This window comes from Argiope bruennichi, chromosome 9 (genome assembly GCF_947563725.1).
Source record: "Argiope bruennichi chromosome 9, qqArgBrue1.1, whole genome shotgun sequence".
Classification (NCBI taxonomy): domain Eukaryota; kingdom Metazoa; phylum Arthropoda; class Arachnida; order Araneae; family Araneidae; genus Argiope; species Argiope bruennichi.
This window is the reverse complement of record NC_079159.1, coordinates 96,132,328-96,204,416: the sequence shown is the minus strand read 5'-3', so window position 1 is coordinate 96,204,416 and position 72,089 is coordinate 96,132,328. Positions and strand designations below refer to the sequence as shown.

Below are 72,089 nucleotides of genomic sequence, written 5' to 3'. Positions count from 1 at the left end.
TTAAACAATACTTATCAGTGAAGATAATAATTTTAATGCACAAAGTGGTAACCGTAATTGTTTTGCAGCAATGTTGTTTATTTTTTCCGCCATCTTTATTGTTGACTTGGCATCCTTGGCGCAGTAAGGAGCACACTAAACTACACTTTTATCATTTCTTCTTTCTGGAGGTACGTTAAGAATACGTACTAAATGGGAGGACTGGGCTGATTTCTTGACTATAATAATTCAAGCAAAGATTTTTTCTTTCTGGAAGTATGTTAAGAATATAATCATTACAAACCTCATTGAATTCAATCCAGAGGGTAAACTTTCAGCTGCTCTTAAAAATGTGTGTGACGTGTGTGACATTTTTTACTAATGTAATCCTTGCATCGCCGCTGCGAATTTTTCATTATTACCATAGGTGGCATCTACTGTAGAAAGTTTAATCGTTAATATGTTTGTTTCTTTGAATTTCGCTTAACCTTTATCTTTTGCCAATTGTTTTTACCTTTCTTACTCTCGTCAATTTGTGCTAACACTCTTCAACATAAAATCTGTTTATTTGTCCTCTGCTTCCACTCTTTCATTTTCACTGTATATTTTAAAGACAATGTGCATATTACGTTTTGAATATGTATTATTCAAACACTTACAGCAAATACTTACCGCACAATTATGCTTTGGCATCAGGACATTCATTTTTAATTATACCCCTCTTAGCAGTCCCGGGGGGGGGCACCTCTTAATCGAGAATAAGAAGACTTCCGGCATGGTAGTCGATTCTCGCCAGCCCTGTGGGTACACGAAAAAGTGAGGGGTCTGGTTCATCCCATTGATGACAGGACTACTTCCTTAGGGAAGAGTTGTATCGTGGCCGGCTATGTCTCTTAAGACTCAACCACAGTTCCCGTTAGTGTTGCTATCGCGGCGGACTGGTCATTCAAGTGTTTTCGTGTGCCTTTCGGCGGGTCGGACTTGTTAATTTATGATGTCTTATCACAAAATGCCGGGGAAAATTGTTAAGATATCTTTCCAGCATTGGCCAGCATTCAGAAACATTATCTTGAGCTAATATGACTTGTATATTAATTATGTACAAGATAAATTTGTATAAATATTTTGTAAAATATTGCAGGGTAAATCTTGAGTATGCAAAAGGACTTATAGAATTTGTTTTACTTCATAGCATCAACATCCCCAATTGGATATTTCAGGAAGCTGTTCAACGAGGTTTCGTGAGCTACAGAAGAGCTTTCCTCATTTTTCTGCTGCTATACGACTTTGAACACCACCAGCATTCACCACAGGGATTGCAATGCATCTGGAGGTCAATTAAGGATCCTTTTCTGAGCCATGCAGAGCTAGTTTTCACACTTATACAGGTGATGCCATTGGAAATGATTTTTCGAATACATTGCCATTATGCAACTTTTGTTTCTGGGGGTAGCTGCGTGTACACCCCATACCCCAGAAAACTGAAGCATTTTTGTAGAGTGGAAGTCCGGAAACTTCTACGTAGTCTTCATTTGTTACCACATGAAATTTCTCGCCTTTTTATACCAGAAAGTCTTAAGCCTTACTTATGTGAATATTAAACTCGTTTTATTATCGTACCGTCATTTTCATTTCTTTATTTATTGCTGACATAATGAGGATACACTATAACAAATTTCATTAACCTTAATATCAAAAAATATTAATTTCTACATAATTTAATCATTAATATATTTATATCGTTCACTTTATACTATAGCATTGCAGAATGAACAATTTGTTTATATTGTAGATCTTTTTTAGATAAATTATTTTATGTAGGAATACTTTGAATGATTTGTGAGTTTCTAAGCTTTTACAGTGTTTATTGCTTGTTCATTAATTAGTGAATGGCGATTAATTGATGTTTGATTGTTTATATTAATTTGTTCTTTAATTCTTTATTCTTTTGTGATAAAATTCAAACTATCCGTATTTTCATCAAATCTTTCTCTTATGTACTCTTATCGGTGAGAAATTCAGTAAAAAAAAAATGTTCTTTAACATTAATTCCAAGAGAAAGTTTCATTTTCATTACTGTAATGTTTTAAAGCTTCTATTCATTCTTTAAGCAATATAATGTAACAATTATAGTGCACTGAATGCAACGGCTAATGCAATGAAGACAGGAAGGCGTATCAAGCCAAATATTTTATCATACAATAATGTTTTGAACTAGGGATTCAAATCTTTACTTTTAACAGCATTTTGAACATTCATTTAGCTTTCCATTTGTGTAGTAAAACTTAAAATACATTTTACAAAAGTTCGCATTTATCAATAAGTACTTAAAATACAGTTTTTCACTTGAAAAACCATATTTTAAGTTAAAAAACAAGTGTCGTTTCAATAACATCGCTTAGTAAAGACATTGGGGCAACCATTCAATTTAATTTTTTTTATCTTCGTTGTGCTGATTAGTTTGTAATTATATATCTAAAAAGCTAGAAACATAAATAAACGTCAGTGAAATTTCAAAGAAGCTAGAAAAATATCTGATTTCTTTACCATAAACATAACATCTCAAAATTTCGATAGTGTTTCCTCTCAAAAATATACTTGATTCATTTATGTTTATTATTATTTATTTATTAATAATTACACTCTTGATCTCATTCTATTGGAATTAAAAGAGTGTAAAAATATAATACACTAAGAGTACAAAAAATGAATGCCTTTTCGTTTATGGGAGTAAATTGGAATTCCAACATGCGATAAATGTGCTCCTATATGAAATTTAGATACTTCTGCTCAAATTTTGAACTCTAGTGTTTCAAGCTTATTTTTATAATAGGTGATAGTACAAAAAAAGTACTCTTCAAAGTATAATAGGAGACAGTGAATAATATACTGCGGAGAATTATTTTAAATTATTAGATAAGGGATTATTACCGATAGAATATTAAGAACAAATAATTAAAAACAATATATAAGACATGTTAAAAATTCCTTTCATGTTGAATATTTCTGGAAGAAATATGTTTATCTGCTTGCATCATAATACTATTATTTTTTCCCCTCGCTTTTGTCTATTTAGTCCATTTAGGCTAAATAGAATTGGAAAATTTTATAAACCTGAAAGTATGTATAGAAAGTAATTGGACGCCTGATTTTAAATTTTTAATTGAACCTTGTTTTATACTGTAGCGTGATATCAAGTTCATTTCTTATTGAAAATAAAGCAACGAATTTCAAAATGAAATTGGCGTTTCTGGTTTGATGACTATGAATTAAATCTGTAAAGTAATCTTCTGGTATGTCATGAAACAAAAAGACATGTTTCCAATCTCTTTCTCTGAAATTCCACAAAATTAATTGCATGAATAATTTTAATAATGAGGAATTAAAATATGAAAATTAAAAGATTAGATAATAAGCCTTAAAAACGTTCTAAAAATCATAATTTTTCATTTTTTTTGTCAATACATATTAATAAATCTTAAATAATTATTTATGCTGTTAAAAACATTTTAAAAATTTATGGAAAAGCAATTAGAATGCGATGAAGATATTTTTTAAAAACTACGGCATTTATAAATTAACTTATCAGTCAAAATAATTAACCCTTCTCTCATCAAGTGCGAGTGTCGAATTGTCGCATCTCAAAACAAAAAAATTAAATTATTTAAAGGAGCTATAATGTAAAAAATAATCTACGAGTATCTGAAGAATTTTATAAATTCTTATTTGAATCAGTAGGAAAGTAAAATCTTGAAACAGAAAGATTAAAACTCTGCTCACAATTTAATTACCTTTTTTCTTCATAAGTAATAGCATCTTTTAAATCATGCGAGTCTATGCAAGAATGAACTGCTAATTCACAATCGTAAGCAAATAGGAAGAGTAATCTTTAACCCCTTAAACACCCTGTCCGATCATCATACGTGTTTTAAACTGACGCTTTTCAAGCTTATAATATTCTATAATTTACCAAAAAAATTGTACATAAGCCACTAATACCTCAAATATTCTATGGATTCTTAATTTAATCTTTTGAGAAACATATTTCTGGAACTGAAAATTAGAGAAAAAAAAATTAAACCTGGACACTTCTCCTTAAATTCCTACGCTTCATCCTCAGAAGGGCGTGTAAATTCATTAATTTAAACATGGAACAGACTCGCATACACGTAAAAGCTTAATAAAATAGGATTATGACCCATACCCGTTTTACCAAATTCTTCCAGGAAGCCAGAATAAACCTGAAAGAGTGGTTGCATTGTTACACTTATATAAAATTGATAGATCAGATTTTGGTAACTATCCCATGATACATCACAAACATGATGAAGCATAAAAAAAAATTTAATAAAAACTGTTTTTAAAAAACATTCTCTTACTAGTGTGCTAAAAAGTAGAAATTTATGCACTTTTGTTATTTCCTATATATTAGTTTCTAATTTTAAATTTCTTAATATAAATATGAAATCCTTAAGTCAGTTACTTTTTCAAATTCTTAGAAAGTGGTACCTCCCGTATGTAACCAAAATCGTTAATTTCATTAACCAATTAACTGATAATTAAGTCCTGAAGTCGAAACAGTTTATCACCCAGACAGATAAATAAGGCAAATTTTCAACTCTAATTGCTAAGAAATTGATGTGTAATTAGCTACAAAATTCTATATTTGTAATCATGAAACAAATTAATTTAAATTAAAGTGAATGAAAACATTCAATTTGCTTAGAGATTTCACTGCAAATGTATGTTTTGTCTCTTTTGTAGCTTTTAGAAAACAGTTCTATCTGTATAAATGTAGTTTTGATTTTACAGAAAAGAGAGACACAATGATATACTTCATAGTCACTTCTGCAATATCACACAGAATTCTCAAATACAATGAAATCAAATCAAAATCAAATACAACAATTTCTCAAAATATGAATTTCTTCCGACAATAGATACATTTAATCTTCTTGTAAAGTGATGTCAAATTAGAACCCGATCGGAATATCAATTCAAAATCCGATTTCACTAAGGATCCAATTGGCACACACTTGTGTAACTTGCAATTGTCAATTGGTTTCATTTTTTATCGATTATTAGGCGTCTCAAGACGATTATGCCCAAATAATAAATTTTGTTTAATCTGAAAGTTTTAAAATCATTTGAAATAAAATCATCACAGTAAGATTTTATGGTTTAATATTTATTGCTTTTTTGATATGGTATTTGTTGTTGTTGTTATTTCTTATGGCACTTACCATTGACAAGCCCGCTGTTACGAAGACAGCGACTTTAAGCCGGTGGGGGAGCGACTCTTGTTTTTATAGTAGCGCCATCTAGGGCCAAGACAACGACTTAGCTACACACACGTCACAACCCTTTTTACGGGGCGGACTTCATTTCATTCACTCATTCATAGATCGTAATTTAGACCTGAATCAGAGAACGATCACCCCTGATCCAGTACCCCCCAGTGGTATTATTCTCGACATGGGGGACTTTGTGAAAAATACCATAAAATAAATAATTTTTGAAACCGAATTAGGTATTTACGACAATAGAGAGAATTCGGATCTTGGTTCACGAAAATACTTCTTTTTTTAAGTCATAAATTCCTTCAATTAAATAGATACAAAACTAATTACTATAACGAACAGACTCATTTATGATTAAAAATTGTCATGGGGAAACTGCAAAATACACGAAATCCCTTTTATTTTAAAAGAAATTTTGATGGAAAGACATTAAGACATAAGAAAGCATACATATATCTCAATTTGCTATGTTCATTAAAACGGGACGCGATGGCCAGGTGATAAGATCTGGGCTTCGGAACCGATTTGGTTTCGGGTTTGAGACCTGATTTCACCTAAGAACCTCCATGTAAGCGGCTCTGGGGCACATTAAATCCGTCGAGGCCAAACGTCATCCAGCTGGTGTGGCTTGGAGAGGGGGATGCCAGCTCAGGTGTGTTCCTCGTCATCTGCCCGTGGTTCCAAATTACGAGGTCCGTCCCAAAATAGACTTAGTGTTGCTTTAAAAAGGATGTTAATTAAACTAAACTAAACTATGTTCATCGGGGACATGGATACAAAATTAATTATTATAACGCACGGTTCATTTATCGTCAAAAAAATATAACAGGAAAATTTTGAAGTAGCCGGAATCTCTTTTATTTTGAGAACAATTTTGATGGAAGGACATTAAGACACCACAAAATATATGTCTATGTTATGTCCGTCAAAGACAGCGATTCGAAGTTATTTGTTATAACGTACAGAATCATTTATCACTAAAAATTGTCATAGGGAAGCAGCTAAATAGACGAAATCCCTTTTATTTTAAAAGGAATTTTTATGGAAAGACATTAAGGCATCAAAAACGTATGTCTAAGTTCGTTATGTTCATCAAAGATATGGATACGAAATTAATTATTATAACAGATATTTATCATCAAAAAAATATCAAAGGAGAAATGTAATGTAGCCGTAACCCCTTTTATTTTGGGAAGACTTTTGATGGAAAGACATTAAGACATCACGGAACATACGTTTAAGTTTGGTATGTCCATCATGTCTTGCATCAGCAACTTTACAATAAACTAACTCCTGTGCCATGTGGGTGGCAAGAAGTATTAGGAATTTTTCTTGACAGAATTATATCTAGATAAACAAACACTCATATTCAAGCATAAAAAGCAAAAATACGAAAGTTTGTTTTGAAATAGAATTTCAACCTTCAAGTATCATTTGGTGGCCATATTTCAGTAAAAATCATAAATACGGAAAGAAATAATTTAAAAAATCACATTTTAAAGCGATTTTAATGAAAAAAATCATAAAGCAATTGCCTTCTATTTATAAACGTGTAAGAACATTCAACGTGATGGGCGAAAAGTTTCAAGAAAAAATACGATTCCAAGAGTTTTAAAACAAGTTCAAGAATTAGCTGCCTATAATTTTAAATTTCAACTATCTTTAAAATAGTTGGATTTAGAAACCTACGAGAAACTGCTGCAAATTTTGCAACCATTTTCCTTCAAGTCGACTTTCATGAAGGTTTCAGAAAGAAGATTCAACTTGAAAGGCATATTTTGTATCAATTTCACCTGGATCTGCCGTAAGATGGGAAGTTTTTCTTTCATGAACAAATAGTTGGTGTTGTTATTTCTAATGGCACTTATCATAGACAAGCCCACTGACTTTAGAAGTCAGCGAAGTTATGACTTGTAACATTTTCCACCTCAAAGAAGTCCGTATCATGAGCACAGTCTGCAGTTGAGGTCTCGAAAAATACATAGTGACAGCAATTGAAAATGATGAAAAAAATTGAAAAACTAAGAAGTAGCATAAAAATTTGTGAACTTTTAAACTTTGCTTCGTATTGAGATATCTGTATTTTTATGCGATAGTATTTTAACGATGTTGTACAATACGAACTGCACAGATTCTGAAACTTTTTAGCACTATAAAGAAAAGACTTTTTAGCACTTTTGTTACCCCAAAGTGAAAACCCTTGAGTTTTTAAAACTGTACTATTGCAAGCACAAAAATCTCAATTCTCTTATGATCTACTGGAATGTCTTGAGCAACGAATAGATCCAGATGCCTCCTGTTTTCTTTGTCACAAGATTCAGAGCATGTATCTCCTTACTAAATATGGAACTATTACTTTCAATCCACTTGAATTCAACTTCGAAAAACAGTAAGTAAGTTTTAATATTTATTTATAGTTTATTAATACAGATCAATATACTTTCTAATTATAAAACTTCAGCTTTTTATATTTCGTTGTATAACTTTAAAATTTTTCCATGCAGTGTATCGGTATCTTTTCATATTTAATGTCATTATTAAAAGTTCAGTATAATCTTTATTTTCTGCACCAAATACAGCTGGTATAAGAATTGAAATTCACTTTGTCTTCTGAAAAAGTAGACACTTAGATGTGATCTGTAGCAATACGCAAACATTTAATCTTAAGAAATTACATTATTCTTACTTTATACATTACATTACATTATTATTAATTTATAGATACTTTAATAAGCGATAACTACAGTGTAAATAAGTCACCATATATCGCAAATTCGGGCAGTCCTCTCCAAAATGATTACTTTTACAACTCAAATTTCCATTAATGGGAAGTATGAATTACCATTATTTTTTCTTTGTCGTAGATTTATTGGTAATCTATGTAATGTTATGTGGAATCAAGTTTTTTAACTCAAATTTCCGTTAATGGACATAATCAGAAGTGTGAATTACCATTATTTTTTCTTTGCCGTAGATTTAGTGGTAATCTATGTAATGAATATTAAGTTTTTTTTCTTCCGAAATCTCTTCATAATCACCCTGGAAGATTATAAATAACAGTAAAGTGTTTAAAGATAAAATGCAAAATCAGATCCTTTTTTTTATACTTCAACTTCCCATTCAGCAGTATTAATAGAGCCAACCATCTTGTGGTGGGATTAAATGCATTGTTAGGATCGTTTTTTATTCTTTCTTTCTTCTTTTTTTATTCTTCGACGTTTTCTTTTCATAAACTGTTCTTTCAGTAACTCTTTAATTTGATTTTAAGAATAAATATGAACAAAATAATTAGAAACAACAACTAATTAAAAAAATTTTAAGAAGATTTTGGTCAGGCGTTAGAATTAAGAAACAACGAACGAGTTGTAGTTTTTTTTACTAATTCAACATGGTATACACACTCAAAGTCAAAAGTTTGTATTTATAATTATTACTATTATTGTATGCAATGGCAGATTTAGGCATTTTGCGGACTTGGACCCAGCACATTAGGAAGCCACCTTTTTTTAATAAATTGGTCAATTTAATTTTACATGTCAGCAAATTTTAAGTTAATAAATATGTTAAAGGTTTATATTAGGTTAATTTTTTTCATTCAATAACTTTGAAAATGTTTTTTTTATCTTTATTAATGATGACTCAAAGCTATGTTAATGACAGTTAGTTGATTCCCTACTTTCATATTATTATCAACTTTGTAAGAATTTCTCGTTGCGGGACTGACAAATGATTAATTTATTTACTGTTTTGGAATCATATATTCTGTTAGCAAAAATGATTTCTAATTTTTTTTAAGTTAGCATTTAAATTTGTATTTGCCATTTTAAATGCTTGTATTATGATTCATCACCGTTTAGTGAACATTATATAATTTTTGAGCGCTATTTCCTCTTTTTTTAATAATATTTAAATTAAAATGCCTGTCCGCTATACCAGACATTCCGACTCAATGCGTTTCGAGCAGCTGTAATGTCATTAAGCTGCAACCTGAATTTATTCAATTCCAACTAATAACAATAGAATACTTTTATAAGTTAATATTAATATTTACAAGTTAATAGAATACTTTTTTTTTCACCCAATCAAGTTCAAATACATTTTTTTAAACTTGTAGTGGATGACACTTGATGTCAATACAGTTTTTTTAAATATTAATTAATTAATTAAATGTGTCCAGTAATTTCTATTTGGTCGCCAAAGTCACCAAATCCGTCGCCATGTCGCCAAATGGTCACCAAGTTCGTCACCAATTTGAAAAAGAAACTAAAATAAAAAAAAATTTCGTTGACCTAAGTAAGAATTGACTTAGAAAAATTTGTTTTATATTTTGTTTTTTCTATAATATTCAAATCTTTTGTTAACTTAATATAATAATTTTTTAACTTAATATAATAGTCACAATGTCATAATGACATGTAAAATGCCATTATAACATTGTTGTTATAACTATTTTTTTTTTTTTTGAAATTCTAGAATATATTAGTGTCTTAGATTTTTCAAACGCATATGATCAAGTTTTGATTTATCAAATTCTTGAAGATATGATATTTCTGATTTGAGTAACGAAATAAGATTAACAACATATTTGAAATGCAAAGTGTGATTGCATCTAGAAAGATTCAGAAAATATTTCAAGAATTTTCATGAAAAATTATATGTACTTTACATACTTTTTTCCGTAATGATTATTTGATTTTTTTTTCGCTGGCATTTGAATAAATTTTTAACATTGTATTATTGTTTTTATATAACTTCCCATATTTATTGAACAGCTATTTATAATATTTACTTGTAACTTACAGAAAAATTCTGAAAGTTACAAATTATACATTTTACTTTTGCGAATTAGGGAAAAAATGAATCTAATCTTTTATTTTGTTGTTTTTTTATTTAAAAAATAATTTTAAATAATTAAAAATAAACAATATTAATAAAAGCAATAGACTATCAAAATTTATATTTTCCAGTCTTATATAATGCACAATAATATAAAATGCAAATAAGTTTCAGTTCAAGAGCTTTGTATTGTTAATTTTCTAAAATATTTTATTTTTAAGAAAATAAAAAATCAAAATCTCATAATATTATATATTAATATAGGAAATTAAATTTAAAATCAACATATTAAAAAATAAAATTTTGTTAAATGCAAAATCTTTGGCAAAATGTCAACATTTTATGCTCTCTTAATATTACGCCTTTTATACCTGTTGTGTTAGAATGTCTGGTATACCGAACATATTGCAATTTTTTTATCCACAGGTTTGTTTATAAGACATTCAATGCAGTAATACTTAGTATACCAAATTAAAAAAAAATTGTTTAAATATTTCATAATTTCGACTGAAGGGATTAAAACTGAAACTAAATATGCACCTTCTTTCTGTAGAAAAATAAAAGTTGGAGCTTATATTCTGAAAAATCTCGATGATAATGTTTTAGAATTGATTCGCTTGGTTTGCTTGCATCATCCAATTCGCATTTTACAGAAATTGAAAAATTGTTGTAAACTATACTTAACCCTTTACACTCGGATGGTGCCTCACACGCACCGTTCAGGAAGGTGCATCATTTTGGCGTGTTATTTATTTATTTATTTGAATTGTTAAAAATACCTACAGATTAGTAATAAGACGTGGATTCTTTTTTCATGGAAATTCAACTTAAAACAATTGTATGTATTTATTTTTTTGTGTAATAAACAAGTCCATTTATTAAGTGAATTATTGTTCATCGAATTACTTTTTCAATTACAAAGGGTTAAATGTTTTTTAAACTTTATTATTAAAGGAAAAAATGTACATAAATAAATCGGCATCATTGAAAATATTTGTTTTTATATCAAATGATACTACAACCATTTTTATAATATTTTTAAACTCATATTTTCCAAAATTATTGCTAAAAAATGTCAATTTCGCATAATTTTCAGTTAAGATTTTGAAAACCATCTCTCCAAGATGGACATTTTCACCATTCAAACTATATATCAAAGTGGTAAAAGTGAATTTTAGTGTGCACCCAGTTGCGCCAACAATGCCAAGTCGCCAATAAAGATGGCGGACAAAATAAACAAATACTTCCGCGGAACAGTTACGGTTTCCATTTCCCGCCATCTAATTAGGACTTTTTACTGATAAGTATTGTTTGTTTTTTTCATACTGCCCGGTGCCTTCTACAGATGCCTTTTTAACTTAAAAAAAAACATCCTACGGCTTCGCTAGCAGCGGGAGCGGGAACCTAGTAGCTTCGCAAGCACATTGAACATAAAGACTGTGTGGATAACAGAAACAGTACATAACCAAAATAAAAGAAAAAACGGATAAATAAGCAATTGGAACATTCTCAATACAAAATTTCAAACAAACATACTTTTCCCAACTTCATCAACTCGTAAAAAAATATATTCCACTCACCCTTCATCCATTCTGCCGGTTCGATATCAAACCATTCTCAATACAAAATTTCAAACAAGCACCCTTTCCTAACTTCATCAACTCGTAAAATATGTATATATGCATATTTAAATCACCCTTCATCCATTCTACAGGTTCGAAATACACCCGACATAACAAACTATGAAGGGAACCAACCGTTATAACACCAAAAGAATTACAAGAACTGCGAAGAATTCCATTGCAGCTGTCTTTTAAAGTGTGAATGCAGACGATTTTTTTAAAGCGCATACTGACAATTAAAAATTGCAAAAGAATAAATATTTTCTGTTCGTATTCACATTAAATAAAAGAAAGAAGAAAATAACTTTTAATTATAAGCTTAACTTTCTTTATTTAATAAATTTTAATTATAATAGAGAACAAAATTAAAATCTTTAATCGATATTTTTTTAATATTTTTAATTTAACATTTTTCATAATGTCATTGTAGTTTATGTACAACTCAACCATTGCAAAAAGTAGTAAACAAAACAGCAGTACAATTGCTATAAGAGGGATCCGATGGGTTGCAATATTGGCGACAAACAGCTGGTGCACACTAATCTTCACTTAGGCCATCAAAGTTAATAATATCAGGCAAACTGTCTGCTTCGTTATGCGTCACGTTCTGTGCATATAAATTTTTATATTCCTCAAATTGTAGGAAGAATATGATGGTATAATCATTAAAAATATGCTCAATATTTTAAATCAGAAAATGGAACAAATTAGGCCGAGCAATATTATTATTATATTATTAAATATACCGAGTCAATTTAGCTCTAGAATTCACTGTTCCTATTGGTAAAAAGGTGTGACGTCACAGTATGATATAAGAACTATAAATGATTGAAGATTAAACAGCAGTTATATTTATGTAATTTGAAAACCAAGGGGCTATTAAATTCGGCATAAGAATAGTTCGAAAAATGTCAAGTAAAACAAATTTTTCAAACTTTTATTTAGAATAAAATGGAATTTTTAGACTAATATTATTAAAATTGAGATTAATATAAGAAAATATTAAGAGAAAATTAATTTTCACGTCATTTTAAAATTAAATAAATTTTATTTTAAAATTGTAATTTAATGTTTTTAGAATGAATTACTACTAATAATGATATTTATAGCAAAATTGCTGGAATTAGAAAACAATCGAAAACAAATGTATGAGAGATGAGAAATGGAATGTGAAAACAACAAATTGAAAAAAAATATTCATCAGTCTCAGAAACATGGTATCATTATTCAGAATTCATTTGTACTGACGTTTCCACCAATCAATTAATTCGCCATTTATTACAAAGGATTTTTTTCTTATATAATCGATACCTAATCGGTTTGTATAAATTGCTTTAAGAATAAATGCCTTTTTAAAAGTGAAATAAATTCTTCAAAAATTTATGCGTATGATTTATGATCAATATTAAAGCGAGTTTAATGGGATAGTGAAAATAGCAACAAATATAACTTGCAAATCTGGAATCGTATTTGGAATCATTATTTGTTGCCATTGCGTTGCTATAAAAAAAAACATTGGAACGAAATTTAAGTTGTAAAAATTAAATGTCCAGTATGCTACCAGGATTTTACAAAGAATATTTTGAACTGGAAGAAATTTTTAGCCTTAAATTTATTTTTGACTTTTCTTAAAACAGTATTATTCTACGAATACTTTAAGAAGAAATTAAGTTTTCGTCTATTTGTGAGTACTTTTTTTTACATGCAATTTTTTAAAACTTAATAGTAAAATATACTTATAAGCGTTTGCAATCAGTTTATGCGTCCATGTTTTTTTCTAATTTTTCGCCTTAAAATGAGCCGTCAATGGTAGAAAAATTTCAGTTTAAATTTTGATCATTTTGTGAGGGTTATCCCATGCTTATAAAAGCAGCATATATATGTGTTTGTTGATAGGCTGTTCGAACGAGGGCTACCAAATTCCACATAAACATATTTTGGAAGTAGCAATTTTTCTAAAATTTTATTTAGAATATTGACTCAAATTTAAATGGAATTTTGAGATCAATAACATAAAAACGATATTGATATGATGATATTGATCATCATATCAGTATCATAATGGAAATTAATATGCGAAAATATTATTAAATATAAGTGATTTTTCACGCCATCTAAATATTAAATAAATTTCATTTTCATGAATGCAAATTAAGTTATATAATTTTTCCTTTGCATTAGTGATAATTAAAAATCATTTTATTAATTTTTTTTAATTTACAAAAATATTTCTAAAAATTTATAATATTAGTATTGTGCCAGGGAAATTCAAAGTCTCCATTATTTCTATAAACATTTTATTGCTTATACTTTTTCCATTGTTAAAATCTACGGAATGAAGATTAGATTTATATTTTTGATAGTGCTCAGATAAATATTTTCCTTACTTTTTTCGTTAAATGCTGAAGGGAAAATTACTCTAAACAAACGCCATAAGTTATTTAGTGCATATTAGTTACAGTGAATAATTTTTCTTCTAGAAAATTCGTCTGTATATACTTGTTCTATATGAATGCAAAAAGCGAATATACTTCTAAGTCATAGATTTTTTATATTTAATTCATACCTTTAACCTCGACCGTAATTGAAACGCTAAAGAATGCCGAAAAAGATCAATTTTAATGTCAGCCTTTGGTGTATTTAAACATTTGAACCCCCGCCTACTATCTCTAAAAGTTGCTTACATATATCTGGACATGAGAGAAACATGCAGTTTTTAGTGTCATAGTATCATTTATAACAGATTGAATTTTAACTTAATATATTAATATTATCTGATACAGGCCATATAAAGACATTCTTGCTCATATACTTCTTTCCTTTAAAAAAATGTGCTGAATAGAATCTTTAACATAAAAAGGCTATGCACTTGCGGTAGTAACTTCATAAGCCAGATAACAACCTCCGGAAAGGAGTGTATACTTCTGTTTAGTGGCTTTGTTACTCGGCTATATACCCAAACGTTGCGAGTTCGAACCTCAAACTTGCACATTGGTAATCCTGGTCCTGAACAACCGCATCCTTCTTTCAGCTGTCGTGGCTCCATCTACCGGCAGCAACCACTCACACACGCCGTCGCCCGCCATAACGCTTGGCGCGATAACAACGTTCGTCGCTCGCCATGAATGGCGCGATAAACTCCACCGACTCACTGGTAGGGAAGTATTGTGGTGGTAACTTCATAAGCCAGATAACAACTTCCGGAGAGGAGTTTACACTTCTGTCTAGTGGCTTTGTTACTCGGCTAGGAACCCTAACGTTGCGAGTTCCAACCTCAAACTTGCACACACTAATACCAAGAAATCAAAATTAATACAAGAAAAAAAATCTTCAATGATCGAAGAATTTGTAGATGGCGCTTATTAAAACTCTTCTTTGTAGAAAAAATTTGACACTTGATTATTAATTTTTAATTAATATTATGCTTGCCCCATATGTTTGTTCTATGAATTGTATATTTCAAACAGTTTAAGAGAATAGGCTTAATATACTTTTCTTGGTTGCAAGTAATAAGAAATGCCATCTAGACCAAATTTATTTATCAAGGCCGGAGTAATAAAAATTCGGGTGATGACACTTATTGTTATAAGGTTCTCTTTCACTTTTAAGTCATAAGGATAAAATGGAAGGAATATCCCCAAAAGATTTGTGCTACTTGCTATTTTGATAAATTTGGTCCTATTTTGAAACTAGAATTTCTAGTAATAAATGATATCTTCAACCCCAATTCTTTCAAAATATGGGTACGAATCATGATTATTTCTGTAAGAGAATTCACCTTTCCCTTACAATAAATATTGAATATTCTGTAGTTCAAACCTTACACGATCCAATCAATATAATACAAATACAAATCAATTTGGTTTTCTAATTAAGATTATTTCAACTATTCTATTAATAATTCTTGGTGATTCAAAAGATTAACTTTTCAAAACTTGAATGACATTGAAACTGTAAATAAAAGCAATAATGATTTTTTTGAGCTGAGAGATCAGTGGCTTGACGTATCACTAAAATTCAAAGATGATGTAATGTGATAGACTCACTAAGGGAAGGATTGTAACAATAAAACATTTAATTATAATAATTAGTAGTTTTAATATCTACTTAATAAGCCGCAAGTAAATGAATTTCACCAATGATGAAGATACATTATAGGACTGCAACTCGCATATAAATAAACTTGAATTTTGGAAATATTTTAGTTGTATGTTTTTATTTAAGTAGAATTCTATTCAATAAACTCATACTAAAAACCAATAAAATAATACTTATGGAATGCTAATTGGGCACATTAAAATTTTAACGTTACTTAAATATGAAACAAGAGAGTTAAAATAATTAAAGAAATTGCAATAACTTTCAGAAACAGTTTTTTAGGAAACATATAAAATATATGTAACAAACACAAAAAAAATATTTTAAGTAGCAAAAGCAAAATGTCTGAAGAGAATAACCTCATTTGCAACAAAGCGCGAGTGATATATGTAATTTAACAGTAAAATGGGTTTACTATATCAACTTTAATATATAAAGTCTTAATATATTAAAAAGATACATTGTTATAAACTGTGTTTAATTTTTACTTTTATTAATTAATAGTAGATAAATAGCCATTTGAAAATGAAATATCTATAGCCAATTAAAAAGCTAATTTTTAAAATTTCAAAAGGAGAATAAATATTTGTGCGATGATTTAATAGGAGGAAAACCCGAAACGTTTAACCCTTATTTTACTGCCTTTAGAGGGTTGTTGGGACTTTTTAATAACACAGTAAATCCTACAATGTACAAGGAACATGTATACCAAATTTCTTTCAAATTCGCCGAGGGAGTTGGAATTTTATAAGAATTGTATATTATTTTTACTTACAAACATACAAATGGATTTTTAATTTTATATACACATATTTAGCATATTTCAGTACGGCTAACTAATTGCTGGATACGCAATACGAAATTCATGTAAATTCACATAATTACGATATTATGTAATTTGACATAATACCCGAACCAATATTTAATTGCATGGGGAATAATATAATATAGTTGCGGCACTGTGTAGGAAATATACATTTAGATCAGACGAATATTTACAATTTTTATGCTACTTTGGCTTCAATACTCGCATAAGGGAGGAAGGTATATGTACATAATGAACAGAACAAGTGCATGGCTACTAAAGCTTAATATAGTAAATGTATTACTTCATAAAGAGATAGAAATTAAAGTTATGTAACCTAATTTTTATTCTCTAAATTGTTATTGAAATTCAGCAGAATTTACTAGACTTCTACCTCTTGTCTAAAATTTAATCATTAAGTTTCGAAAAATATTTTTGAAAGAATCATGAATTTAAAATGACTCATAAGAGATTTAATTCAAATGAAACACTACTTATATTCCCGATGAATAGTTAGTTGTAAAAGGTGGCTGGTCATGCAATAAAAATTTGGAATTGTTGAACTCGATATTTTTGCGACTTTGCATTAGAAGTAATCAGTGATTTGAATTAAAGCAGCAATATAAATATTGTTTAAGCATCTTGTTAAGTTATTCATCAAATTTTGATACTTAATGAAATATTTTATTGCTCCCATTTTGTATTATTTCCTGACGCACTACTAGAATACTTTTCTGATATAACGCAATGGAGAGGTCATTGCACAATCGATTTATGCTCACGTGATATACGTCAAATTCACCATATATTTGCATTAATTAAACAGCTAGTTGAAGAAAAAAAATGTAGCACATTGGCGAGCAACAACAATTAGGCGTTAAATGGCATATGCCCAATGGCGATTTTAGGCATTTAGCTGCCACAGGCAGAAAATACTACATGACCGTATTTTAATAAGTTATTAATTTAATTTCACATTTCAACACAATATTAACTTAATAAGCACGTAAAAAATTATTTACTTTATATATTTTTTTTAATTTAAAAAAAAAATTTAACCTGTTATGTGAAAATATGCATAATTCTTAGTATTCATTTATTATAACTCATTTATTTATTATGAAACTTGTTCATATTTGTATAAAATCTTATTTAAGCAGACGTTCGGAGTTTATTAATACTGTAATAATAAAAGGAACACAAAGAAACAGAAATCTTGACAATTAAGTGAATATTATGTAATATTTTATAATTCATGGAATTTGTATTTTTTGAAAACATTTATCTAGTAAATACAATGATAACATCTTTTAAAATTAATTTTCTGTGACCCTAGGCTATAACCTAGTCTAGTGGTAAATCCGCTACTGTCATTAAAGTTTGTCATTGCAATGCTATGTCACTTGAACAAGCACAATGGTCTAATTCATCGTGGGACAAATCTATTTAAGCAGTTGTTTTATATATTTCTAAAATGCATTGAATAAAGAACAATTTTCCTCTGTTTTAATTATAATGACAAAAATTTTCAAAACATTTGCCGAACCTATGAATAAAAGCACCCCCCCCCCCAAAAAATATCATACAATTTACCGACCATTCCCATAATGCTATTCTGTATATCCTGAGCTCTCTTTTGGAAAGTTGAGATGTTCCTTAATTGCATCCATTTCTGCTGAATTATTCATTATTTATGCAAATTTTTATGGCTCTATCATCGTTACTATGTATACTAATTATCTCCTAGTATCTTAGAATGACCACCTATATTGCATTTATAACACAAAGAAGGCATAAACACACGGATCTGACCATTCAATATTTATAGCAAATCCCTAAATATGATATTTTATTCTAAGAAACGAATTTAGGATTGGATACAAACCATCTATCAATGATAATATCTATAAATTAGCATACTCATAGATCTAGAAATGTACCACTTGCAGTAATTTTGGCGCCGGTTTATGGTATAACAATGTCGCATAATTGGCATAGTGGCGAATTCCTTGAGCGCTATAAGAGTGTGCAGTTGGCGACTTATTTGCATGGAAAAGTAGTTTGTTGATTGGCAGAAAATAATGGCATGATCGGCCTTTGCTATATTACAGTCTTAATGAAGTTAAGGTACATAATGGTCTATTTGGGGAACTTTTGAAACAATAGGCATTACTGCTTTAGAATCTAAAGTACCTGGTGAACAAATAACAGTAATAACACATACCTGAGTAGTATTCTTTAGCCAACTTAAGTGGTCTTCCCAAAACTTTCTCGCATACTCTCTAATAAAGGAGTTATCCCAGAGAAAGCCTTGCTTGGCATGCAACAGTCACAAAAAATTAACCTTGGCGTGAATTTCACATTTTTATTGATTTATCTGTAGCAAGTTTACTTGTTTTTTTTTTTTTTTTTTTTTTTTTTTTTTACAATTAGTCGCTAACATGCGGTTAATTGTATTCTAAAATCAAATATGTGCTTTAAATGCGTTTTTCCCACCCATTGGAACAAAAATTTGACACAAAACCACACTTGTAGTTGCAAAATGCCATGCCAAATTTGATATATTTAAGTCATTCCGTTTTAAGTTATCGCTTTTTCATATTTCTGAAAATACAGACTTACAAAAGGTCAACCCCTTATCCAATCTGACTCAAACAGTGATACGTGTCTATGCTATGGATGTTAAATCTCTATACCAAATTTTATCTATCTAGCTTTCTTCATTTTGTAATTATCGTGTTAATTTACATTCGTGCAGTCGTACAGACAGACTTTCTCTAAACGAATTCGCACAAAATTTGATAGAAATCGACAAATTCGGTATAAAGACCGTATACCGAATTTCATCGGTTAAGCTCAAAATATTTTTGATTTATCTTTGTCACGCACAGACTAATATGTTTTTCGAACTCAAGGAGATCTAAAATGTAAAGTTTCGTCAAAATGTCGAGTTCGAATTTTTTGATTTCTTCTATACTACGAATACGAGAAAGTAAAAACATGTGATCAATTTATTTCATATCGTAGTAGTATCATATTTGTTATATTAAAATGCTTTATGTATTGTGCTATATTTCGATGCAGCAGCTGGAACTTCTACTAATATATGGCATTTTGTTTTTGATTTGCAGCTTCAGTCACATACAGAAATTTGAAAGCAGATGTAGCGCAATCAAACGAATGTTTCGCTTTAAAATAATTTTAAGGGAACTGGGACGTTTTTACCTTCAAAAAATCGATTTTTCAATTTTAGCCTTAAAAAATAGAGTAAATTGTGCTGATTCCGGCAATGTATAACATGTGAAGTTTTGAAATACAGAAAGCTCATAAATTAAATTTTAAAAAATGTAAACAAAGGTGCCACGCCCCTTTTTAAAGGGACTGCATTTGATAACAACGAAAAAAATGCCATTATTTTGGGTTTAAAAAAAAAATTTTTTTTTTAATTTTAACATTTCCATAAAGGATACGAATTACTCAACAAAGTAACTTCGAAGTTTACAAGCTGCGTGAACTTCTATTTTGTTTACATCGTGCTTGTTCTTTTGTTTTGGCTTTCGTTTGTTTCTGATATTCTTACGTTGCTTCGCCTTTATTGTTTTCATCAAATTACATTCATATTTCTAGTTGTTTTTCAAATAACATAAGTAATAAGGATGCCTAGACGTAAGCAGTTTGGAAAGCGGAAATTACACCCTAATCAGTTTTCTGAAAATAAACAGAATGTGATGCCTACTGATTGCGAGTTGTTGAATGCAAGTGCGTCGAAAAGAAAATTGAATAGCAGTGAAACAGCGTTCTGTTTCTACGAGAAATGTTCGCTATGTGAAATATCTAGGGGATGGTGATTCTAAAGGATACCAAAAAATTAGTGATTCTAAAGTGTATGAGGAGGAAATAATGGTCGAGAAATTGGAGTGCATTGGTCATGTCCAGAAAAGAATGGGAGCAAGGTTAAAAACCTTAAAAAATAAGCTCAAATCAACTAAGTTAGCAGATGGAAAGAAAATTGCAGGACGTGGTCGACTTACAGATGCAGAAATTCTGCTAATTCAGAAATATTATGGACTAGCAATAAGAAGGAATGCTTCCAAGTCAGTGACTGAAATATCCAAATCAATTTGGGCAATATATTTCCACAAGATTTCAACCAATGCCAAGCCCCAACACGGTTTGTGTCCTTTGGGCTCTGACAGTTGGTGCGGATATAACAGAAGTTTAATAACTGGTGATAAGTATGTTCATAAGCATTCTCTTCCAGAATCTGTTTTGCTGGCTATTAAGAAGGTTTTCAGGGAGTTAACTGACAAAAATCTTCTGTCTAAATGTCTCCATGGGCAAACTCAAAATCCCAATGAGAGTTTCAACAATTGTGTATGGGAAAGAATTCCCAAAGACACATTTGTAAGGATTAATACTTTGAAGATAGGAGTTATGGATGCTGTGCTGTGTTTTAATGATGGTGTTTCTAGCTGAATTGAAGTCCTTAAACACTTGGGTATTGCACCTGGAAGAAATATATGTGAGGCCTTGAAAAAAATCGACATTTTACGCATTAAAGAAGCTGAAATTATGCACCAAAAAGTTAGTAAAGAAGCTAGAACACTTAAAAGACATAAAAAAAAGGGTATCTGAAGCTCAAGAAATGCTACAGCAAGATGAGTATGGGCCAGGAAAGTTTTAATAATGAAAATATTTTAATTTACAAGTAAATATAAGGTTTTTTGCTGATTTCTCAAAACATCTTTTTTCCAAATTGAGGTACGCTTAGAAAAAATTTCTTGCATTACACATACATCAAATTTTCTAATATGATATATATAACCATTAGGCATATGTTAAACCTTGTTTTATAAATTTTTGAGCAGTAATATTAATTTTAGGTGATATTTCTATAAAAAATTATCACGTATTTTTGAGATTTTCCTGATATGTGATAGTAAATATTTTTTTAAAAATAATTTTTTCAATATATTAAAATGAAAATGAGTTCACTGCAATCATAGAACTTTTGTTTACATATTATAACAATTTTGGAATGATTTTAGACAGAAATGTGTTATACGAGCGTACCAATGTGTATATATGTATGTAAACATTTCCGTATCACAACTCATTTTCGACATGTTATGAAAATAAAAATACTTTATGAAATAATTATTTTTGAGTTATTTTATAATTACATCATTATACTCTTTCAACTTGTACAATATATTAATTTAGTTTAAATTTTTATTTGGAAAAAATCTCCTTTGTTTAATACTGAAATATTGCCAGTTTTCGCTGTCGAGAACGTCCCAGTTCCCAGTTAAGTAATTTGAGATGCAACATTTTAATCTAACAGTTATGGTATGTTGACTTCCAGTTAAAACTTAAAAATATTATTAAATGTTATGAATTAAAATGAATGGAATGTTATTGAAATGAAAAACATATTTTCTTTCCATTCTAGAATGGATTCGAAAGATTTTAAGATGTCCTGCATTAAATACTAGCTCACTTGCGCGAAATGACTCACTTTCAGTGTTTGCAAAATATATAAAATTTTGAAGGTATGCCTCACATACGGGACTCATATTCGGTAAAGTGGAAATCGAATATACTGATAAAAAAATTTTCCAGAAAGAAACGCGGTAAAAATATCCGATTTTATAAATTCTAACCATTCAAAATTAATGTAATGTTATTTGTAAATCTGCTATTATGCTAAAGTTTCCGAATTAAAAAAAAAAAAAAAAAAAAAAAACTTTTCAAATACGGAAAAGCAAAAAGTTTTTAATCAAATGCATTTAGTTGATATATTTTTTTATGGGAGAAAGATATTAAAAAAGAAAGAAGAAATTTCAATCCACGAAGCACTTTCATTAAATACATAAACATCAAATCGGTGAATAGCTCCAAATTTTTTTTTAATTCATTGCAATAAATAAACGAAAGAAATCTCGCCCTTTATAAATAATATTCAACTCGCTTATTTCTTTTAATCTAAAAATAAATACATCTTTATATAAAGAGGAGTGAAATTTCATACCTCAAAACAAATATACACAATAAAAAAAAATTTCTCATGTATTGAAAAGAAAAAATCTACTGATAGCACTTTTCGTGTATCGCATAAAAATTTCTCTAAATGTGCTTTCTATCGTTAATGTAACTATATTTTATTTGCAAAAAAAAATGATTTTTATAGATTTGGAAAAGTATATTTATACAGTTAAAACAAAAATGAAAAAACTATCATATTCAGAGCGTAGCTGTACTGTTTTTATGTAAACTTTTACATCTTATGCGAAATTGATATTTGGCCACAAACACACGGAGCAATTTTCAACAATTTGGCTAATAATTGAGGATGAGCCAGGCGAATTCCCACTGGACATTTGGCGACGAATCGAGTTTCGTATGAACCGCGGTGAGATTCGGCTTTTGGTCTTCAACATTCAGTTTTTCCGTTCTTCCACCAGCATGTGATCTACTGATTCGTAAGATACCAAATCTCATTAATGAATGTATTGAACTAGGAAGCAATTACTGTGTTTTTAATAAATAAACAGTGAAGCGGTAAAAGAGTGTAGAAGGGAAAGAAGAGATTTCCTATTTATAAAATTGTTCTACCTCGAGGTAAAGAGGATTTATTTTCTAAAGTATATAAAGATATATGAAATAATGATGAAAATTTTACAAGCTCTAAAAAGTAACAGAATTTTTCAGCGAAATCTTGGGTAATATTTTTAAAAATATATCAATAATTAAGCGTATTTCGTCGTGAAATGATGACCATTAGTAATTTCATTTCAGTAAAAATTGTTATTTTGCTCTTTTTACTTTTTTGTATACATAGTATAGAGAAAGTATAGTAATCGTCAAAATATTCGACCTCGAGATATTGATGAATATCTTCCTTTTAAACCCCCTGGAGTTTGAAAAATACATTTGTGGAAAATGTCTGTCTGCCTGTCAACAAAAACTCAAAAACGTTTTGAGCTAGACAGGTGAAATTTGGTGCGCGGTCTTTACACCGAATTTTCATATTTCTATCAAATTTTGAGCAAAATCCGTCCAGAGGAAGTCCGGCTGTTCGAATATAAGTTAACACGATTATTAAAAAACAAAAGAGCTAAATAGATAAGATTCAGTATGCATGTTTAACATATACAATCTAGACATCTGTCAAATTTTGAGCCAAATCCAACAAGGGGCTGACCGTCTATTGATCTGTAGCGGATTGTTATGAGCGAGGATAGAACCTGGGACCTTGTGGTTGGCAGCCGAGTAACAAGACCACAAGACAAAAGTAATTACTCGTGTTTCGTAGCTGTTATTTGGCTTATAAAGTTCACCACAGTACTCTCCCTCCAGTGAGTCGGAGGTGAGACGAACGATATGGCTGTTGAGTGGTGATGTATTAGCTGTTGAGTCTAATGTGCCTGTACCCATTTGAGTAGCGCCAAGCGCTATGGCGAGCGTGTGTGGGTGAGTGGTTGCTGTTGCTGCGTCAAGTGAGTCTGATGACTTTGGTTTGCTGCGTCAAGTCAATCTGACGATTTTGGTTTGCTGTGGGTAGATGGCGCCATAACAGCTGTACGAAGGTTGAAGGTTCCTCGTCCGAGGTCACCAATGGGGCGCCATCTACCCACAGCAAATCAAAGTCGTCAGATTGACTTGACGCAGCAAACCAAAGTCGTGAGACTCACTTGTAAGTCTCAGATTGTAATTTCAGAAACATGTAAACGTGATAAATCAAAAATACAATGGCTTAAATATATGAAATTTTGTGTGTGATTTTGTGGCTACAATTGTAGTTCTGTGTCAATTTTTTTTCCAATCAGATGCGAAAAGCGCATCTAAAACACAAATTCAGTTTTTGATTACAATTAAATGCATGCCTGGGATTAATCACCAAAAAACTCGCCAAGAATGACAAGTTAGATTCAGTAAAAATGCTAAATCCACGCCAAAAGTTAAAATTTCGTAACTATTGGTCCACCAATGTCAAAAAAAAAGCTTTCTCTGGTATTACAAGTTTATTAGAGTATGCGAAAAAGTTTCGGAGAGACCATTCCCGCTTGTTTAATTCATAGCATTATAGGAAAATAGGCGACACACGAAAGAATCATAAAAACAAATATCTTTGTCGTGTCGCCAACCCGAACAATACAAAATGTCCTATATAAAAGTGGAACAAGCTTTGACTTCCCGAAATCCTGGTTTTTAGCATACTCATTTACAAAGTTGTATTAAATAAGATTTGACGGTTGTATAAAAACCCGTTGACTTCTTTATAGGTTGATACTAAGAAGTTTAAAAAATATTTTTTTACATTTCCTTATTGCGTATAAGTGTCAATTACTAAAATATTTCTCTTGCGATCATTAGCTTGTGCACAGTGTTATTTCTCTCAAGAAAATCTGCACACATGCTTATGTTTAAATTTGGAAATGAATGAAATCGCCGGTCAGTGCTACGACTTATGTAGTCTCTAGTTAAATCTAGACGAAGAGTTAAGTGAATTCTTGAAACGAAGCTCTAGATCGCGGTTTCTAGTAGAGATTGAGTCATAAATCTCAACTAGAAAGAATTTTACCTCCAAAATCGGGGTCATTCACCTGATATCCTGAATTCTTGTGAATCCCCATCCCTTCGTGAGACTTACGATGCAGAAAAGCGGCATCAGCAATTCGTAAAACTATATTGTGTCGTAATTTCGTTATAATATAATTTGATTTTCAATTAAAAAAAATCTACTCTTTACTAAACAAAAAAAATGTTTCAGCCTTTTAATTTTATTATCTTCAAAATTTTAATAGCTAATATATTTCATAATTTATGGTTATAAATAGTATAAAATTTAAAAATTAACATTTTTAATTTAATATCTTTCACTAGGAAATCAATTCTTTTACTGGATTAAATAATTACGAGCTTCCAAATTGTTAAAATATTCTATTACAGGGTGCGTAGTGAGAAATTGATGCAAAAATTAAGTACTTTTAAGCACTTTAGCACTAAAAATTAAGCACCTTTGTATGAGTATACATATGTAAACTGCGTATTTTCCTAGCATAGTATTTTTTTTTATAATAATGAATAATTTTTATTGAAAAAAAATTCTTAAAAATTAATTTTAAATGCTTATTTTTTTAAATTTTAATAATTATTTTTGTATTTGCACAATATTTATTGTAAAATTATGCCTTTTTGGATTTGACAAAAGTATACAAAAAGTCATAAAAATGAAAAAAAAAACTATTAATACCAAAAAAACATTAAGTGAATTTTTATAAGTTTAACAATAAAGATCTTTTTAATGATCTTTTTCAACATTTCTTAAAATTAAAATAAAATATCAGATAGATACTACATTTCTGAGAATGTAGATAGTGATGTAGACGCTCAGCCTGACTACAAATTTTGTATTTGATTTTTATATAAACAACAACAATTACGATCCAACATGGCTGTGATAGAAAGAGTAAATTTCTCTCTACGCTGACTCATTCTATTAAGTAATTTTATTTGCAATCTTATAAAATGCCAAGGATGCTTATTTAGAACAATGCCATGTTCTAAATAAGCATTCCTGGCATGCGGTTGAAATTATCCGAAAAGCGAATTTGGGTTTTAGACGCATTCTTCCCAATTGATTAAAACAAAAATTTGACTCAAAACTATGCTTATAATAAAATTATCTAAAATTACATACCAAATTCGATATATTTAAATCAGTACATTTTTTAACTATCGCGTTTACGTATTTCTGAAAGTACAGGTAGATACGTAATGAACCCCTTGTTTGATTTCGCTCAGATATTGACAGATGATTATGCAATAGATATTAAATCTGTGTACCAAATTTTAACTATCTAGCTCTCTTCATTTTGTAATTATCATTATAACTTATATTCGAACAGACAGACAAACAGATTTCTCCTAAACGAATGTTGCTGAAAGTGTAATCGAAATCTACAAGTTTGGTGGTGTGAAGACCGTATACCAAATTTCATCCGGGCCGCGGTGGCCTTGTGGTAAGGTCTCGGCTTCGGAACTGGAGGGTTTTCAGGTTGGAGACCCGATTCCACCGAAGAACCTTCGTGTAAGCCAGTCTGTTGCACGTTAAACTTCCTTGTCAAACGTACTCCCGCTGGTGTGGAGAGGAGGGTGCCAGCTCAGGTGTCGTCCTTGTCATCTGACCGCGGTTCAAAATTACGAGGTCCGTCCCAAAATAACCCTAGTGTTGCTTTTAAACGGGACGTTAATATAACTGAACTAAACTAAACTAAACTAAACCAAATTTCACCCATCTAGCTTAAAGAGCTTTTATGTTATCTTTGACACAGACAGACATTTTCTGAAAATTTGTTTGCGAATTCAAGGAGGTATAAAACGTGGAGATTTTATTAAAATCTTGAGTTCGAATTTTTTGACGATTGCAATATTTTCTCTAAATTTTCTACCAGAAAATAAAAATGCCAATTGAAGCATTTTTTTTAAGTCTATCTTGAAGCCAGTACGAGACAATATATTGCATTGCTTCAAATTTAACAAAACTTATAGGATGAAGAATTTTATTCAGTGAACATGCTTTAAATTTTTTAAAATTTAAATAAAAGCAAAGAAATTTTTTTTTTTTCCTTCCTCTTCTTCTTTTACTACAATTTTAACAGATGCAGAATAATATGATTCAACGGTTCGAAAAAGCAATCTCATTTTAAATTTCATTATAATAAAAAATTTTGTTATAAACTACGCACAAAACTAATTTCTCAGAAATTATTTTTAAAAAAAATACATTCAACCAAACATTTTTTTTATTATTCAAAAGCTATTCTTTTTTAACTTTTAACGGTGTTAAAATAATTTTTATACGATATTATGCTTTGAGGTTATGATGAAAACACCTTAAAATTCTATTTTTTAATTAAACTTCGAATTAATGAGAAAACCGTTCTTAGTGGGCCTCTAATGTCCAAAAACTAACTTCCCGAACTTCATGCTCCTAACTTCAATGGCTTTTTGCTAGGCATTACTCAGGACAAGACTTTATATATAAAGAGAGATTTCACTGAGGAAAAAATTCTATAAATTATAAACAGAAAAAATAATAATTATAAAGTGATAGAACCTAAATCCTGAAAAAAAAAATTGTAAAAACCTTTTTTCATTCCTTTAAAAATATTTAAGTATTAGATCCAGCGGTTCCTTTTTTTTCTTAATCAAAACAAATTTGGCAAGATTAGTCCAACAAATAAAAATGTTCGAATGAGTGGGGACATCCAAAAAATACCGCGAAAAATATCACGATCATTGAAAAGTTAAGGTTTCAAGTTAAAATTTCATCATACTAGATTTTACACGATTGAGTAACCTAATTACATACCGCTATTAATTACAATTCAATATAGTACAGTTGAATACCTGTAGCAGATCGTTCAAGCGATTGCTCAAAAACGACCTATTAATGAGAATGATGATCGAACATGTTAGTGTTTTTAAAGCAGCTTTCCCCATGTTCGATAAATGGTTTTGACGCATCAAATTATCCTGATATTTTCCATTGATCGCACCATATCGTATATTCTTCTTTAACAACACATAAAAGTTTAAATATATACTTACTAGGCATAACTTTAAAAAATTCCTCAACATTTAAAAATTGAAATTAGAATGTTTTTCGATTCGCAATAAGTAGGCATAGTACGCATTCCGAACTGCCCCTTCCAGATAACTGTTCCAGTATTTTAATAAATGGCAATGCACATCGTTGAAGAAAAAAGAAGCAATATATATATATATATAATATATATCATTAAGCGTTATCTTAATATGTGCTGGAGCCCCTGGATGGAATACTTTTGTCGAATTCTTCCCATTTGTTGGTTTTCTTTTTTGACATAATCGGTAAACAAGCCATGATTTCGAATTATCATATTCAATTTGTGGGAGAACAAAACAAAGCGAAAAGCCTTCTTCGTCTTCACGAGAAAATTAAGCACTTTTTAAGGACCTTTTCTGAAAATTAAATACTTTTAAGGTACTTAAAAATGGTTTTCAAATTTAAACACTTTTCATGACGCTATGCACCCTGTATTATCTTCAGAAGCCAATAACTTCAGCAAATTTTTGAATTCATAGTGAAAAATCAAGTACAAAATACTATCTATACCAATTTGAAACATGCAAATTTAAGCAGCAGCGTTTAAAAAATGCAGAGTTTGCTACAGTTTTTAAATGTGTATGATCTTTTATAAATATACATGAAATATTCTGCCTTAGAACTGATGCTTTTGATTAATTGTCAATTAACTAAACTTAATTTAAATTTTAATTAGTTAATTTAATTTAGTAACTGATTTAACTTGCTCATTTTCTTGAAGAATTCAAAATAAAAATTATATTTATACGTAGAAAAATTGACTTTTTAACTCCTTATTGTGTTATATTTAGCTCAATAAAATTGCAATTGTAATGAAAGCAGTTGCAATACAATTGAAATATAATTACCCGTGAATATAGTAATTTGCTTTACGCGAAACAGCACTTGTGAACATAATCATTAATTTAATTCTCTTTTCTTATGTATTGCAAATTTAATACATTCTATAAAAGATGATAAACAGTTCCAAAAATTATATTTGATAAATAAACAATACAAGTAACTGCAGTCTTCTGAGTGTCTTTATCCTAAGGAATGTAATCATGTCACGGATAAAAATAAATAGCATGTAATAAATATATATATACTTTATAATGATAAGAAATGTTTACCTTAAATCAATATCTTCCAACTCTAAAAATTAATAGTCTTGCTTGACATATTTCTAATAACATTCTGGTAGATGTAAATTTACTTTATATTCCATGCATTCCCATTTCCTTTTGCATCGTATTTTAAGTTTATAACATTTTTTAGGGCATTGGGTAGAAATATGTTGTGGTTTTTTTTTTTTTTTTTTTTAAATAGATACAATATTGTACAAGATATTTCAGCTAATGCAGGTTTCCAATATATTTCTTATTCCAATGAATGGGCATTTTGTGAAATTATCACTGCTTTATTTATTTGGCAATCAACATGTATTTTCCTTTGGTGACTATATTGTTTAATGCATAAAATACCTACTTGAATAGAGCCAAATCTAACATGTAAAAGAAAAATTTTCAATATCCTTTCGTAACTTTTCTCGTAATAGGGAAACAGGTTAATATCTATTCTTGGCGATGAAATGCTGCTATTCTTTTGTTATAATTTGGGATTCATAACTTTTATTTTTATCTCTTTAACTATTCAACTTTTGCGATATCATACACACGCCACTCTTGACCCTCCATTCCAGAATTAAGAAATCATTAAAATTCCTCAATACACATTCTACTTTGGTATACTTTCATATATATATAATTAAATCCTGTCGATATTGCTACATTCAGTGGTGGTGGGATGGTCGGATGACATAAGAAAAAATTATACTTTTATATTGTGATAATATTTGTGTTTTACTGGTATAATTTTAAAAAGAGCTTGGATGAGGAATAACAGTTGTCAAAGTATCAAAAGTTTGATGAATTACTGTCAGCAATTTCATTACTACAAAAATATAAAATTCACCAAAACCTCTTTTTAAAGGCATTAATTTTCTTAATATTGGTGATTATACAACTGCTATTTTAAATCAATATTTGGATGCCTTATTTATTTATTTTTTACTTGGAATCATCAAAATGCACAGCACACCTTCATTTCTTCCAATGTAACAGAAAATATTGTTCACTTCCTGTGGTTTCCGTTTAACATGAATAGTCTGACATGCAAAATGATTTATTTCGGTAGCAAGCATTTCCCACAATTTATTATTAAATATAATAGAAAATATCTCTAATAATCTTGGTTCTATACTTAAAATGATCATTTTCAAATTACTGATGTGTTTCTTCACTTTCTGCCAATTCCATGATAGGTATATCATATTCCCCTCTTCACTATTCTTATCTATAATTAATACTGGATTCATAATCATTGCCCTAATGTAACTGTTTATTAAATGTTATTCTTCTTCTTCCTTCCTTCTTTCATAGTGTACTGGTCAGAACTATATTAAAATTATAAATGGGGAAAAAAATAATTAATCCACAATTCTGACTCATGCTATTTGGGCTAAAATCTTCATCATGAGGCAGATACTTTAAAATAAAGGAAGGGATTGGTTAAATATTAACAGAATTCAAAAAGAATGTTAAAGCTTTTTTTTTAAGTGAGCAACGTAAGAAAAACTGAATGTTAATAATTCAATATTATTAATTTTTTTTTTTTGCAATTTTAACTTCATATTATATAAAATAAATACACACAAAAAAAAACAAGTAAGCTGATGAAAATTTTATTAAAAACGAAAAATCATATGAACATGATAATATTACAGTGAACTCTATTTACATATATCACAAATATCTAAAAATGTGCGATAACACCCGTACAGAATACAATCGAAATACTCGATGATTATTAAATAAAATCGAATGGTCACAACTAATATGACAGTTCCAACATTTCTTATTTAAAAGAAAGTTTTTTAAATATGTTTCAGCCTAATAGCACACAAATAAATAAATTTGATTTTAGAAAATTACAATATTTTCAAGCAAATAACCTAATAAAATGATCAATATTTAAAACTTTAGTATTAAATTGTTGAAACAATTTTTATAAATGATTGTCTTGATTTTTTAAGTGCAGCATTTGGAATTAAATATAAATAAGAAAATTCTGGAGAGTAATGGGAATAAATATTTCAACCAAACACAGAAATTTAAGAATATTAAATCGTTAGGAATAAATAGTATTATATTTATATATGTTAGATTTAAAAGCTGTATGCAATAGTTCTATTTTTACAACTCCATTTCATATTTCATTTTCTTTCTGAACTGATGCTAAATCATCAAAGAGAGCTAATATTATTTTAAATCGTAAAAGTACAGAAAACATAAGACAAGAAACAATATTCCGGATGTTATTTCAAATTACAAATAATTTCAGCAGATATAAAATATACCAACCATTTAAATTAGAAAAGAATCTTATATGCCATAATTCACAAATAAATTAAACCTCAAAATGAAACAGATAATACTATATATATACATAGCAAAGCTAGTAATTATGTTTTGTAAACTAAATCTTCTATATTGCCATATCATACATTAAATGGTATTCAGAATAGGAGCCCAAGCCCATATTTTGATAACTTATCTATCATGCAAACACAGAACTAATTAAATTAATCACATTTTAAATTTATAATAATAATAGGTTCCCCCCCCCCTTTTCAAATATATTTTTAAATAAAATTATAATTGTTATGATAATTGCAATTTTATGTTCTCATACTTGCTACAGAATTTTAGCAAGAAAACTCTTCAAAATGAACTAACAAATGTATTTTGTAGCAATTTGATTTTTTAAAGAAGGGGGGGGGGGGGCAATTTATGAACACCATACAAAAATTCTTTTCTTTAATAAATAAACTATACTGCAGGAACATCTTTGTAGGTTATTTGGCAAGATGAACAAAATATAATTCAGAATAAAGCAATCATGAAACAAAGTAAAAATATATATGCTTAGTTTATAATGAAATTTAAGTAAACTTTCTAATAATACAGCTTGATTAAAAAAAATTTTGAATTAATAATAAATACAGTAGCTGATACAGCTACACGAAAATCATTTCTGATAGAAGCACTGATAGTAACATAACTACAATATTTATGTACTAATTTACAATTTTAAAATAAATCACTACCATTTAAAAATCAGCTTATTAGATGAAAAACATTGCCACTGAAAGAATTATCCTTGTGCAATAATTGCAACTTGTTAACAATTTACTGCAATTGTTCAATAATAGGCGATACTGAAAATGAAGTGAAAGAAAATAATTAAGGAAAATACTTTAGAATTTAAATTATAAATCTGCATGAAACTTTTCAAAATGGTTCCACTAGGGCCACCTCAAATAAGTGAATATGAAGCTTCCAGAATGATGATTGGTTCTCAGCATCTTGGTTTGTATTGTAATGATGACCCTTAGGACTCAATCATGATTCCTGCCTATTGCTGTCACGGAATTTTAATCATTCAATTTAACTATAGGTCTTCAGATAAATTGGACTGACTTTTCAAAATACTGCAGCAATTTAGTTTGCAGCACATATAATTTTATTTTTATGAATTGTATTTGCAAAATATGTAATTTATCTATTCATTTATAACTAATAAATTCATCCTTACATAGTTGCTTAATTAGAATAGCCGTGCTACTTCTGAAATTGTGCAGCGTAAAAGCAACAGTTTGTAGTTATGTTGTGTGCAATGCAATATGCTATATAATGAAATGAATAAAAAACATGACAACATAACAATTACACATAAATACACATTTCACATAAAATATACCAAATAGTAGTTTCTAATGGTATAATTCATGGAGTATGAACAAACAACAGCCCTAGATATTAAATAAATTGTTGGAAACTAAAAACTGACATATTTTACAAAATTGACAAATAAATGTTGATGTATGTGTTTAAATTTTTGAGCTTACATAAGCTTAAAACAATGTTATGACAGCCGATAAATTATAACTACCATTTGTTTTAAAGACATTACCTTTCTCATGTCAATAAATTAAAGTTAATAACATTCTTCAAATCCCATAAAAGCAAATTTATTTTCACATGATATTATACACTTCATAAAATAATGCATATTCAAGAAACGGCAATTAAATTATTATACTTCTGAATTTATTTAGTTTTAAAAACTAGATCATCAAGTAAACTTCATTAACAAAAATGGAAGAAATGACTTACACTGGTTTGTATATTATATTTTTTCAATACTAAATTCATAATTAATACAAAATAAAATTATACATTATAAAATTAAAAATTGATAAATTTGCCTTTATAAAAGGATTTTCGCAACACTAAGCTTCTGTATACTTCTAAAATTTTAATGATTTTTCAATCAACATGAACATCTCAGTGTTTTCAATTTCAAACTCATCTAGAATGCTAGAGCAATATTTTCAGTTACTATTATTAATGAGATCTTCTCTATTGATTCTCAATCTGGAGCACTTTAATATCAGTTACCATTTTCCTCTCTTTGACCAATCCTTCGGAGTCCAATGTAATGCTTGTGAATCAATACGTATTGTACGCTTTGCAACAGCACGTTGATAGGCTTCCAGGACCTCCTTCGTTAGAGTTATGATGTACTGTCCTTTATAGTAATGAATGAGATTTAGGTATTGCAATGTAGATATGACATCCTCTTTCTTTATGCTTGTCTGTTCAGATATTTCCCTATATATTTAAAAACATATTATCATACATGTACTCACATTTCAGCCAAAGTAAATAATTTTCTTTAAACTTCCGACAAAATTGTGTTTTGATAATCACCAAATATTTATGCTAACACTATAATACATATAATGCCATAACAGAAAAGATTATTCAATGCATAAAAATATAATATGAAGACTAATAGAGCTGCTGATGTTTAAAATCCAATAATTTTAATGGGGTCAGAAAGAAGTTTTTAAAAACCTTAAAGATTAACATTTTCAGCAAATAGAAATTGCATAGTAAAATTTCAAAATAGCCAATTTTTAAATGGGAATATTTAACATTGGCATGCTATTGTAACTTTTAATAAACAAAATCAACCATATTTAGCAAGATGGCTGAATATAAACTTTTCTATAATTTACAGATGATAAAAACTTCTTACATGTACAATTTAGAAGATTGTGATTTACAGTTAAACTTAAGGAGGCACAAAACTACTATACTGAAAACTGATATGCAGATTAATTGTGCAAATCCCACACACAATAAAAGATTTAATCGATATTCATATCTTCTAATAAACTGTCCTCTTTACTAACAAGATATTTTAACCCCTTTCTATGAAGTAATTCAAGAAAATTATTGGCAGAATGTGGGGACCCTCTTCATAATAAGTTTTCTGAACTTCCTTCAATTTTTAAAAAACAGTATATTAAATAATGACAATTCTGAGTTTGAATTATAAAAATATGTGATATTATACCTTCAGTTTTTAAAGTATCATTCTATTTCATAGCAATTATATATTAATTATTCTACCTCTGTACACTTTGCTATTTAATATTAAAACATCAATGTTTAAATGACAGCTATTGCAACATTGATTTAAAGCGATCACTTCAAGGCTTAAGAATTTTGATAATATTAACCGATTTAGGTAAAATCAACTATAAATTTATCGCATCAAGGGAAGAAGAGAAAAAACATCTTGCAGCTACCTATAATTTATTTCAAACTAACAAAAAAAAATCATTAGTTGTTGCTTGTTGACAATTATTTCTTAAGTTTCCAGAATGATGCTGTATGCATGTTTCAAAATATCAAAGGCTTGTTACGTTTTGGTGTTCAAAGGTGGATTTTCTTCAATGCATTCTTTCCCATTAAAATTATAAATATTTTTTGCTAGGTTGGCACACCAAAAGCTAACAATTTTTAAAAGAGTGCTGTGGTGTTGAGCTGAATCATTTTAGGTGTAAACTTTCATACCTTTAAAAAAAATATTTTTTTTTCTCTTAAAATTGTTTTTTAAATTTATTTTACTTTCCTTAATATATTTACAGGCATCCATGTGACTGTTCAGATTTCTAAGCAAACCTGGAGACATAGCTGTTCTTTTAAACAATGTTCTAGTCCAAATAAAAGAATGTATAACCCATTCTATTAAGGGGGAGATTAATGATTACCAGATGTTTTTTTTTTTTTCCAGTAGAGCAAAAAGATTTAATAAATATCAAACATTAAAAGATGTAATGATCCTACTAAATAAATATTTTAGTATACATATTGCAGAAGCCTGTTTGTGACCAGAGGAATTTGATAATGCAAACAAATAAAGTGATCACATTAAGCAACATCCATTATATATTTACAAAAGAACAAGAGGAAAAATAAAGTCTCTAAACCTAGCATACAAGTGCTTGATGAAGAAAATATTAGAATTCCTTTTATAAAAAATTTTCTTTTACCTTAAATATTCGAATTGTATGTTAATGTACAGAAATATTTATTAAGTTGAATGAAAATTCAAATCAGACAGAATATGCAGATTCCTGCTTCATTAGATTGGAAATTTTAAACCATCTTATTAAACTAAAGTTCACAAATTTACTTACTGAATTGTAATTTGAGGTCTCTCCCCTGGCTCAGTAGGTTTTACATTGACTAGAATTTCTAATATGGTTTCAGACCAATAACTTCTGTAGGATAACAAACCCAAATCAGAAAGAGGTTTTTCTGGAGAACCCGTTTTGCCTTCAAATTTAGAAAGTTCATAACCTATAAAAGAACATATGTTAAATAAAAACAATTTCGAAAATGTAAAAAAGATCAGCAATTTGTCTTCCAGCTAAAATAATATATAACTTTTTTTAACTTAACAAAATATTTCACTTTAAGAATTATTTTATTTCATCACAGTACTATTAGTAATTTGATGAACTTTATATTTCCAACTTATTATTTCCAAGAAGGAAACAGCAATGCTTGTGAATAAGTTTTCCCTATGGCAAAGTGCATCCCACATAGTAAGTACATTCTGAAAGACACGATTCCATGTTATTAAGTTTACTTTTTTTATTTAACATATTTTAAAAGTTTATGAAATATTATGCAAAAATATTCAAATTTAAAAAAATAATTTTTATAGCACATACTTAATTTGGAACAAATAAATAATCACGATAATCACGAGTACTTAATAATAAATTTCACTAATCTAATTATTATTCAGGACCAATTAAAAATTATTTTTTAATAAGCATGTATTTAACTTAGTTTGATAAAAAGGAAAAATGCAAAGAATACAGATAAAATACAAATGGAAATTTAAAAAAAATTCAAAACTCTATTTCTATTAGAAATGATTAAGATTTACACAAAAACCTTGTGACTTAAAGAGGTAGAATAAAATTCTAAGATTTCATTTCAGACAGTTTTAATTCTAAGGCAAAATTTTTGCTGGAAATTACTTACTAAATTCAATCAGCATTTTTCCATAACCTTTTCGTTGGTATGGCGGAAGAGTTAAAATACATGCAACATTGTAATCTTCAGTAGATTCCTTTTCCTATAAATATTAAAAATAAAAATAAGAAAAAAAAATAAGAAAGCAAACTACATGAAGAAACACTGATGAGCTTTAAAAAATAAACTTTTAGATCAAAGTTAAGATTCTATGAATTATTAGAAAATGCTAGAAAAATCAGCATGACCTAATAATAACTTGTTACATAACAGCAATATCAAATTAGAAAAATGGGGCAGGAGAATGAATAAGACTGAACAATCAACTCTGCACGATTGGTTAACAGAATGTCTGGACTGCAAATGAATCAGACAGCAAGTAATATATCACAGAATTGATGCTAAATGAAAAATGTATAGAATTATACTCTATAAGTTTGTAACACCATAGGAAATATGAAGAGAGAAAACTGGGATCCTATAAAATTGCCAGGAGCAGCACTAAATTTTCCAAATGAATAAAAGAAAACAGGAATTGAGGTTTAAAACCAAAATAGGAATTCGGATAATTTTATACATAATCTAATGGAATACTATATACTTCTATTATCAAGTTCCTTGCATCTTTCTAATGACAATTCTTTAAGGTATAAAAATGAAGCAAGAAGCATATTACTGTTAGAACATAGTAGTAAATTACATAATTTATTTATATCTTCTGGATCAGCTGAAAGCATCAATTTTGAATGGAATTTGTCATTTGGTCATCTAGAAAAATGTGACTGCCAAGCAGCACACACACTGCAATAATAATAAAAAAAAAAAAGTCAATCAATTACCTTTGAGAAGTAGCCTACTATGTGGAAGCCACTATTGTCTAATTCTGTCATAACATAAAAAAGAAATGGGTCTGTGTCATAATATAATGTTTTATGATCTAAAAAGCACTTGGCTAGAAGGCAAAGATTTTGAGCATAAACCTGCAAGACAAAAAAAGAATATTTAAAAATCAAGATTTTACAAACTTGAACAAATTTAAACATAATTTCAACCAATTTATTTATTTCTATATAAAATGAATAATACAAGCTGCATAAGAGTTTCAGGGAATATAAATTTCTTTAAAATTTTATAAATAATGAAATTAAGTTAGACTGCACCCCAAAAAATACAAGAAATCAAAAGTGTCCTCCAAGCAGGGGCAGTTTATTTTTTCAGAAGTCCATCTCGAAAACTTCGGGGAAAAGTTGTTAAACTATTTTGCTAAGAATATTAATTAAAGCCATTTAAGAGTTTCTCTAGACTTTCCTTGAAGAATTCAATAAAAGCACAGCGAAAAAAATTACACCAAATACTTACTTTGTTCTTTCTACCATCAATTTCAAAAAACGAAATTGAATTTTTCCTGTAAATTTCATTCCCTGGTGGATGCCGTAAATTGCATTTTGCCTGAAATAAAACAAAAGAACTTTTAATTAAAAGTGAGGGGGATGACCACATAATAAGATATAGTTTAATATAATATATTTATAAAATAAACATACTAAAGGAAAATTAATCTTTTTTTTTTTTTATAAATACTTACCATATGCCTTTTTAAACATACTCTTGATTTCATATATTTAAGACAAAATTCACACAAATAGATACAAGGTAAGCTCACTAATTCCTGAAAAAGTAAAAATTTATTAAAAACTTTTTCCAGAATATAAAAAATATATTTACATTAGAACACACTTTTTATATCAAAAGTTTACACATTTTTTAAATGGTTTTCAATATAAATTTTCACCACTTGAAGTTTTGCAAGCATATTATAAACTGATCAGCTAATTATGTCTCAAAATAAAATCAATAATTTTAAAGTGCAAAACTATTTTTGAATGATTACATATGGTTGAATTTTAATATTTGCATATGCACATTTTTTTATAACATTTTTGAGCATGTACCAGGCAAATGCAGTTTTTTCAGAAATTCTCTCAATATCACAGAATGTGAAGTCACTGCAATCCACTAGACAAATGAAATCACAGTTTCCTGGCTGCAATGCGTTAAAAATATTATAGCTTCAAACTCAGGAAGATAAATGTATTGTTTAATATAAACAATTAAGGGAATATTTCTAGTTAAAGTTTAAAATTATGATTGTTTTTTATTAATTTTATAATAGTCAATTTTTTATACATTAAAATAATAACTATAAAATTTTAAATTCTAAAAGACAAACCACTTTATAAAATATGTCACTAACTGCCAAAACAAAAATTTTTGCAGAAACATTAATTTAAAACTAAATAAATAAGAACATTTTTGAAGGATAGTTGTATTTACATTGTTCTTTTATTAATTAAATAAGCAGAACCAAAAATGATTTTTAAAACTAATTCCTTAACAAATTTATAATCAATATTTTATTAAAATTAGTCTTTAGCAAATCAACTAATCAAAAATTATCATAAAATCTTAATTTTAAACTTACTTGAGGATAAGGAGAAAAATACCAAGGGCGTATCATATGTCCACCTAGTTCAATCATTTCAATATTTTTCATCCGTGTTATGAGGTCATCGTGATGTGCAACTAAGCTTCCAGTCGTTCTTGGACTGGGAACTGCATCTTTTGAATCCTAAAAAGCAAATAAGGAAATATTTAAAAAACTTATATCAAAAATTAAAAATGTGGAAAAAAACTGAAGATGACAGAACTATATGTAGAAATTAAGTAAACTTTTATTTGTGTGCAAACTACAATATGCAAATTATATTTGACTAGAATCAGATTATCCTTTTTAGTTTTTATGGTTTTCAGAATAGCATTATTAAAAACAAAAACAAAAAATTATTTAACTTTCATAATATTTTTAAAAATCTAATAACATATTCGCCACTACGAACGAATTAGATGCAAACTCCATGAAAAGACAAATATCAATTCTTGCTGTTGACATTTTTTACACAATAAATAAAAAATGAAAAAAAGTGAAGGTATTCTTCAGACATGTGTTAGAATGTTCAATTTATCTAAACTGGCATAAGATCTCAATTTTATAGCTCAAAGAAACCAATAATTGGAATACCTGAAAGATGAGATATCTCGTTAGTAGCATTGAATGTGTTAAGTGCAGATAATCTTAGCAAATCATAAATTGCATCAAATCATAATACAGTACACTCCCGATTATCCGTGGAATTGGGTGGTGCGGCCGCCACGGATAATCCGAAAAAAGTTAAAAACGGCTATAGCAAAAGAGAAAACAGTCATTCCAACTTTGAAAAATCGTTTTATGTACAATAAAACGTAAAATAAACAACAGGAAATGTTTAACTAACGCTTAATATTTTAGTATATCACACAAAACTAACCTAAAATGCATTTTGTTAATGAAAACAGAAAAGTGCTTTGTACTTACGAGAGGCGTTAAGGATACACAGAAAAATTAATACATATGTACAGTTTTAATACTGCAATGTATTATGTAATTACAAAAGAATAACTGTAAAACTACACCTTTTTGAAGAAATCAGTCATTTGTGTTTGCTTCTTGCTTTGGAAGCATTTTCTCTTTGCTTGGATTCAAAAAAAAAAACTTAATGCAGCAGGTGTGGATAATCGGGAGTCTACTGTAATACATTATTAAATAATTTTGTATTAATAGTGCAAGATAGATACATAGGATGGATGTATCAATTCAGGTGTGTATAGTTGGAAGTAAATAACTGAATGCACCTTAATAAATAAACATAAAATATTTAGTAAATCTATCTACAAAGAAAGAATACTCATATTTATACAGAATTTATAAATCCATTTGAAAAGTTTAAACCATTAATTAAGATAAATAATTAAAAATTAATAAATATTAAAAATATGATATCAAAACCAATCGTATTATCAACATTCTTAAAGGTAAAAAGAGTCTGTGTCAAAAAACTTTCATATTTTATATTGCTTTTCTTGCAATTCTTTGCTAACAAGATATAAACTAATCATTATCATCATCAATAACTTATAAAAAAAGATAACAGAATAATTTTTCACAAAATATATTTGGTTTGCTATGAAAAGATAAATTTTCAAAACATATCTTTAAAGAATCGTTGATTAAAAAAAAAATGGATTTATACCAAATTAAAACTTTAAAATAAAGAATCCAATAATTGAAAACAGCTTTTTAATGGCACACTGCCAGAGTAGGCACTGAAAAGAAGGTAACCCAGACATTAACCATGATCATTTGCAAGTAATACATAACAATTTGTGAACAAATGAAATGAGAACAATCTCAAAAGAAAATGACAACAAAATATATTTTTAAATATTTCAGATTACTGAATAAATCAAAAATAAAAGAAAGAGAGCAATATTGAATTTGATCTGTCTAATTAGCATATTCTAGACAGGCTCACAACTAGTCTCCATCTTTTTATACTTATTACAAGTGTTCAGCTGTGTATGTAGAAACATTCTTCAGTTAGTATCACTGACAGGATCTTTATTAAGCATATTTAAAAATCTGTTATAACCAGACTGCAGATGAAAACACAACAAATTTGTACCTCTGATAATAACATCTAATGGTTTTCTATAAATATCAAAGCTATTATTCAAAACTAGTTCTAAAGAAGAGTTACAATTATAAAAATAGGATTAAAATACTGTCTAAAATATTTGAGAGAAAAAAATAATAGAATATTAATTCATTATTAGATCAGGTTATAAATTACATTAAAATACATTATTCAACATCAATAATCAGCTCTGGATTAGATTTGTAAATTCAAATATTGCAACTTGTCTAATTCAAAAACCAAATGCATTTCTGTTGATATAAAGAATTATAATTTAAATCAATATCAGGGATGCAAATATTATAATTTCACGAATTCAAAATAAAATTGGTCACACTTACAGATGTGTTTGTTTCATCAGCTGGACCAGGGAATTTTCTTTTTCTTCCAGCTGTTGACTTCTTTTGAGGAGGGACATTTCCATTCTTTAAAAATAAAAAATTGATAATTAGCAAATTTGAAAAATATTTCAGACATTATTATTACATTATTTTCTCAGATACAGAGCTTAAATAAGATATTTTAAAATTGAAAGTAATATTTTTAATAAAGTAATAATGATTTAAAAAATGAAGTAAAAAAATTATTTTTATAAAATATATTTTGTACTTTCAAATAATAATGAGTGGACCCTATGAAAAAAAAAAAAGATATTCTTCAATATTCAAACTAAATAGTATATAAAATATTTCTTTATATACATTTAACACTGACACTAAATTTTATATCTATAGGTACATTTTTACAAAGTTATAGCATTATTCTGAATCGTATTCCTTCATACCTTAGAAACAATAAAAATGTCATCTTTTTTTTTTTTTTTTTTTTTTTTTTACTATTACTTTTACCATTTAAAGGGACTCCCCCCGCCCAGAAATATGTTTTAAATTATGAGCTTTGAACTATTTTAAAGACATTTTCCCTAGATAAAATTAAGTTACTAAATATCAAAACAAAAAGAAACACAAATGGTACCAGTATGCAGTAAATATTTTTTAATTAAAACTATACAAGATCATTAATAGATTAATTCATCCTTTGATTATATATTTAAATATAAAATAACAATATACTTAAAAATTATTCTAAATCTATTGCAGAAAGTTTTGCAAAATATTTTTAACCCTCAGCAGATAAAAAAGTATTAAGACACATAATTCAAGATAAGATGTATGTATGGGACCAAAGATAAATTTTACATTTAATAAGCTGAAAAATATAATTAATGATTTAATTGCTAAAAATTAATTTGAAAGTTTTTGCAATTATATGCATTTAATATTAACTGTTACTTAACAAAAAAAAAATTGGTATATGCTGTATCATATAGAAAGGAGAATCAAACAGAAGCAGAAAGGTTAATAACTCTCAAATAGATAGAAATATTTAAAAACAAATATTTACTAATTGTTGAAAATGAATATGCCCTTAATATCAAATTAGTTAATTACCTGCAATATTGGTATTGGCTCCTCTTTTATCTGAAATAAAATAAAAACAAATTATTAGAAAAGATTCTTTTACATATCATTACATGAAGAGTATGGAAAGGGTTACCCTTCCCAGTGTAAACCAACTCTTCAAACCATACTTACAACTATTTCACGCTCTGGTGAACAGGGCCGAGAACCATTCTTAATTTCTTTCAATGGGGTTTTAACTTCTTTCTTTGGTTGTTGGACTCTGGTGAGGTCCAGTCGGTCTTTTGTAACCCATTCATCTAGCCTCTTATTAACTATAATCGCACAATTTATAAATTAAATAATGTTTTTATAAAAACTACCTCTAAATTAAAGAGTTTGATTTACCTCTAAAAACTCTAAAACATAGCAATAAAAAATACATGATTTATTTTGAGTAACAAAATTATATCTTTTCTCTAAAATAAAAAACAGATTTTTAAAAAATATCTTTTTACAAGAATATGTATGTAAACAGATGATATATAAAATAGTAAAATGTAATACAATCATTTATTACAGCTACATTAAATTCTCAAACTAGATTCTATTCAAATATTATCAGATAATTTATAAATAATTATTAGAAAAACTAAGAACAGAAGAGTTTTATAAGAAATATTTTTGCATCTCCTGTCATTAGCATTATAATGTGTTATACCTTAAGAGAAGTGCACTCTTTAGAAAATACAGTAAAATATTGAAAGGAAAAAAAGAAAAAAAGGGGGAAAAATTTTATGATAATGCCAAATTCCTAATTTTGCTGGATGAAAAATTCATTCTATAAATTTCTGCTGCAATTTTATAAATATAGTAGATTACTAAAATTGCACTAAATTTAGCTATTAGATGTACAAAAATTAAATGTAGATTATTATATGTTTAAAACAAATGACTGTAAAATATCTTGTGCAAAAACCCTGTATTTAATATGATTGTGACACCATATTTACATTTTTTTTAATAAAAGAAAATTACATTTTATGTCACGTCTTGAGATGCAAGAATCAGTCTTTTAAAAACTGTCTAAATATAGAAAAAAAATTAGAAAAACAAATGTTACTTAAAAATGTTTGAGGTGAAGATCATTTTTCAAAATTTTTGTGAAGACAGTTCTCTCAACACAAATGTTTGATCTAATATTTTTGTAGAGTGAATTATCATGACAAAACACATATGTTTAAATAAGCTATGAAAATGCAAGTTTCTTTTTCAAATTCTATTTATTTATCAACCTCCCTTGCCTTTCTATTTAATAAGCTGTTTGCAATTACATCTTTTGGAAATTACTAGCAAGAAAACATTAATTAAGGGAAGACAGGACACAGCGAAACAATAAATTTTACTTTAAATGGTGGTAACATTTGTTCCAAATTATTTTTATTTTATTTTTTTCCAAATTTTGCACTTATTAGATATGAAAAACAAACGCTAAAACTTTAGAATTGGCTCTGGCTAAAAAAAAAGATTGTATTGCAAGAAATTTTTTTTTCTTTCAGTCTACTATACCTACTACTCCAGCTTTATTTTTTATTTTTAAGGCGTATTCCACTTTATTATTTTGTGAAGGAAAATTTTATCAATAAATATATTTTTCAACACAACTTTTAACCACTTAACATTTTTAGAAATTTAACTTAAATGGATCTAATACTACGCAGCAATAAGATTTCATGCATACTTACAGTCTATATAATGCACATAATATAATGTTTCGCCTTCAGGATTTTCTTTGATACTTAAAATTTCAGCAAGAACTGAAATAAACATAAAGATATATACATTAAAATAAGATTCATCACCATTAAAAATATAAATAATTATCATTTAACATTTATGCAATTTAAGCACAAACAAATAAGCTATTATAACAGCCTTATTATGACTTACAGAAAAATATTAGTTACTAAACTCATTCATTATTTAGTTATATAAGCCATGACTTCATACAATTTTGTTACCTTACCATTTCATTTTACTTCTTGCCTTTTCACCTTAATTTATTTTTAAATGAAAGTAAAATGATTTTTAAAATTTATTTTTCTAAGAATGTTCATATTTAAATACTTGAAGAAATGTCATATTTTCCACTTGTTAAATGACCACAAAAAAGACATCAAAATAATGAGTTCAGTAAATAATATTTTAATATATATAATAACAATCAAGTCATCATTTACACATACTTTAAAGCTCCTCAACATAGAAGGTAACGAGATTATTAATGTTAATTTAGAAGTTACTAGAAAGAAAGAATGAAATTTGTATAATTTTCATTTTTTTAATTAAAACTCACAATAAATTTTTCTTTGCTTTTATCAACATAAGCAAATGCAGAAACAAGCACAGAAAAAAAATGACAGATCTTTGCTCTATAATGGCCAGATTTATAAAAATCAATCAATCAATAATGAGCATTTTTTAATTGACTGCGTATAAACGCAATTATATTTTTATACTTCAACATCACTCTTTTACTCCTTAAGAATTAATAATAACTTGATTTTCAGCAGTATAATCTACTAATATTAATTTTTGGATTACTTTAACCCTTAGCCCTTAAGTATTCAAAAAATGCCACTACAGTAAAACTGGATTGCATGCATAATTTAGGTTTAAAATAAACCTAATTCCATTTTTTATTTATGATCACAATGCAATTATTGATTAGAAACCTAATTATTAATTGTGATTTCAGTAAAGATCCATATATTAAAAAAAAACTGAGTTATATATAATTTAAGCTTAAAAAGCATATGCAACCCAACACTGTCTTAGTAGTGACAGTCGAATGCTAAAGATTAAATAGATGTACAATGTTATAGTAAACAATCTGATATACTAATTAAAAATACAATGGATGGTCCCAAAATTTGCACAATTAATTAAAGTCTTCCAGGGGTGTTTGTGGGACCCCAAAAAATCCCCTGAAACTTTTACGGACTTACTACCGACATTTTGGAGTTTCGAGAAGGGGGGGGGGAAGAAATGAAAAATTACGATTATGAAGTATTGAATGACCCAATTATAAAAGTTCAATGAATTACTTTTTTGCAAAATTAATAACCATTAATTTTGCAAAATTAAGACCTTTGAACCCAGGTCACGTGATCGCACATCTGGTCGAACGAAGTCTCTCCCTTTTTTTTCTGCCCCGCCTACTTGCCGAAAAGAATCCAGAAGAGAATGTCCGAGAACGGGGGAATGAGTCATAACTCGCAATAAGGAAAGAACAAAAAAGAAGTTTTTTCCCCCTTTTCACGCATTATCACTGCCTTTGGAGAAAGAAAGGAAAAGTTTTCACCATACACACTGACCTTGCGTTTTCTGCTTTCAAAGCAAACAAAATTACCCAGATCAAAATAAATAATTCATTATTATTCCTACTTCCTTTTGAACGACGATCCCCGGAATTTCCGGGTATCGAAGTTCAAAATCCCCGGAATTCCGGGGTTTCCCCGGAGCACAAACACCCCTGGTCTTCTCTAATCTGCCATAAAAGCTTTTGGCTAAATTTATTTGCACTGATACACAGAATCACCATTACCTTCGCTTTTCTACTTCTCAACTTGTTACTAATTAATCAATATTCTTCTGTAATTATTTGAGAGATTTTATTTTGATAAGAATGTAAAATAATGCAAAAAACGCCTTTTCTATTGCTATACTTGATTAATATAAGTTAATAAATCAATATTAAAAATTGAGACTTATAAATTTTAAACTGATCATGATCATCTAGTATCATTTTTTGATCAGAACATAGTTGATACTCATTTTGATCAATGCATAGTTATCACAATTATTCACTTCGTACATATATATATAGACTGGATGAAATAAATAAAAATCAAATTAAATATAATACCCAAGTACAAAATTATTAAATTAGTATATTCTTTTTTTGTGTGTGTGTGAATATAAAGATATTACTACAGAATAAAAAGCTAATATTATGATACAACACTATGTAAGGATATACTAAAATTATATATTACAATACTAGGAAGTCTAATCTATTGATCTAAATGTATTAGAAATATTTTTCTAATTAATAAGCTGACATTTGTGAAAGTCTGAGAACATTATAAACAATTATTATTACAAGAAGTACCTTAATAAGAAACATACATAAATAGTTCCACCGATCAAGACTTTTACTGATTTTATAGATGTACAGTCGTCAAGAAAAAAAATGGAACACCTCGGAAACTCTTTTTTATTTATAATCACATCTTCACGAATTTGGTGTTGTTCAAAATGATTCAAGAGGACAAGTTTGTTCCACACTAACTGATTACTCAAGTTGATTAACACAGTTAATTAATTATCTCAAAAAATTTTAATTTTGGAAATCAAGGTTTTATGCTAAATTGATTTGTCTTCTTTAAATTAACATCATAATAAAATGTTTTGGAATTCTGATGATAATTATGAAACTTATAGGGTTTTGAAAAATGATGCTTTCAATGTTTAATGAATTTTATGACCTTTCTGTAATATCTCAGAAACTATTATATATTTCTAAAAAAAAAAAAAACTTCACTCACTTATAAGATTTTATCACATTTCATAAGTCATGAAATAATTGCACAAATAATAAAAATTAATATTTCTTTATGATTTTTTAAATATTTGAATATGAGAAAAAAATGAATTGTAACCTAGAAAATTTTTGCTTGATAGCAAAACTAACATACTAAAATGTCGAAATCCAAAAATTATCTGTATATCCTAAATAATTTTCGAAATATTCACAAAAATTGTAAAATGCCCGAAGTCAATTTGAATGCCCATTTTTTGAGAAACATACAAATATTACATTTACTTGTATTTATAGATCTACTTTTCATGGAACACGAGCTTTTAACAGTCATTATAATATAGTAATTAAATAATAAATTTATTTTCAGATTAGACAATTTTAAATTTTGATTTCTTTATTATTTAGTTATTTACTTATTTATTTTACTCAGAAAATACAAAATTTGATTGCAACATAGAATGACTATAGGAATGTTTAATTTTTACTCTTTACCGGGAGTTATCATTTGCAAGTAAATTAATTAGAAATCCAAGGAAATCCATACCATTTCTTACTACTCATAATTAATTATATATCCAACGACATAATTCATATAGAAATAAGTAAAAAAAAAACGTTTATTTCAAATATTGTTTTATTATCATAAATATTATGATGTAGTTCTTTAACTAGATAAGTTGAATTCCATCCCACTAATTAACTTTTAGTTCCATAATAATTTTGTAGTTTAAAATTCCGTTATTAAGATAAATCTTTAAACATAAAAAATAAATCTTAGAGCATGGATAAATCTAATAATAATAAAATAAATAAGAATGTAATATAAATCTAAATTATAAATAATATAAATAGTAGATAAATCTTAGAGAACTAAAAACTCTAATACAATAGGTAACCTGACAAATCCTGTCCTAAACTAATTAGGCCCATTCCATGGATTTTGAAACCAAGGGGCAAATTTTTTTTTAATCTATTATCATGGTTATAACACATAATTTTAATGAAAAATATCTGATTTTGCTTGTTGTTGACTTGATTTTTGTGTAAAAATATTAGATCTCATCAAAAATTGCATTTTTTAAAACCTTGGCTGAGAATTTGTAAATGGCCTGTTTCATTATTATATTTTTTAAAGGTTTCTATAATTATTTCACCTTTCATAAGGTGCCTATAGAATTTTAATTTTCAATTGTTAATATGTTTTTAGTAATACTATATCAAAAAATTACAAATTAATGTCTATTTTGGCTTTGTTTTAACAATCAAAGCTAATGAAGATTGTGGAGTGTCACATACATGACCATTAAAACTTTTTTTTTATTTTTTGCATCATTAAATTAATAGAAAGTTCTAAATTTTTATTTTCTAAATATAATCATACTATTTGATGAAACTGCATTTAAAAATTTAAAAAATATTATAATTAATTTATAATTTTCAATGGTCAGGTATGTGACTTCAAGCAGTTATGTATGTGACATTGAATTATAAAATCCAAAGCAGTTATTTTAAATTCATCTCACCAGATGGCAGTACATTCCTTTACTTCTCCAGCTATAACCTAATGTTTGTTTTTAAGCAAAGGTTCACAGCACACTGTGTTTGAAGTATGCTGCAAGTCAGATTTTGCTATCTTTAAGCATCTTAGTCTTATTTTGCTATTTTAAGCTTAAAATATGGATGATGAACAAAGAATAAAAAATGCTACTAAACAAAAGAGATATTATGAGAAAAAAAGAAATGATCCTGATTTTAAAGAGAAAGAAAAGCTAAGGCAGAAAAAAATAAGAGATTTAAAAGCAGCAACTATGACAAAAAAGGAGAAAAAGAAACAAAAGCAAGCAGCTAGAGAAAGGCAGAGGAAATGCAGAGCAGCCAAAAAGATAAGTAATTCTACAAAAATTTCAAGTTTGAATTCTTCTATTGCGACTACCCCAGAATGTTCTCCTTATACAGTTCCCCAGACACTTGGCAAAGCAGTTAAAAAAACTTTGAAAGCCTTACCAACCTCACCTCGAAAACGAATGGCTGTAGTCAGCAATTTAGTGGAAAAGGTAGGTTTAAAACTGCAAAAGGAAAGAGAGTCCAATATCAGTGATAATAATCAAAACAAAGAACTTGTGGCAGACTTCTTGTGCCGAGCAGACATAGTCTACACTGCTCCAGGAATGCATGATGAAATGATAATTTGGGAAAATGGCATTAAAAAACGTGTTCGTAAACATTTTCTTACAATGTATATGAAAGAAGCACATGCTTTGTTTAAGGAAGAAAATCCAAGCATTAATATTGGATATTCAAAATTTTGCAGTTTAAGACCTAAAAATGTTCTTCTTCTTAAAGACACACCTAGTGATCAGTGTAAATGCAAGAGTCATGAGAATTTCATTCTTTTGTTAAAAGGATTAAATATTGATTATAACAATGATTTTTGGAAAGAAGTGCTGTGCAATTCAGACTTGGAATCAAAGTGTTGGGAAACAAAATGTGATAAATGTAATGCTGGAAAATTGCTTTTAGATTTTATTGGCAAAAAAGGATTAAATAATGCTTCTAATGTACAATGGCACCAATGGGTTAAGTCAGAAAATAAGCGCTTCTATAAAGAAACCAATGAAGGTTGCATAGCTGAATTAACTGATAATGTTTTAGAAAATTTTCAAAGTTTTAAGCAGCATGTAAAAATTAAACGAATCCAAGCTGCTGCCTTTCAATCTGATATAAAGCAAAGCAATACTGTTGTATTGCAAGTAGATTTTGCTATGAGTTATTCATGTGAGTGGCAAAGTGAAATACAGTCTGCACTATGGAGCCGGGAAAACGTAACTTTGTTTACAGCTGCATTATTTGAAAAGAATCATAAAACACAGAGTTATCTTATTGTAAGTGATACTAAAGATAAATCTAAGCTATCTGTGTCTGCTTTCATTTTGAAGCTTTTGGAAATTATTAAATTTCAGGCAAATAAACCAAAATTAATAATTTGGAGCGATGGACCATCCAGCGAGTTTAAAAACAAATTTATTTGTTACTTCCTCTTTATTTTATTCAAAACACAAAAGCATTTTTCTAGTTTCGAATGGAAATATTCAGCAACTTCCCATGGAAAGGGAGTTGTTGATGGGATAGGAGGTACTGCAAAGTCCCGAGTCTATGCGGAAGTAAAGGCAAGAAGAGCTATAGTACAGAATGCAGTTGATTTTGCTACAGTTGCTGCAAAAGTAGTACAAAATATCACTGTCATTCCTATGCTGCAAAAGGATATAGATAAAACTCAAATTGATTGGAATTTAGCTAAGGATGTTCCAGGAATTAAAAAAGCCCACATAATTAAATGTTTGGATGAACACATTTGTTTATTTACAAGTCAGCAAAATTTGGATACAACTGTGCAAGAGCTATGCTTTTGTAAAAATACAGAACAGTGTTTGAAAAGAACTCCATTACTTGCACAAAATCACACTTCTGCATATATTTCACTTGGCAAGTTTTTACTTGTAAAAGTGTTTGGAAAAAAGTCCTGGAAGCCTTATGTAGCACAGGTGTCTGCATTAGATAACACCGAAATCAATGTTATTTTCCTAAAGCAGGTATCCGTATGCAACTTCATTTATCAAGAGAATGATATAGGAGTTATTCAGCGGGATGACATAATTAGAGTATTGCCAACACCTATAATTAACGGTCGCAATACTGTAATATTTCAAAATGCAGTTATGTGAAATTGAACGATGTCACATACATGACTACTTGTCACATACATGACCTGTAAAGTTACATTTTTTTTTTAATTGAAAAATTAAAGAAATATTTAATGCATTTATTAGTTTGTCTTCATTAAACCTTTTTCTTATGGGAAACTTTTTTTAAGCACGTTTCATGCATATAATTCACTGATTTTTTTAAAGAAAGTTGGTGTTATCAAATCACAGTTCCAATTTTTGTCACATACGTGACTATCTAAAAAAAATTTTAAAAGGTCTCTCAAAATTTAAATACAAATATATTTTTCATTACCATTTATTAAAACTCTTTTTTAATTGTCTAACAAAATTAAATTTTTGACTTTCACTACATTTGTACATAAATTTATCAGATATTTATGCATATCTTTTAGTCCGATTGTCACATACATTACCGTGGAATGGGCCATTACTTTGATACACAAATATAGAAAAAATATATCCTAATATTAATATAAATTCATATAGTTTATAAAAATATTGTACATAAAAAATATTGTTGACCTGTATGTAAAAATTATATAAGTAATATTTTTATTGTAATGACATAATTGTGGTGGGACCATCATAAGCCAGATAACAACCTCTGGAGATGAGTGTACACTTTTGTTTAATGGCTTTGTTACTCGGTTATGAACCCTAACATTGCAAAGTCGAACCTCAAACTTGCACATTGAACAACCGCATCCTTCGTTCAGCTGTCGTGGCTCCATCTACCGGCAGCAACCACTCACATACACTCGTTGTCGCCCGCCATAATGCTTGGCGCGATAACTACATTCGTTGCTCGCCATACCTGAAACGATAAACTCCACCGACTCGCTGGTGGGGGAGTATTGTGGTGGTAACGTCATAAGCCAGATAACAACTTCCGGTGAGGAGTGTACACTTTTGTCTAGTGGCTATGTTACTCGGCTATGAATCTTAACGTTGCGAGTTGGAACCTCAAACTTGCATATAATCATGAGAAAATTAATAAATCTCCTGTCTGATTAACAACAATTCTGTCAGGAAAGAAAATTCCCTCCTTTTAATAAACACTGATAATTTTATTGGTTATTCACATCTTACCAATAATCGATTTTGAAACAAAATGAGTTAAACAGTGTATTTCATTCACCCTGAAAAGTAAGATGTCTGCTAATTTCTTAGGGTGGGATCACCTAAAAAGACTGAATAATTAATTGATTTAAAAAGCAATGGAAATGCTTCAATATTTAAATTTAAAAAAAAAACTGCAAAATCATACATTCCTATGATTATTCTTCCAAAATATCTGTGCATAAAAATGAGAAACAAGTCATACTTTACTATTAACAAATTGAAATTTATTTAATACATAGTCTATGAGATGGCTCTTTCAAGACAACAAAGGGGTACTGTTAATTACATATCCAATCAGCTGCAGCATAAAAATGTGAAACAAGTCTTATTTTACTCTTAACAAACTGAAATTTACTTTATAGAGTCCATGAGAGGACTCTTTCAGCACACGACTGCTGCAAATATTGGAACGAAATTTGATTTGCATTCATGAAAAGGGCTGCTAAATCAAATTACTGAAAAACCTCAATTTCTATAATGGAAAATTTCAAGATAGTAATTAATTAACTCAGTTTGTCAGTTTGCCTGCCTCAACAAACCTGTCCCTTTAAACCATTTCCATCGATACCAATTTTGTGAAGATGAGATAATAAATAAAACAGTTACAAAGGCATTCCTTTTTTGTTGTTGATGATAACGATACAATATAATAGGCAAAATATCTAAATTTTTCATAAAATATGATAGAACAATCTCAAAGCTACAGAGAGAAGGGACAGATACAAATCATTTTTACTGGCATATTAGTTTATTATAAAGGAGGATAGATGTGTTCCTGAAAAAAATTAATAAACGTAATAATAAGATTAATAAGTGTGGTTTTTCATTTTTATTTTATGAGAAAAGCAACTTTTTAGTTTATAATCAAAATTATAATTCAATAAACATCTGTCATATTTAAATTAATCAATCTAGAAGTTAACGACACATGCCGAAATTCAATAAAGATTTTACAATTTTTCATGTCCAAATCTTACGAGGTAAGTCATTCTATTTCTTTAATCAGTTAACTTATTGATTTTAAATTTGTTAACTTAGCCTAATTTCATTGTCTCCAATCATTCATTAACTGTTAAAATACTTGTCATACCTACCACCTATATTATTATTTTGCCATAAAGGGGTTTTTTTTTTCCTCTGTAAAATTGCAATTGAAATTAAATTGCAATTGCAATTAAATTGAAGTTATTGCCTAGCTAGTGACTAGTAAAAAGTTTAAGATATCTCATACAATAATTTATTCGTTCCCTTTTAAATTCTTAAAATTTGGTTCAAGGTAATGTTTTTGCAAAATTAGAAAAATATTTGTTTACTGCCAAATATAAGCCACCACAATAAAATGAATCCAAATTAAAAAGAATAGAAAAACTGCAACTAAATAAACCATCAGGACTACTCAAAATTATATTTTCCTGTCATGCCTTAGCATTTAGAATAAGAGTGAAACTTAGAGAGTGAAACTTTTTAAATTTTATATCAATCTCACAAAAAATTAGAAAAAAAAAAAAAAAAAAAAAAAAAAAAACCTGACTGAAATGGGGGAGAAAAAAAAAAGCAATAGTGAAACAGTTGCTTTAACTTATTATCGTAAAGACAAGTGATAGTTTTTTATACAGATTGACATAGATCCAGGCTGACCAAATTTGTAAAACCAGTAACCATTTGTAAAACTTTCAAACCAGGTTATGTGAACAGATCTATTCACTACAAGATATCTCTTAAGCCTGTATAGCTTGGCAGATTTCTGATATAAACCAAGATCAATAATATGATTAAGAAACTAAAGGTTCCGATATTATACCACCAAATATCCGATCAAAGAATTTTAAAAAGAAAATTTCAAACCTCTGCCTTTACAAAGTAGGGAAGAGCTTTAAAAAAATTTTAAGTGGATTGAAATCAATACTAAAAAGAATGAATAAAAAAAATCAATTCAACACAATAAAGTTTGGTAAGAAATTTAAGAAATGGATTAGTTAGTTTAAAAGAAAATGTAAATAATTAATATTTTGAAAGAAAAAAATTAATAAGCTGTAAATTGAAAAAAAAAAAAAAGAAAGAAATGAATCTACAATTGAGCAATTTAATTTCTACTCAAATAATCCCTTTTTTAACTCCTTGCTGATGGAATGTCCTCTTTAACATGGATACAATTGATACGAATTGTTTTTGCAATAATACAGTCTTTGGGTTTCATCTAATTGTTTGAAGTGTTATGTGCATATAACACTTGTCTAATTGCCTTGAAGATATTTACAATACCATTATACTAGGGTAGCTGATCATCTATATGGAATTAAACTTTAAAAAACAACAAAGACCAGCTTTCCTTTTTTTCCTTTAATAAAAAATAAAAAAAAGCAATCTAGTTGCTGAAACTGCTCAAGCTGCACTGTAGAGTCAAACAGAGTTATTTGATAATATAGATACACAAAGAAATTTTCTACTTAGACATTAAAAGAACCCAGATATGTTATAATATATAACAATTTTGTAATATTTGATGTAGAAAGATATTCTGAAGGTTTGAGGGTAGGAAGAGATTGGATGGACATTTCTCAAATAATTGTTTGTTTCTTAAAACAAGTGGGAAGAAAATATCACAAAGATAAAGCATTCATAATATGTCTAGCTTCAGTTCTTAATGATTTATTTTACCTTCCAACAAGGGATAAATTACATTTCACATAAAAACAATAAAAATATGCAATTTGTACATATATTATCAAATGTTTAAATATATGTATATATTGGTATGGTTTTGCCATTGGTATTTATCTTGTAATAAAATATTATTCAATCAAAATTTTCATTATCGTACTAGCTGATAAGCTTATTATAAAAAAGTAACACTGTATGCAACACTGATGGCATATAATTGCAGTAAAATATAATTGCAATAATGATTTACTTTTCACAACATTTTTGTTCAAACAGATTTTTTCATTGTAGCCATGCCTATGAATGTATACAGTATAAACCATACACATTATTCAAAGAAAATAAAAATGTGAGTTTTTTCAAATAAAATATATATCAATTTAGTCTACAAGTATTTTAAACACACCAAGCATCACATAAGATGGTAAAGAATAAAAAAAAAAATCTGCACACTAAACAAAGCACTAAAAGTATTTGGGAGAATACCGGAAGAAAAAATTTTAAGAAAAATTTCAAAACTACTGAATGTTAAATATCAAATACAGTAGATGTAAACAGCTACAGATATTTACATTCTCTACTAAACAAAACAAATATTTTTTTCAATAATAAATGCAGGGATTTTCAAAAGTTCAACACCAGAAAAATCAACTACTGCATATATATATCAAATGAGTGTTGTGACAGAAATTTTATGCACACAAATGAAACATTTCTCATAAAACTAACCCAGATGAACAACAACATAGAAAAAGTAACAATTAAAAGACAAGTTATTACAAAACTTGTAGGAATAAAATTATCTGAACATTCTTAACTTTTTTTCTGTCAGAGGAAATAATCAAAATGAGTATCCAGCAACAACGTGAAGTTAATGGAAACACATACTCATATATTTTAAAAGATATAAAAAAATGTAAATAAAATTCAACTGTGAACACACTTTGTTGCAACTAAAATGTATACATATTTTTTTATTAAAAAAAAATTGTATAATTAGGAAATGAGGAGGTTACAACAGGAAGTTTAAATTCAAAATTACTAACGTAATAAGCAGAATCTATATTAGTATAGAAAGAAAGTTAATTGCATAATTTTGAAAGGAAAGGAAGTATTAATCTGCCAAGGCATATATTCATTAATGTCAAATAAATTTTAAATGGACACACTAAAAGAGAAAATTACCATATTCGGCAAGTTGAATTTCTCGAGGAGCGCCTTCTGCTGCTGTTACAGTTCAAAAAGAAGAGAAAAAAAACATTAAATTTTTTGCAAAAAAAATTTGAAACACAACTTGCAGAAATTACGAAGAGTTCAATTCTAGATTTAATAAACTAATACAATGACAGAAAGTGCTCAATTAAAATTTCAAAGTCCCTATAGTTGTCCAACAGAAACTAATGGATTCTTTTACAAGTAAGAAGGAAGGAAACACCTTGTGATGAAATATAATTTTGATAATTAAAGAATTCTTGTGCAGAAATGAAACACTCCCCCTTAGGAAAAAATGCAATTAAACAAAAGTAAGACAGAAAGACATTTGCACCAAAATTATATCTGAATTTCAAAAATCCTGAATCATACTGATTTTTTTTTAACTCCAAAAGAATACATGATGACTCCACTTAGTTATTGATCATAACAATGCTAATTGTAACAACTTACAATACCGAAAGTTGTCTAAAATATTTTAAACCAAAAAGATAAAAAAAAAAAAAACAATCTCTTAAAATAAAAATACTGAAATCGGAACATCTTTTAGTTCAAAAGTAATGTGTACGCCAGGTCACAATAAAACAAATCTGAGAAATATCAACTACTGCATGTAGCCTTACCATAATCATAACTATAGATAAATCAAGAATTTCTTATGATAAAAAAATGTACTTATTTGCAAAGAATTAATTCTGAAAATGTTTCAAGGGGAAGAAAAAAAAAATCAATAGCATCTAAAATAATGACGATGACTTCAATCCAAAAGGATAAAGAAAGCACCATGACTTTTTTTCATCATATAAAACCGAAGTTATGGACAAGATGTGTAAAAAATAATGGTATTAAAAAATCATAAAAATATACAATAAGGAAAAATATATATCCATTAAAAGGTTTCAAGATACAAATTCCTCTTTCTCAAAACCAAAAATTGGATAAATATTAAGACCCTTCCTCAAATCAAAATAATACTATTAAATGATTCAATTATTTAGCAGAGGTTTTGCACATCAATGATCTGCATAAAGTATATCAAACTTTTGAAATAAACTAAATAATGGACTAACTGTTTCACATATTTTAGTAATATTATTCTAAAACCGCAATTAAAGTTAGATGCAAAATTCATAAAAGTTTAACTTTCCAGCCAATGAAATCAAAGAGAGAAATTTCATCTGTGTATTTCAGGCTTAGGATATAAGACCTTTTATTTGAAGATGCTGTTCTATGTAATCTTTCCCATATATTAACAATATGGTAAATATCATGCATTTAAAAATAGTAAAGAAACTGAAATGTTGGGCATTTTCTTTTGATCAAATGAATCTAAAATTTGACACAAAAATACAGTGTTGAAAATAAGACCACATTTAAATTCATTTTTAACTAGGTCATTATACTTTTGGGGAATTGCAATTGTATATAAATGATTAAGATCATATGTGTGTATATATATATATATAAAGGTGCTATAGTCCATTTGTTGAGTCGAGAGAATGAAAGCAAAACACGGGTTTACAATTCATTCACAGTGCACTTATAGTTTGTACTTTAATTTTGTTTTATTAACTGCAACAGTTCCATTTTTAACATTTGATTCCAAAAAATGATAATTATTTTGTTAAAAGCAAATTGACAATTTGTAGTTTTCTACATGACGTAGTCAGTATTTTCTCTGCTTTTCTAGAATGGTAAGGAGCTTTTCTAGAATGTACAATTTCACAGTCATCTTTGAGTCCAGTTATATATCAGAAAAACCACTTTCAGAATACACATCTTCATAAAAATCTTTACTTTGATTGGATTCAACTGTGTCATCCTTCCCTAGATGGAGATGTTAATCCTGAAGAAAGGCCATATAAAAATGCCTATTTTGAAGACTTTACTGATGTATCTTTCCAACTTTAATAACAGTATGTCCTTCATTTACCTAAGTTTCATCCAAGTAATATATTTTGTGCCCTTGTTCTCTTAATGATTTTATCTGTCTTAAGTATTCGTGGACTTTTCTCCTAATAGCATTCTTGTTAAATTGGAGAATTTACTGCACGATACTGCAGAAGCTCAGACTGTCTATACACTGTTATACAATTCCTGACCAAGAGCTAGATATTTAATCATTACCAATAAAGCCTGCATGTTCATTCTGTTTCGTTCTCTCGACTCGATGAACAGATGCCAACACAGATTTGCGTGAAATTTAACAGTAACTGTTGTGAAAACTGCATACAAATTTTCATCCACATAGTTTATTACATTTTTAAGTAACTGTGTTAAAAAAACTTCAAAAATATGCATCTTTGATTCAAGATCTAAAATTCATCAAATTTTTAAGGCTGATTTCACTGACAAATAGAATGCTTCCTCTCTACATACAAAAAAAATAGTTAAGTTAGTTAAAATGTGCTTCCCTAACAGAGAAGACTTATTATCTGATATCTTATTAAAGAAAATTTTTTCATATATTATTAATTAAAATAAATTAGTGACAAACATCTCTATCAATGACTTGTTAAATAGAAATAACGCAGGAACAGCAATGATAAATGCAGATCTTGCTTACCTTAAAATCACAAATAGATTTTTATTTTTTGTAACAGTTACATTCTTATCAAATCATTTCTTTTTCCAGTTTTTAATGAATGAATTTAATTTCAAAAACAGCAAGAGTGATTCCCTCCCTCCCCAAAAAAAACTTTCTTTCATACTCTCTAGCAAAGATATAATTCCAGAGAGCACTTTGTACAGCATTAGCATAAAATAGTTACAAAATATTAACCTTTGGTATTAACGTAAAATTTTTACTGATTCTATCTTGTAATACTCAGTAAAGTTTCCAATGATTAATCCTTGGTATGCAATTAAAAGCATCTGAAAATCGAATTTTGGTTTAAGGCACGTTCTTTGCAACTGATTTTATTCAAAATTTAATAGAAATCTACAAATTTGGTGTAATGACCATGTACCATACTTCATCCACTTTTAAGCATTCATCAAAGCATTTTTGAGTTATCTTTATCACACAGGCTGAAAGACATTTTTCAAAAATGCATTTCTCAGACTCAGGTAAGTCTAAAGTATGGAAATGCGTTGAAATCTTGGATTCAAACTTTTGTCGACTGCATTAGTTTCTCTAAACTTCGTATATGAGGTAGTAAAAAATATAAAGGCTGATAGGTAGGTAGGTATGGTGAGGTTTATTGGCACAAGGTCCAATTTAGGACAAGCTGCACCATCCACAAGGATATTTAAACAGTTCCATTATAAAGGTGTAAATAAAACAAGGATACATTGTAAAACGTCAAAAGTTTTGAAAGTCTGCCAAAGTTTTGGCATAAGAATAAAAATAAATCTCAAATTTTAAATGCTATGAAAGAAACCAATGGCTTTTAAAAAAATCAGAAAGTTTTGAGTGAGGTTTCTCACCCACCAGGTCCTGTAAATTTAAAATAGGCGAATGAAAGTAAGTTAAACGATCTGAAGTAAAATTAGGACATTGAGTAAGAATATGTGCAATGGAATTGATCACTCCACAATTTGTACAATGAGGAGCTCGTTCACCAAACAGCAAATGTCTATGCGTATATCTTGTGTGTCCGATTCGTAGACGAATTAATTTTATATTTGCGCATCGGTTTAGTAAAACTGACCACATATTTATTTTTGGTTGAATACCATGTAGTTTGTTATCAGATAGCCTGTCCCAAACTTCTTGCCACTTTTCATAGATATACCGTTTTATATAACTCGATACATCACAAAAGGGAATACAGAAATTGAAAGGTTCTGAAGCTAATTTTGCAGCTTGATCTGCAAGCCCATTGCCATGGATTCCAACATGACTCGGTACCCAACAGAAAATTACGTCGAAATCTCTGTTGACCAGCATTGATAGTTGTTCCATGATTTGTGCAACAATCGGATGACAAGGGTAATCAAAATTTTGTAATTGTTGCAAAACACTCATGTTGTCGGTGTATATACAAAATTTATGAGTATAAAGACTGGTTCATTATCATTAATTCTAAAAAGATTTTTTTTGCCTGTTGTAAACATATTCAAGTTCTATTCTTAACTATGTTTTATAGTCCATTCACAAGAACTATATTTGGCAACTACATCAAAATAAGTAAAAACTTTAGCTGAAATCTCAAAATAAATTTATCAGTACCACTATCAGTAAAATACAAAAAGGAGATTCAATAAAGGATTTTTCCAAAAGACATTTTTACTAGGTCAATTTTTTATGCATGCATTAAAATTTAGACATTCTATTAAGACATGTTCATGTTATTAGTTCAACTAGTATATCAGTGGAGGTTCTGAATAATATATTTATGAACAAATCTAGTATATCCAATTCTAAGGGAAATTAATTATGCCTTCCCATTTTTTATGATTTTTACTTGAAATGAAAAATTTTATCACGGCAGACGATAGAATAAAATGATGATTGATATTGAATGGTTCTAAGAACAGATACTAATTCTCAATTAAAGAAATTTTCCAGCATTTATCTGTATATTTATAAGAACTACATATAATATTTTTAAATACTGAAAAATGTATACATATCTAAAGTAGAAAGCTGAAAAAATTAAAATCTTATGCAAAATTTAGAATTAAATAAAAATTTTGAAAATTCAATAGCATATAAAAATAATTAAAGTCAAATTTCAAAACATATACATAAATATAATTTAGGTATTATCTCTATAAATTAATAAAAATATTAGCTTTTTATTAATTTTAGTCTGAGGTACTATATCTTCCTTATCAAATATTTCACACAAACTATTTGTATATTGCTAATAACTAAGACTAATTTTAAAATGTAAAATTAACAATTTTTAAAACCAAAGCTTAAATATGTTCTTTGAGATATACAAATGCACATAAAAAATTTTACAATTAAACAAAAATCTTACGTGTTTCATCTAAATTTCGCATTCGAACAGGCATTCGACATCCTTCAGACAAAGGAAGCTAAAAGAAAAACCTTTTTCAAATCATCTGCTTAATTATATAAAGAGGAAATTTCATAAATCAATTATTATTTTAAATCATTTGTTGTTTCTTAAAACTCAATTGACAAAATGAGAATGGAAATGAAAATAAGCATGTCACTACACATTAATCTAATGCCTCTTCATTAAAAATTTTGAAACATCCTAATTTTTTTAAATTAAAACATTTTTTTGTTGTATTTGTGGCAAAAGTATCAAGATTCTTGATTAGTCCTAATGCATAAAGCAAAGCAATTAATAAAAATAATTAATTTGATTTCAATTACTGATCTGCTACACTTACAGATGACTAAAGCTGATTTTGCTTCTAATGCAATGGTGGCCTGGCAAATCCTATCCTAAACTCTAAGAATTATATTGACATACAAATACAGAAAAAAAAAATATCCTTAGGAATAATATAAATTCATATAGTTTATAAAAATATTTGTATATAAAAATATTTGTATATAAAATAAAAGTCACACAAAAATTAAAAAGTTTTTTCTATTTCTCAAAACAAATTAAAAATCCTTCAGCAATAATCTCAATTTATTCATTTACAGTGAAATGGACTACAGAAAAACATTATAAAATAAAATATTTCAAATGTTTACAAATAAATATCAAAAACAAATTGCACGGCAATACAGATGTTCTATTTTCCTTTATTCAACTCAATGTTCTATTCATTACATATTAATTGATTATTTTATTTATAATATATCAGAATGGTAATAATATAAATCACCAGGCCCATCACACATATACAATAGTGAGAAAAGAAATTAAATTCTCAATTCAAAAAATCAAATTTGGACACCTTGATGTTACATAGTCACTTTGAAAAAAGACAGGAACAAATGAACTCTAGTACAATACAGCTCTTATACATAATGTTTAAATTTACATTTATCAAGCATTTAATAAAAAAGAGATGAAAATTGAACTTATATAATTCTTCTTCTTCTCACTACAGTATGCGTCACATAGATAATATATTCAGAAATGGTAATCTCATAAGATGCATGATTCTTAATTAACTCACATCATAATTTACAAATGATTTTAATTAATATGCTTTTAATTTTTAATGCAAATGAAATATTTATTATTTTTTTTTTTACTTCTTGGATTATAATTTTATTTTTAAAAGAAAAATAATTTTAAATTTAAATGTATTTTTTAAAACAGAAAAATATTTAAACTGAATTAATAACTTAGATATTTCAACATAACATATTACAATTTTTAATATCATTAATTTTAATTTAATATGTTTTTCAATTTTTAATGCAAAAATAAACATTTATTCTCCAATTTCTTGAATATAATTTAAATTTTAAATGAAAACTAATTATAAATTTATATGCATTTTTAAAAGATGTTCAAAATTATTTAAACTATTAGTAATTCTAATTAATATGTTATTTACTTTTGTACATATAAATTAATGCTTTCCTCTTAATACTCGAATTATAATTTAATTCTTAAAAGGAAAATAATTATAAATATAAATGCAGTTTTTTTTCAATAATAAAAAATACTTAAATTAAGTTAACAGCTTACAGATAATTTCAGTTAATATGTTACTCTTTTTTTAATCAAAAATAAATGTTCATTCACTTAATATTTTAATTAAATTTAAATTCTAAACAGAAATATAATTATAAATAAAACTTCAAAGGAGATAAATATTAATTACAATTACATAAATAAAAAAAAACTTTTTTACTCAGTGTTTCTAGAAATTTTTTTCAATAACAAAAAAGAAACAAAATGGTATTTATCGTAGAATTATTGGAAACAAAATAATCAATAAATGTTCACAATGGCAACATTAAATATATCTACTGCTTTCTGTTTCTTTTCCATTTTAATATTAGGGATGCTTGCTGCCATATTAAATGAAATATTAGCTGCGCTCTTTAATTTCCATTATAAATATATTTTCAATTTCAAAATTTAAATCTTTTCCTATTTTAAGATTATAATAATTATTTAAATTATTTATCATCTTTAAAGCTTTATTTATATTTTAACATTTGAAAATTTAATTATAATTACAATTTAAGTAACGTATGAATGAACATGATTTTGCATAAATTAGTAACATATTAAATAGAAAATTAATGATACATTAAATTAAAATTAGTAATATATTATACTGAATTAGTTTAAATATTTTTTTCTATTTAAAAAAAGGCATCTAAATTTAAAATTATTTTTCTTTTAGAAATGAAATTATAATTTAAAAATTAAGAGAATGGACACTTTATATGCATTAAAAATTAGAAACATGTTAATTAAAATTATTTGTAAATTATGAAATATTTTTTGAAGAAAATCAAAAGAAAAAAACAAGTCTAGGATCAAATCCTGGTGTTGCGGACACAGAGTATGTGCTCTTTCAAGGACTTCCAGAAACGATTGCAAATTACAAGTATATAAGCAATGCTCAAAGTTTGAGGATCATCTTCTCGGAATTGACCGATTATTGTACTTTAAAATTTTACTGAATGAATATCCTAAAAGGTATACTACCATCATACAAAATACTAACCCAAACTCAATTTTCCAACCTGCGCCCTCCCCTTGTTTGTAGAGTTTCAGGGAACTGGGAATTCTTCAACATTGACATCTCATTTTCAAATATAATGCAATCACCAAGTCAGTCATTTCATTTTTTAAAGCTTTGTAAACAATATAAAAAGCTTCACAAATGATGAAAACCTGGGAAAATTTATTTATTAATAATAAGTATATGCCATCAAAAACTTAACTTGTAAAAAAACCAAGTCTCGCAACTCAGTTCTTCTGTCGTAAAAAGTTATGAGATCCATGTAATACCAAGTCGGTCAATTTATTCAGTCCCTACTTAAGGGTCCTTCTGCCTTAAATTATTACGTAATTAGCTAACCTAACAACATCTTATAGTGACCACATCAATATTAAAAATCTTTTATGGTTTAAATAAATAGATTGACTTGGCCATCGCATGAAAACACAATGTATCTTTACATTAAATTAGATTACATTACATATATTAAATTAGATTGTTTAGTGTGATTGCCAAGTCAATCTATTTATTTAAACTACAAAAGATTTTTAATATTGATATGGTCACTATAAGATGTTGTTAGGTTAGCTAATTACATAATAACTTAAGGCAGAAGGACCCTTAAGTAGGGACTGAATAAATTGACCGACTTGGTTTTACATGGATCTCACAACTTTTTACGACAGAAGAACTGAGTTGTAAGACTTGGTTTTTTTTACAAGTTATGTTTTTGATGGCATCTCATTTCTTTTTGTAGTTAGTCCTTTTCTTATTTTTGTATGTAGTCTTCCTCTTTTTCTTTTCCGGTACTTCTTGAGCTTCAGCTACAGTTTTTCTCAAAGCTCACTCCCTGTCTCTATGAGTTTTTCTTGTAAGCTTTGAAGTGACAATTTTTGACAAGTCTGGATGGTAAATAATTCTTAGTCTGTTGTATTCACAAATTGAGGATTCCTGTGCTTTAATACTTCCAAAATCGACATTTATTCGATATAAGCCGTCCAGACTTTATATTTATATTCTTCTACCATATATATTATAACTTGCATATATATTTATATTACAAGTTATATTTATATTCTTCTACCAGACTGATTCTCTGAAATTCACCCATTACGTTTGCAGCTTCCACATCTTCACACTGAATTATTTCAAATTAGATATTGTTACAAACCTGTAATGTTGCTTCCTAATGCGAATAGTGTCATCACAAGAAAGACCGTTTTACAGTAATCTGTATTGGATGCTGTCAGATGCCGAGCCAATGATCCCAGAGCTTGGTGACAAAATGGATAATAATCGAAACTTCGAGAAATTTATCGATCCGTCCATTATTACACGCGTATTTTAGTTTTTCCTTGATTTATACACTAAACACTAATAGTATTCTAAATTTGAAGCTTCTATGTCTGCTAGAAGTGCCTTAGAGTTTTGATGATCGGGCGGTCAGTCAGTCAGTGACAAAATTCACAAACTTTGACTAGTTATAATTCTTAAACTACTGGTTCAAATTTAATGAAATTTGAAATATATCGTGTTTATACAATGCCTGCTTGGTTACTGAAAATTCAGACTTCTAGCTTTATCCACAACGAAGTTATAGGGGGTCGAAAATGGCCTGAACTATTTCAAGAAAAGGATGGTACGGCCGCGCCGCTTGGTTTTGCTCGACTTGGAGGGGGCATTGCCGTGTTCCCAGATTTATAGTAAATTCATAAATACTATATACATCTGAATTTATTTATTTTATGACTAATTGAATAATTTATTAGTAAGCAAGTTTTCCTCAAAATAATTTTTTTAAAACTACAAGCAATATAATGATATCTCTCATAAAACATTTAGATAATTATAATAATTATAAATATCAGTTGAACTTATGAAAATCATAGGAAGCTTATAGCAGAAAATACTACAAGTTTCTTATAATTTTTATCTAACCTACACAAAACTTAATAAGTATTTTACATTTTCGTTTGCTGGAGTTACAAGAGTACTTTAGACAAAAAATTTTAATTCAAAAAGGATGTGGAAAATCCAAAAAAAAAAAAAATTGAGAGCCCCTAGATTACATTTTTGAAAAAAGAGAAATTCTACCCAATGCCTTCTACAGTTGCCAAAGTATTGCAGATTATAATTTCATTGTCAAAACCACAAATTGGCATAACCAGTTAGCAGAAATTATTTGCTTCAGAATTCAAAGGCAATTTAGTAGTAGTGGTGGTTTATTCAGTTTCAAAATGAAGATTTCTTAGTTAAAACAATCCTGATTAACAAAATTGATAATTATAAATTTAAAAAATCAGGTACATATTTTATATTATTGTTCATGGGATCAGCCACTTGAATTGATGACTTGGTATTGCTCACATCCTTTGTGAGGTAAGGATTACACTAAATTAGAATTTTTCTAACAATTGATTTATTTACTAACTTCATATTCAAATACAATTTAAAGATTATTTTGTAATTGAAATTTTGAATACCTTTTATATAACTAACTAAATGTGAGTGGATTGTGTTGCATTTGTTTTTATCATCAAACCAGCAAATAATTATGTCAGGAAAATTTTAAAATATATTTTCCTTCCGCTTATTTAATAATCCAATATTATTACAAATATAACAAAAGACTCAACTTTTTTTTTATTATTATCGTTTGCTTTAGTTAACACAGTAAAAATTCTAACTTTAGGTATAATTTTAATAAGATTAAATTTATAAACATACATAATAATTTACACTACAATTATTCTATATTTTATTGTCTCCTCATAACTACATTGATAATCTTCTTAAGATAATGATCCAAACAGTAGTATGCATGCAGTATAGATAGTAAGTATGCAGTTTCAGACTTTCATGCCAATCTTAAGGTCAATGGCATGATCAAAAATGTAAACAACTACGGTCAAATTATAGTTACAAGCTAAACTAATCAAATTCAAAAATAAGGGAATCAACTTTATAATTAATTAACAAGAAACAAAAATCGATGGTATTACTGATATGGGCTTTATAAATGCAAAACTTAACAGTTATAAGAACACGAGCGAAACTAGATCACCATGCATGTCGCAACTCATACACATGTCAACAATATTACAAAACCGATGCATAATCAAAGTAATACAAAAAGATTAAAGAAGTTTGTAAGTTAAATGCCAAATATCAACACTGCTTGGATAAAAAATCAAATTAAAACTTACCGCGCTTTCATCTAAATTATTTGTTGTTATAACCTCGTCCGCCATTGTTCTCCAACAATATCAACACTACGACACGAGTTGAGTTGTTTTTGAAAGATTTCTGTAGATATAAATTTCCAAATATCTATGCTACCCAAATTGCAAGGAAGTAAAAATTCTATTTTTTTAACAAAATGTAAACGATTTACAGTAGTGATATCAGGTTTGAAACAGACATCTTTCTATAAAGAAAGGAAAAGAACGAAAGGAAAGTTCTATGTTTAGAGAGGTGGTTAACCCAATGGAACAGAGATGCATAATCCACGATTTTTTGAAAAAAAAATAATTTTGCTATTGTTATTTTTAAATATTCGTTCGAAATATCTCTTATTTCAATCATATTCATAATTAAAAATTATTAATTTTTATTAAATATGAAATTTATTAATTGTAGTTAATACTTAATTTACTATTTTAAGTAACGTGTGATTGAATTAATTTATCTACTTCAGCTTACTTCTTAATTTTAATTTTTTTCAAAACTATTAATTTAATTTATTTATTGGAGGAAACCATTTTCTAAAAAGTTCAATAAAAAAAAAAGTAATTTCTTTAAAATGTTCACTTTAGTTCTATATTCTGCCAATAGATGGCGCCTGCAGTGTGAAAGGAATGTATGCCATTAGAGAGTCATGTCACAGGCAATTAGAAATGATCTTCATTGGATAACGCATTGTCAAATGCAAATATCGGAAAGTCAAGCTTAGCGGTTATCATAGCGGAGCGGTGACTTCACAATTATGAACACTTTTCTGTGATAGCTCCACTTTTAGTGATATGCGATTCAATGATACTATAATTCTAAGAATAACCGGTCCATCCACTTTTCAACCCATTCACAGATTGCCTGATTGAATTCTTGTTTGATAGCTTCCATTGGACAGATCATATTGATTGTTACTTTCTATCGTGATCCAAGACTTTTAATCGAAATATCACCTGTAAGATCATGTCAAGGATTTGAATCACAGCCCTTTTTGAAAAGTATTGATCTCTAGTATTTGTGATTTTTTGATATTCGTTATGTAATAACCGTTCTTAAAATATTCATCATCCCTACAATGGAAACACTGCCAAATGGGGATATTAATCGTTCGGAAAAAAAGAATTTCGTCGGCAAAAACCCATCAAATTTCGGAAAGTTACTGTATCGATCGAGAGATTCCTCGATATCTAACAGATATCGAGGAATCTGATTTTTAAATCCTATTTTAATATTATAAAACAATTAACAGTGAGAGTAAGAGAATTTTTTCCTAATACGATGACCTGATTAAGTCCGTTAAAAGTCCATTCAGCCTGCAATTTTCACAATATGTGACAAAATAGCCAAGATGGCGAAAGTGATTCATCCCTATTATCACAAAATGTCCAACATATTTATTTTGATGTCTTCACAGTATCATCTGGCATTAAAAATACTGTACAACATCTAGGGGATATTATTCTATATCTTGTTCTAATACGGATATTTCGTATTTTTTCCAATTGTTTTGGTTCCATCGATTAAGAAATCAATCAATGAGAATGTTATGTCAACAGAATGGTAGGCATCTGGTTCAAATTTCATCTAATTTAGCCTGTTGGTGCAGTATATGTGGTAGAATTATCGACCTGGTGACAAATCAGGTGTGGCATTTCGGCCAATTGTTTCTGTTGATCGAATAAAAAAAAAAAAAAAAAAAAAAAAAAAAAAAAAACGGTATATTTTCTATAAATTATGTAATGCAAAAGTCGCTTTTTGAAAATGAAAGAAAAACTCATTCTATATTGAATTGTCTAACTAACAATTGAAGGACGGACATTTTTTTTTCCCCTGTAAACAGCATGACATTAGAATTCCATTGTACAGAATACACCGGCTGAGACGATCAAGTCAGACGTAGAAAGCTTAAAATATTATCGTACTATGATGTTTAAAATTAAATGTCATTTTTATTATTTATTTATTTATTTAACTTTTTTAGTTTTCAAATGAATTTTCTTCATTTGGCATTGCAATTCATATAATTACTAGAAGATAGGCCTGCTAACAATACATTAGATATATTTACCACAGATTAACTAAGATAATTTTAGTAAAACCTTTCATACACATTGGTTTGCCACAAATTAATTAACAATGATTGAAGTAGAAAATCTCATGCACATTGTCAGGATGCTTGGGAAATAAAAAAGAAAAAAATTATTATTTGTAATATTGTTTAGCTGCAAATATAAAGAATAATGAATTTTGCGAAACATACACACCAAGAGGCAGAATAAGTTGATTAAATGAACAATAAAATAAATGAATTTATACAAAATGTGGTTGAGATATCAAAAATATTGTATAATTATTGCATCAAAAAATTAATCGTCACAAGGAAGAAAAATTTCGACCTGGAAAATACTGAAATCCTCGTTTAAATGGAAATGTAATGCCAAATACAAAAGAGAAAGAAAAAAAAACGTTGAAAGATATTACCAATAACTTACAACTAAAATGAGAATGTTATGAATCACCGACCTCTGTTTATTAACCTTTGTTATATTCCATGATAAATAATGTAAATAAAATATGAAGTTTGCGATGCCATAATTAGATAATGTTCAAGAACACTCAAATTAAAACTAATCATTAAAATCAAACTGAAACAAATGGTAATCCACAAACAGAAAAAAAAATGCATTTCGAAACACAAAGTAAAAAAATTCTTGAATAGAAAAAAGTTAAGAACTCAGTACTATCCATACGGGCCTTCATAAACATTTCCGGCTTTAAGCATTCATAATTAGAATACAAAGAAAAGTAGACGTCTAAATAGAAGTTAACTAGATGCTAAAAAAGAGTTGCCATACTCTGTAGACAATCATTATTATATAAAAAGCTTTAAGACATTGTAACCACTGTACTCAAAGTTAAGAAAATATATTCTTTGAATAGGCATTGTTGCAGCAGCATCTTTAGTTCTTCTCAATGGGTATTACAATTTTTATGAGCATATGTAAAAAATTCTAATCAGTAAATTTTAAATTCAGAATGGCAATTTTACTTTCACGGTATTACTAGAGTTTTTGAAACGCAATGTTAAAAATCTGATAACAAGTAGAAATCTGGGAAAATTACCCAATTATGTTTTACATATTTTAAATAATTCTTTGAATACTTATTTTGTAAAAGCCAATAAAGAGAATTAGTCTAGCAAACGATTTTTAAAGAATTATGGGAAAGTTTATGCCTCGTGTGATTTCTTGCTTTTCTAAAAAAATCGGCATTACTTCACACTAATTTAAGTTAAAATATGCAATAATTTGGAGAATTTTTTTTCTTCTGTTCTATTTCTGAGTAATAAATTTTTAAGCTCGTAAGCTAATATTGTGTAGTTCATTTTTCAGACCAAACGATTTAAAAATCAATTATTATAGTTTCCGTTCTTAACTCTTAACTCAATTGTCGTCATTTTATAATGAGAGTTTAAAATATTTATGGGAAGAAAGCATTGATTTTCGTGTTAGAAAGCAAAAATAATATACTTCTCTAAATTTTGCAGATAAAATGCTAATAAGAATGTTCTGGAAACTCTATTGATTTTGTGTTATATATTTTCACAATCAATTCAAAATGCTTCCAGTCTTTCCAAATTATGTGACGTTTTTAGGAATATTCTACTATATTTTCAAACCTCTTCACTAAAACATGAAAGAAGTTATTCATTGAAGTCAAGATAAAGTCTTGAGTCCATAACATTTTGCATTTCTATTAATTATATTATTTACATTATAGCGATTATTTCTTTCAAATAAAAGTAAGTATATTAGAAATTGCAATATTAAATTTAATTAATTTAACTAGGCTATATAGTAATTTTAATCAACAAATATTTAAAAATTCATGTATTTAATTTAATAATACTATTTAATTAATTTTAAAGTAGTTAATCAATTATATTTAAGCTTGAATGGCCTAGAATTAGAAGAGGAATTCGCCACTTAATGATCCATCTATTCTTTAATTTTACAATATAGATATCGTTTGCATTAAAATATTAAAAAATTTCTCATGCATATAATAAATGCTTTGCTGTAGTAAATAAGTCAAATTCGTTCCATTAAAACTTATTTTGATGCAAGCTATGCTTTTTTGACTTCTCAAGTTTATGGACTAATAATTATTTTTCTGTTCGACAATTAAAATATTTAAAAATTGTGCGTGGTTTTAAAAAAATGCATTTTTTCTGTAACAGTTATTTTAAGCTGGCTACTTGCAATCAGAAAAAAAAAAGAAAAGAAAAAAAAAACCTTTTTTTAACTTATATATATATACAGTGGCTCAAAAAATTGAGAGTACACCTTACTTTTACTTGATAAATCCGGCTTTCAATATAAATAACACATTACCGAGAAGTAAAAACATGTTTTTATTTTTACCCATAACAAATGGTTTAATTTAGAGTAAAAAAAAAAATCAACGGAAAATTCCTAAATAGAAAAATTTTAGCAGCATTTTAAATAAACATACTCAGATTTTTGCCTCAAAAAATTGAGAATACACCAATGAAATTTTTGCAATATCTCGCATAGAAACAAAGTGCCACTGTCAAGTTGCATATCTTTTGGCTCCTATGATGGCCTCTGAACGTCATGGTACCGATTCGACCAATTTTTGACGGTATCTGAAGATATTTTATCCCATTCTTCTTGCAACACTTGTTTTAAATGGGTTTTGTTTTTAATTTTGTGTTTTCGAACCACTTTTTCGAGTATGACCCACGAATATTTTATGGCATTGATGTCAGGGTACTGTGGTAATGTGTGTAACTGCTATTTACAATGAAAAAGACACTCCATTTTGACGTTACGAGCATTCTATTTGGTATCGTTGTTCTGTTAGAAAATGTAATTTCCATCTAAACCCAAATTTTTAACACTTTCCTTTCGATTGCAGCGACTGTATGGTTCTTCCAATATTCTGCAAAAACTTCTCAAATCATAGGCAAAAGTGTAAGAGTTAAAACTGTGCGAAATGCCATTAGACAAGCTGGATATAAAAGTCGCATTGTTAGAGAGAAACCGTTCATCAGCTTGCAAATTCGGATAAAGCACTTAAAGTTTGCAAAAACTCATCAATTGAAAACCAATAACTTTTGAAAGAAAGTTATATTTAGTAATGAAAGGAAACTCAACATTTCTAGCAGTGACAGCCATCGTACTGTATTGCTTTGGATACAAAAAATTTACGTCCTACAGGTAAATATGGTG

At 28.2% G+C, this 72,089-nt stretch overlaps 2 protein-coding genes across 3 annotated transcripts in view; one reads left to right on the top strand and one right to left on the bottom strand.

The window, feature by feature from the left end:
- Positions 1-1,590, top strand: part of LOC129984552 (uncharacterized) — a 4,074-nt gene extending 2,484 nt beyond the window's left edge. The window contains exon 2 of the mRNA XM_056094460.1: positions 1,172-1,590. Coding sequence (XP_055950435.1) covers positions 1,172-1,580 — 409 coding nt within the window. The 3' untranslated portion in view covers positions 1,581-1,590. The remainder of the gene's footprint in view (positions 1-1,171) is intronic.
- Positions 1,591-30,999: 29,409 nt separating this feature from the next.
- Positions 31,000-66,868, bottom strand: LOC129983820 (histone acetyltransferase KAT5-like). Of its 2 annotated transcripts, XM_056093467.1 has the most exons (14): positions 66,810-66,868; positions 60,966-61,023; positions 56,008-56,049; positions 44,454-44,525; positions 42,904-43,043; positions 42,760-42,789; positions 41,650-41,733; positions 39,220-39,366; positions 38,323-38,406; positions 38,097-38,186; positions 37,577-37,717; positions 36,747-36,840; positions 35,888-36,050; positions 31,000-34,007 (listed from the first exon to the last, which is right to left on the bottom strand). In XM_056093467.1, exons 1-14 carry the CDS (start codon positions 66,852-66,854, stop codon positions 33,791-33,793), a joined length of 1,407 nt encoding a protein of 468 aa, XP_055949442.1. In that variant the 5' UTR covers positions 66,855-66,868; the 3' UTR covers positions 31,000-33,790. The 2 variants fall into 2 exon arrangements, with proteins under 2 accessions (XP_055949442.1, XP_055949443.1); XM_056093468.1 differs by lacking the exon at positions 56,008-56,049.
- Between the last annotated feature and the right edge of the window lie 5,221 nt (positions 66,869-72,089).

Coding starts and splice junctions, on each gene's coding strand:
- LOC129983820 (XM_056093467.1), bottom strand. CDS start 66,854: ATGGCGGACGAGGTTATAACAACAAATAATTTAGATGAAAGCGCG. Junction 56,050..60,965: donor GCGAAATTTAGATGAAACAC/GTAAGATTTTTG, acceptor GAACTGTAACAG/CAGCAGAAGGCGCTCCTCGA. Junction 39,367..41,649: donor CTGATGAAACAAACACATCT/GTAAGTGTGACC, acceptor TTTGCTTTTTAG/GATTCAAAAGATGCAGTTCC.